General features: G+C 38.3%; 3 protein-coding genes across 13 annotated transcripts; 2 read left to right on the plus strand and 1 right to left on the minus strand.

Annotated features, from left to right (window-relative positions):
• Positions 1-19,334: 19,334 nt before the first annotated feature.
• Positions 19,335-27,196, plus strand: LOC122136760. 11 transcript variants are annotated; one of them, XM_042721329.1, is made up of 10 exons: positions 19,335-20,409; positions 21,430-21,510; positions 21,620-22,010; positions 22,260-22,455; positions 24,701-24,800; positions 24,900-25,236; positions 25,331-25,436; positions 25,528-25,619; positions 25,738-25,852; positions 26,905-27,196. In XM_042721329.1, the coding sequence occupies exons 6-10, from the start codon at positions 25,105-25,107 to the stop codon at positions 27,105-27,107; spliced, it is 648 nt and encodes a 215-aa protein (XP_042577263.1). In that variant the 5' UTR covers positions 19,335-20,409; positions 21,430-21,510; positions 21,620-22,010; positions 22,260-22,455; positions 24,701-24,800; positions 24,900-25,104; the 3' UTR covers positions 27,108-27,196. The 11 variants fall into 11 exon arrangements, with proteins under 11 accessions (XP_042577263.1, XP_042577264.1, XP_042577261.1 ...); XM_042721330.1 differs by having other exon boundaries at positions 24,701-24,794; XM_042721327.1 differs by having other exon boundaries at positions 24,701-25,236.
• Positions 27,197-32,110: 4,914 nt separating this feature from the next.
• LOC109083471 (mucin-2-like) lies at positions 32,111-33,863 on the minus strand. Its single transcript, XM_042721419.1, has 4 exons — positions 33,083-33,863; positions 32,679-33,008; positions 32,258-32,325; positions 32,111-32,158 (listed from the first exon to the last, which is right to left on the minus strand). Exons 1-4 carry the CDS (start codon positions 33,099-33,101, stop codon positions 32,111-32,113), a joined length of 465 nt encoding a protein of 154 aa, XP_042577353.1. The 5' UTR covers positions 33,102-33,863.
• A 6,992-nt stretch (positions 33,864-40,855) lies between these two features.
• LOC109048096 (zinc finger protein 431-like) lies at positions 40,856-57,189 on the plus strand. Its single transcript, XM_042721305.1, has 2 exons — positions 40,856-41,759; positions 55,582-57,189. Exons 1-2 carry the CDS (start codon positions 41,096-41,098, stop codon positions 57,057-57,059), a joined length of 2,142 nt encoding a protein of 713 aa, XP_042577239.1. The 5' UTR covers positions 40,856-41,095; the 3' UTR covers positions 57,060-57,189.
• Positions 57,190-72,089: the final 14,900 nt, after the last annotated feature.

Below are 72,089 nucleotides of genomic sequence, written 5' to 3' on the forward strand. Positions count from 1 at the left end.
AGGGGAAATTTTTTTTTTTTTGCATAGTTTGTCCAAGGCTTCTTATTTGAAGTACATTTTATTTTTATAGTATAAAATATAATTAGAATTCATTTAGATATTAATTATACACTATTTGCTTAAAGTTGTCTTGTGTTTGATGCATAATACAACCAATAGTTTAAGATTGTTTTAAGTTTGTACATAAAGAAATGATTAATTCATCAACTCATTCATCACAAGACTTGTACTGGCCATATCGGCAAATGACTTCTCAACTGTGATTCCCGACGGTTTTAGAGGACAATAACTCCTCGTCGCTCCCCTGTCGTTTCAAAGAATAGTACAACAGCGAACACGACAAGTATAAAAGCCTCGTCCGTTTGGGAAGGTGCGCTCGCAGTCAGCGGAGCCAGGTGAAAGTATAAATCCTGCTTTACTTTGTTTGTTGTCATCTTCTTAATAATGCCGCGAGGAACAGACCTACTTGATGCAGCCCTGAAGTGAGACGCAGTAAACAGAAATACTGCAAAATAATAATAATAATGACTAAAATAAAAATAAAAATAACGACAAAACATTACGAAACAACTTGTCATAACATTCTTTCACCAAAATTTCCTCAACGAAAATGAAGACATTTTAGCATAGTTTTTATTTTGTAAACCACATTTAGTCTCGTTTTTATTTATCAACAATATTGCATTATACATTTAATTATAGTCATCGTCACATGACCAGCATTAATGTTGTGTCTTGTCTCATTTTTGTCACGTGATAAAGGTTCATTGACGATGATATTTAGTCATAATTTTCATTGATGAAAGCAACATTAGCCACAGCGCTGTTTTGCATCTCTGAGCAACAGGACAGAGATGTTTTGTTCCTGAATGAATCACCTGTTTAAATGATTCAGTTCAATCGCAATGACTCACTTATTAACAGTGACTTGCTTACGCCGAAAATGGCTTAAAGGTAAAAATGCCCATAAAATGTGTTGGAAATTATAAATTTCTTTTACTGCTTTGAACTGACCACACAGAATATAAAGAATATCAAAAAATTCAGGAGTCAGCTGTCCACGGTAGTCCTTAAGATATCAGCACAATAACACACTCAGCAAAATCTTATCATCAAGTATTAAGATATTTTTGTCAATATAACACATCAATCTGTTAATTGATATAATTTATTGATATTAATTGTTTAAATTAATTTAAACCGTTTTAGTGAAAACTTGTATCTGAACTGTAAATTATGCTTTTTGCAGTAATTTTACAGTTTAATATGGTACTATAGGCATTGCCCTACCCCGCTCATATGGTATTAATTTTATTTGAGCAGGTCTTCAAAAAAAAAAAAAGTCTTAAATAGTCTTACATTTTAGATTAAAAATCCTGCAGAAACCCTGTTGTACATAATGCATCTCCACTGTTGGTTGTAATATTGGTGAGGTAAATCCACACTTTGCTGAAGAACCGTTAGCAAATTCTTGAGCAGCAAGAACAGTACCATGTACTCTGCCGTTGTTGTGTATGTTTGTTCGCGCTTGCCTTTAAAATCGACACATACTGCGCATGTCTACATACCTAACACGTACTACAAAAAAAACATGCTACGAACGCACATGACGTCACCGTTTTCAAAGATTTCTGTAATTGGGTGTTTACACGGAAATGATAATGTTGGCGTTTTCAAAAACTTGCACTTTTAAACCAAAATAGGTGTGTTCAGTCCCCAAAATGCTGTTGTCGTGTAAACAAACAGGCAAAACGCACAAAAAGTTTTTGGTTTTTGGCTGAAAACATTGCCATGTAAACGGCCCGAATGACAGTTAGCAACTGTTTGTCCGAGTGAGAAAGGGGGCTGTGGCATACTGATAGGACCAATAATTAAGAGTAGTGAAGGCAAACTGGTCAGCAAACAAGCTCAGAACAGGTTTACTTGGGAACCAATGTTGATTTTGCGGCACTGTTAGTGCACAGCGCTATGTGATCCAGTGAGAAGCGTTTGAACTCGCTGCCAAATGAATATGGCTGCTGTGAGCTCCAATGGGAAGCATTTGAACTCGCTGCAGAATGAATACGGCTGCTGTGAGCACCAGTGAAAAGTGTTTGAACTTGCCGCAGAATGAATATGGCTGCTGTGAGATCTAGTGAGAAGCTAGAGTTCTGTTGTGAATAGATCAAACAGTGTTGATGCAGAAACCCAGAAGCAGTAACTAGGGATGGGTATCATTAAAGTTTTAACAGTATTATCATTGAGGTTTTAGTAGGGCTGTGCAAAAAATCGAATGAGATTTTCATGCGCATCTCCTCAGTAAAGGCGCTCCTGTGATTAGTAGTATATCTCCAGCACGTGCGTTCAGATCAGGATTGCCAGGTTTTCAAAACAAAACCTGCCCAATTGCTTCTCAAAACTAGTCCAATCACGTTTCGTTCCGGGTGATAAAAATACACATTTTTGGCAGGGTTCCCTTGGTAATATTCACATTTTAGGGGCTAAATATCATGTTATTGGTATTGGGGTCGCTTCAACCCGCGAACATGACAAACAACCACAGACTTGGCAACACTGGTTGGCATTTACTACACAGAGCCGTAATTCACTGACAATCTACACAAAATCGATTTTAAAATCGCAGGCGATTTTGTGTAGCTTGTCGGTGGACTACGGCTCTGTGTAGTAAATGCTGCTCCACCTAAACCAGTGTTGCCAAGTCTGCGGTTGTTTTTCATGTACGAGGGTTGAAGCGACCCCAATACCAATAACATGATATTTAGCCCCTAAAATGTGAATTTTACCAAGGCAACCCTGCCAAAAAACGTATATTTTAACCCTGGGATGCAATTTTTATCGGGGAACCTCCTGGAAACACAATTGGGCTAGTTTTGGACTAGTTTTGAGAAGCAACTGGGCAGGATTTGTTGTGAAAACCTGGCAACCCTGATCTGAACGCACGTGCTGGAGATATACTACTAATTACAGTAGTCTTTACTGATGTAGTAGTAGTAGTCTTTATCGCTTTCGATTTTTTGCACAGCCCTAGGTTTTAACAGTAGTACTATTACTGATACTGCTTATCGATCCTGTACTTTGTAAGGGAAACAGGTCAATTTAGCTCAAAGGGAATCATTTAAAATTTTAAAGGGAATTTGGACAGAATCACTTACTTACGACCAATCACACAGACAGCCATCCATTCAAAAAACGAGCCATATAACATCAACTCTGCAGTGGATATTAATATCCAAAGTATAGTGAAAACACTATTAATTAGCATAGGATCAAGATCGGCAGTTTAAGACATTAATTTGTAAGCACGAAACACAAGATACTTCTCTTTTCAATATGAATAAGGCTATATTAGATAAATCTAAGACATTCACTCACACATTCACACAAGTAGCAGGAAGATAAAATGTTAGGAAAGAATGAGTTTAAGAGAATGAAAATGTGAAATCCCAAGTTTACAGCAATACGTGAAATTGCATAGACATGAACAACCATCAATCACTTAATTAATCCTCGCACTGAGTTCCTCAATGAGGTTAAAATTATATTAGATACACCAGTTCAGCTCAGTCTGGAGGTACGTTACTTGTGTTGACTGTGTAAAGGGGTTCCCTTTGTTGTCACCGAAAAGGGGATTTCCCGAGGTTGCTGATTGGCTGGAAGTTCAGTAGTCATTGAAGTGACATCTTGGGAAGCCCGTGGTTGGGAGTTGTCTGAAAATGCGGAGCTGTGGGCTGGTTGAAGTTTCAGACGGGCACTGATGTATCGCCTTCGATAATGAACGCGATATTGCGTAGCTTGTCGGTGATCTACGGCTCTGTCTATTAAATGCCGGTCCATTTGAAAGCAGGTGATGGCGATTTAGCGCTAATCAGGGAACCGGCTTTACTGACTAGATGCGCATCATTATATCATTAGATATATCGCCCAGCCCTAGTATAGAAGGGCACCTAAGTCATGGTATTGAAGGTGGAGAGAGAACTGTACATGCACTCCCCCCACCCACAATTCCTGCCGGCCCGAGACTCGAACTCACAACCCTTCGATTGGGAGTCCGACTCTCTAACCATTAGGCCACGACTTCCCACATTTAAACGAGGTTTTTTTAGGGGGGTGTGGTTGACTCTTAACTTTTATAAAGAATATCACTTTGGATTTGAGACTTCAGTTTTTGCAACTTTACAGATCTTCTTTATGCACCAAGAGCTTGTAACAATCCAAAGAGAAAGGAAAACTTGAAATCGCATCATATGACCCTTTTAAATAATTGTGATTATGATTTTTGCCATAATCGTGCAGCCCTACTTTAACATACCCATGATCTCATTGATTTCCGAACGTGACATCATCTTAAAGGCTCTAAGGGAGCCGCACCAACTCCAAAATCTGACTTCATCTGTGCAGTTGCAGATCAAATACCATAAATTTTATCAATACATTTTTTTTTTATCTCTCACAATTTGCAAGACAAACCAAGACTGAAGGCTCTTAAATGGAGTTAATAGTATTAAAAAGCACACAAGGTTGATGAGAATACTTTACAAGAACTTCAGAAAAATAATTTGCTCTAGCCATTTTTCTGCTTCCTGAAATTGATCAAAGAATCCCTTGTCTTAATGACCGTATCATGTCATTTACCCATGGAAGAGGTTTGACTTTCCGATGCCGAACTTTAAAAGAAACAATATGGTCGAGTATATCTGAACAAACAGAGTCAAACAATAAAAATTTAATTTGTGTCAACAGAAGAATGCAGACTATCAAAAATACAGCTGAGGATCTGAAAGCTTCAGCAAATGCTATTACTGTAAATTATGTAATACTACGAGAACAGTATATCTGGAATTGTGGCTTGACTGGAGTATGACAAATTCATATCAAACATAACAGGTTTATGACCAGAGAAACAATTATCAGTGACCTTTGAACTTTGACAAATTTACCAGTGTCTAAAATCAAGTCCACCATATGACCATGGTGATGCGTAGATTCATTCACATACTGCTGAATGTTAAAAGAGTCAATAAGATTTAAAAACATCTTTGCTTGAAAATTTGTTTCACAACAAACATGAACATTAAAATCACCAGTGACCAAGATGTCATTAAATAATGGAACCGTCTCAGATAACAGTTTAGAAAATTCAGAAATAATTATATTTAGGAGGTCTATAAATCAACACACATAAAATCGGTTTAAATAAGATCAGTTAAAATGATAGTGTAATGCAGTTCTTAGTTCGGGAATAAGGAGGCGGGAACCGCCGAACATTCAAACAAAAACTTTAATAATAAAATAAACACAAAAGAGCGCGACAGCCCCTCACAGACAACTGCCGTGCTCAAACAGAACCAAAACATAAAATAAAACCCAGGCCTGGTCCTCTCTCGTCTTTCACTGTCGTTACTCCTCCTCTTATCCTTCCGGAGCTCCTCCGTGGGTGAGTGGTGCAGGTGTCGCTTATTTTCAATTACTCCACCGGCCACGCTCCATTCCCATGGCTCTCGGCCCTGACCCACTCGTCAGATAGTACTTCAAAACTTTAAAAATGATCCACAAGGAAACCGTCTGCAAGTGAGTTGTTTTTTAAAAAGTTCTTGGCGAGCTAAAATAACAATAGTCTGATGATACAATTTCTGGAATAGAGCTTAAATCTCCAACAGTCAGCCAAGTTTCAGTGTTAAACAAAATGTCCTGCTTTTATGTTCACATTTCTCAGCTTTTAACAAGTTACTGAAAATAAACCATTTCTACTTTTATTTCAGAGTTGATTGAAGAAAACGATGAAAATAAAGAATCAAGTGAAGTTGAGGAGAAAAATCATGTCAAAACTGGAGAAAAACCTGTGAGTTGCTCTCAAACCAAACAGAAAGATTTAAAGAAAATAAGAGCCAAGAAAGCTCTCACCTGCACTCAGTGTGGAAAGAGTTTTACACACAATACAAGTCTTAATGTTCACATGAGGGTTCATACTGGAGAGAAACCTTACAAGTGTTCACACTGCGACAAGAGATTCAATAAGTCAGGAGACCTGAAAATACATGAGAGGATCCACACTGGAGAAAAACCTTATAAGTGTTCACACTGCAACAAGAGATTCAGTCAGTCAGTACATCAGAAAACACATGAGAGGATCCACACTGGAGAGAAACCTTATAAGTGTTCACACTGTGACGAGAGATTCAGTCATCCATCAAATCTGAAAAGACACGAGAGGATCCACACTGGAGAGAAACCATATCACTGCACTGACTGTGGGAAGCGTTTCAGTCATTCATCTGCTCTACACAGGCATACAAAAAATCCATAAAAACAATACCTCAACTATAAAGTAGTTGATATTAAGTATAAAGCTAATACGTATATATATATATATGTAAAAAAAAAAAAAAAAAAAAATATATATATATATATATATATATATATATATATATATATATATATATATATCAGCATTTCATCCAGATGGATCCTGGCATTTTGGGAGCCTAAAAAGGCTATTTTTTTTAAAACTGGGTCTTTAAAAATGTTGTGTGCACAGCCAATCCGTATATTTTGTGAAACGATAATGTCATCACCTCACGTCTCGATCCCAGTCAGACACCGATTTGTTACGTAACAGCAACAACAACAAAGGTGGACTGCATGCTTGTGTTTGTGCTGCAGAAGCTTATTAGCTTTACTTGGTTTTATTGTTGTTGTGTTGGGTTTGTATACAGCACGCAAGGTTTATGTGCATGTTCCAAGTCTTCTTCTGATTTAGTGTACCTCTGTGGCAGAATTACAGCGCCACATACTGGTCTGACATGAATACTACATCATTTTGAGTTGGTTTCAATGGTTGTGTGTATATGCAGATATTTGAGACAATGCTGTTTACATAAGAACAAAAAATAGAGATCATCCACAAAAGCATCAAGCAGTAAAATATCATCTGGATAAATCTGTCCTAACCAGTCACAGCACATCTAAATCTTATACAGCAAACAAAACAAATCTTCAAAAACAATGCATCAAGCAGTAAAATATCATCTGGATAAATCTGTCCTAACCAGTCAAAAAAAATCTAAAAAACAAAGAAACATCTAAAGTTTTCACAGTGAATAAAGTTCATCTTCAACACCAGCAGATTTAACTATGAGATTTAAATTAACTCAAAGATGGAGTTCCTCCCCAAAGAACAATGTCAAAACGTTTTATTCTTGTATATGTTTGCTTCATGATTTAAATTATATCATTGTACTTTTCATTCATTCAATTCATGTTCATTTGTCTTATAATGCATATGTATCACTTGTAGTTTGCTGACTCTTTCACGAAGAGAAAGAAATAGTTTTTACAAACTGTTCTTGTTCAGGAAGCTGGACAATTTTAAGAGACACAATATTTATTTTAAATTTATTCTTAATTGTTATTTTTAAAACAAGTTATTCTTCTATGATATATTTGGAAAACAGATGCAATATATATCCTTATTTGCTTCTCATGTAAGTAGGAATGAATACATTAACCCAGTAATGAGCTCTGGGGCTAAATTATGAAAGACTGTGATATTGATAAGATCTAATGTTAACTGTTCTGCTTTTGGTGCTGGGGAAATTAAGGAAATACATGTACAATTTATTTTTGGTAAATAAATATTATCAAGCTAAATGAATCCCGCAAACCATAAAAACATGACATAACAAAACAAAAAAAACTGAATCATGATCAACACATAACACCACGAAATGCAGAAAACGCTGACGGAATCCAGTCATAAAAACGGAATTATGTTTAACATGTAATGTCACGGAATTTGTCAAATTTTGAATTAATTAATCAAAAGTAGGTCCATTACACTTAAATCAAATTGCAATATGGACTAGTATCTGTAAATATTAAGCTGGAACAGCAGATTTAAATATGAATCCTGCATGTTCTGCGTGTCTCTGTTTATAAATGGCGCTGTAACGCGGTTTCATTCATTACACACATACTGAAGCGCGCTTGACGCTTGCGGTGTTTTCAGTATTTGCCGTCCCACTTAATGAGGACGTAAGCACATAAACATCTCCAGGACTGCTCTGAGAGTGACTTCATGAGCATTTGACTGTTTGATTTGAGTAAAACTAGCGTCATATAACGTACACAGAACTGTAAAGGTATTCACGACATCCCGTCAAAATAAAAGTCTGGTTTAATTTAAAGACAAGTATTTGCCAGAAATGTATTACTGTTGTTCAGCAGAATGTACATAGCCTACTACTACTACTAAAAATAATCAAACATTATTTTTTTTAAGGTCTCTACTGTCTTCCCATTGACATGGTCCCTACACAGTGTTCATTGCTCCCTACTCCCTTAGCAGGGGAAATCTAAGTTTACTTCACGTCAAAACATTCATTCACAGATTTTCGTTGCGCAACGTCTTCACTCATGGCCCAGTGTGACATCATATACCTCTGTAAATTAATACAATTTAAATTGACATCTCGCACACTTCAGTGCACATTGAATGGAACATGTACATTCACTTTGAACTGGAATCATGGCGGAATATCCTATGATGTCCACTTCGCAGGGCACTTACGTTTGAATAGAACAAACGTCTGAAGTGATAAGACAAACATACAAAATGCGCAAAGCAGGGGGGCGCAAGGACTGGAATTGAGAACCGCTGCTCTACACTGCTCAAAACTCATGTTTTGAATCATCAGTGGCAAATCCTTTACAAATGTAAACGTACTTACAGACTGTGAGTCAGAACAGCCAGCATTGTAGTCTTCTCTCCCAGAATCAGGGAACAGTCCTCCATAAAATGTGCTGCACACTAAATATTTGGGTTGAACTGCTCTGGAACAGTGTTGTAAATATAACTTAACCACTGATTTCTAGTTGTGTCCTCTTTTGGAAGACCAAACAAAGTATTTTCGCTTTCACAACAAAACAGCATCTCCATGACATGGTGCCGGCGGCAACAGCAAGAATCAAAGTTACGCCTTCTTTCTTTGCGTGAACATTTGGGCAGCGTTATGCAAATCTTCCCACATCGTGACGTAGGAGTGGGGGCATGTTTAAACAAGGCGTTTTAGGGGGTGTGGTTGACACTTATCTTTTATAAAGAATATCTCTTTGGATTTGAGACTTTAGTCTTTGCAACTTTACAGATCTTCGTTATGCACCAAGAGCTTGTAACACTCCAAAGAGAAAGGAAAACTTGAAATCGCATCATATGACCCTTTTAAATAATCGTGATTATGATTTTTGCCATAATCAAGCAGCCCTACTTTAATATACCCATGATCTCAGTGATTTATGAACGTGACATTATCTTAAAGGCTCTAAGGGAGCCGCACCAACTCCAAAATCTGACTTCATCTGTGCAGTTGCAGATCAAATACCATAAATTTTATCAATACATTTTTTTTTATCTCTCACAATTTGCAAGACAAACCAAGACTGAAGGCTTTTAAATGGAGTTAATAGTATTAAAAAGCACACAAGGTTGATGAGAATACTTTACAACAACTTTTTTGCTGCTTCCTGAAATTTAGTCAAAGATTTCAGAAATAATTATATTTAGGAGGTCTATAAATCAACACACATAAAATTGGTTTTAAATAAGATCAGTTCAAATGATAGTACTTCAAAACTCTAAAAATTATCCACAAGGAAACAGTCTGCAAGTGAGTTGTTTTTTAAAAAAACAACCGCAGTGCCTCCACCACGACCAAGAGTCCTTGGCGAGCTAAAATAACAATAGTCTGGTGATACAATTTCTGGAATAGAGCTTAAATCTCCAACAGTCAGCCAAGTTTCAGTGTTAAACAAAATGTCTTGCTTTTATGTTCACATTTTTCAGCTTTTAACAAGTTACTGAAAATAAACCATTTCTACTTTTATTTCAGAGTTGACTGAAGAAAACGAGGAAAATAAAGAATCAAGTGCAGATCATGTCAAAACTGGAGAAAAACCTGTGAGTTGCTCTCAAACCAAACAGAAAGATTTAAAGAAAAGAAGAGCCAAGAAAGCTCTCACCTGCACTCAGTGTGGAAAGAGTTTTACACACAATACAAGTCTTAATGTTCACTTGAGGGTTCATACTGGAGAGAAACCTTATAAGTGTTCACACTGCAACAAGAGATTCAATAAGTCAGGAGACCTGAAAATACATGAGAGGATCCACACTGGAGAAAAACCTTATAAGTGTTCACACTGCAACAAGGGATTCAGTCAGTCAGTACATCAGAAAACACATGAGAGGATCCACACTGGAGAGAAACCTTATAAGTGTTCACACTGTGATGAGAGATTCAGTCATCCATCAAATCTGAAAAGACACGAGAGGATTCACACTGGAGAGAAACCATATCACTGCACTGACTGTGGGAAGCGTTTCAGTCATTCATCTGCTCTACACAGGCATACAAAAAACTATCATAGTAAGGCTTCGTACACACTTTAGCTTTATACTTTAGTATAGACTACTTTATAGTTCATTTAATACGTTAAAAAAAAAAAAACATCCAGATGGATCCGGCATTTTGGGACTAACCAGTCATAACAATCGGCATGACAAAGAAACATCTAAAGTTTTCACAGTGAATAAAGTTCATCTTCATCTTCAAAACAAGCAGATTTAACTGTGAGATTCCAATCAACTCAAAGATGGAGTTCCTCCCCAAAGAACAATGTTAAAATGTTTTATTATTGTATATGTTTGCTTAATGATTTAAATGATATCATTGTACTTTTCAATCATTCAATTCATGTTCAGTTGTCTTATAATGCATATGTATCACTTGTAGATTGCTGACTCTTTCATGAAGGGAATGTAGAAGTTTTTACAAACTGTTCTTGTTCAGGAAGCTGGACACTTTTAAGAGACGCAAGATTTATTTTTAATTTATTCTTAATTGTTATTTTTAAGTTATTCTTCAATATTATATTTAGAAAACAGATGCAAGATATACTGTCATGTAGCTTTGTAATTTATCCTTATTTGCTTCTCATGTAAGTAGGAATGAATAGATGAACCCAGTAATGAGTTCTGGGGCTAAATTTTGAAAGACTGTGATATTGATAAGATCTAATGTTAACTGTTCTGCTTTTGGTGCTTAAGGAAATAAGGAAATACATGTACAATTTATTTTTGGTAAATAAATATTATCAAGCTAACTGTATCTTGCCAACTACTTCCACATGTGATAATATCAAGACACAGGTCTGTGATACGTTTTTGTTATCGGTGCCCTTTAAGTAGTTTTAGATTGTGTTTGTTGAAATTTGAAAATTCTTTAGAGCTCTAAAGTAATATAGCTAAATAATCAAATAACAAGGGACACTTTCTGTAAACTGGGTACTTTTTTTTCAACAAAATTATATGATAATTATGAGAATGTTGATCAAATATATTTAAAAGTTCTCCCTACAGAAACATGGAATTTGTGCCTATAATGTTTTAATCATAGTTTGAAGATCAGTGTACCTCATTCATGAAAAGTTTCAGAAATGTGTATAAAATGTACTAGATGAATTTATAAAACTGCACCAAAATGTATAGCAATTTCTACATCAGGATTCACTTTTTTTTTTTTTGAGTTAATTAAAATAAAGCATTTTACTTTTATTTCAGAGTTGATTGAAGATTAAGAAAACGAGAATGAAGAATTGAGTGAAGTTGAGGGAAAAATCCTTCGAGTTGCTCTGAAACAAAACAAAGATTTTAAAGAAAAAAAGAGCCAAGAAATCTTTCATCTGCACTCTGTGGAATGAATTTGACATGCAAATATAGTCTTGATGTTCACATGGGAGTTCATACTGGAGAGAAACCTTATAAGTGTTCACATTATGACAAGAGATTTAGTTGTTCAAGAGATCTAAAAAGACACGAGACAATTCACACTTGAGAGAAACCTTACACGTGATCAGTGGGGGAAGTGTCACACTAAATGAACATCTTAAGGCCTCAATATACTTCAGACGAAGTTCGTTTTCGTTCTTAATTTGGGTGCAAAAAGAAGTTCGAAAGGGCTGAGCGACGGTATACTGTTTTCTAACATTCCAACACCCCTGCGCTGCTGGAGGCGGGTATCCCCTAAACACAACAACGATTAAATTATGAAGTGTAGGCAATCTAGGTGTGAGACGGGCACCAATGGTCAGAATATTATAGACAAAAGAATGATTAGCAGTAGTTCAGGTTTAAGCGCATACAGTCGGGAGTTTCTGCTCGATGAAGAAGTCCCGAAGAAGCCGTCTCCATCCTGCTTCAGTGACTACCATCCAGTTGCACTTACCCCTATTCTCATGAAGTGCTTTGAACGGCTAGTCATGCAACACATCAAGTCTGAAGGACCCCTTCCGGGTTTGCATATCTGTCCAACCGCTCGACCGATGACGCCATCTCAACTACCCTCCACTCAGCACTCACACATCTAGAGAAAAAAGACTCATACGTCCGAATGCTGTTCATAGACTTCAGTTCAGCATTCAACACAATCATCCATCAACAGCTCATTCACAAACTGGTTCAGCTGGGGCTCAACACTTCGCTGTGCAACTGGCTGTTGGACTTTCTGACTGGAAGACCTCAGGCAGTACAGGTCGGCAGCAACACATCCAGCACCATCACACTGAACACTGGGGCCCCCCCCCCAAGGATGTGTACTGAGCCCCCTCCTCTTCACTCTGCTGACCCACGACTGCACACCGTCACACAACTCCAACCTCTTCATTAAGTTTGTGGATGACACGACTGTGGTGAGTCTCATTAGCAACAGGGATGAGACTAACTACAGGAGCGAGGTGAGCCGCCTGGCCGGGTATACAAGTGACAACAATCTCTGAACGTGGAGAAGATGAAGGAGATTGTTGTTGACTTCAGAAGAGTGCACACTCAGCATGCTCCTCTGACCATCAATGGTGCGTCTGTGGAGAGAGTGAGCAGCACCAAGTTCCTGGGTGTGCACATCACAGAGGATCTCTCCTGGACTGAAAACACTGCAGCACTGGCCAAGAAAGCACAGCAGCGTCTCTACTTCCTCAGCAAACTGAGAAGAGCCAGAAACCTGGCCCCCATCATGTGCACCTTCTACAGAGGCACCATCGAGAGTATCCTGACTAGCTGCATCACTGTGTGGTATGGTGCCTGCAACACGTCCTGCAACACGTCCTGCAACCCGTCTCACCCTTAAAGCCCTCTGCATCGCAGGTGATCCCACTCACCTGTTACACAGCTTCTTCAGTCTGCTGCCATCAGGGAGGAGACTGCGGAGTCTCCAGGCCAGGACCAGCAGACTAAAGGACAGTTTCATTCATCAGGCTTTTAGGAAGCTGAACTCCCTCCCGACCTTGCCCCCCCTCCCCTCTTTTTCCTCATGCATCACTGAACTCTGAACCTCAGTCCCTACCCCCCGCCCCCAGCTCCCATTACACATGGGACATGCACCAGACACTTTGTACAGCATTGGTCTGCTCACTACCTCATTCAGCAGTTAACTGACCTCATTCAACTACCTCTTCTGTCAGTTTAAATAAAGAACTGCTTTCTGAGATTTTTGACACTTTAATCAGACTGAATAAGCTCTTTTGCACTACAATCATTATATCTGCACTGTTTACTGGTTTGCAATCTATCTACCATGTGCCTTGGGCTGCTTTACTTATCTTTTTTACATGACCTATTTGTATAGTTGTACTTTATATTTTATTTAATGTTCTACTGTTAGTGTTATCTGTATGCACCAAGGGTCTGAGAGTAACGCAATTTCAATTCTCTGTATGTATGTACTTTACATGTGGAAGAATTGACAATAAAGCAGACTTGACTTGATTTTGTTCGAAATTACTTCATATCAGTTCGTTCTTCTTTTTTTGTTTGAAGTATACTGGGGCCTTTACAGAGCATATGAGACTTCATACTAAAGAGAAACTGTTCACTTGATCATGTAATCAATGTTTTTCATGTCTACAATATTTAACAGTAGATCAGAAAACACACTGGTGTGAAAGAGTACATGTGCTTTGAGTGTGAAAAGACTTTTACTTCAGCAAAATGAGAGGATTCACACTGGAGAGAAACCGTATCACTTCACTGCATGTGGGAAGTGTTTCAGTCATTCATCTTCTCTACACGGTCATACAAAAAACTATCACAGTAAGTAGATCATCTTCAGATCCAGCACTTTCAGATCTAATGCTGCGTCCTCACCAAATGTGACACAATAATGCATCAAGCAATAAAATATAATCTGGATAAATCTGTCCTAACCAGTCATTACAAGTGGCGTGACAAAGAAACATTATATAAAGTTTTCACAGTAAATAAAGTTCATCTTCATTTTCAAAACCAGCAGATACAACTGTGAGGTTCAGATACTCAAGGTTCCTTCCCAAAGAACAGTCAAAAAGTTTTATTCTTGTATATTATTGTGCTTTCTTATGAGTTTCATATTATCTTGATTTGCCTTATAATATGTATGTCTTTTGCAGTTTGCTTACTCTTTCATGAAGGAAAGTAGAAGCTTTTTACTGTTCTTGTTCAGGAAGCTGAAGAAGAGACTACCATTTTTAAGAAAGACTGAAATTTATTGTTTATTTATTCTTTGTTATTTTTAAAATGAGTTATTCTTCTCCTTAAGATGTGTTTTGGAAATGCAGATGCTGCATATACTGTCATGTAGCTTTGCAACTGATTCTTCTTTGCTTCTTTTGTAAGTATGAATGAATACTTGAACCTGGTATTGAACAAGCTCTAGGGCTAAATTACGAAAGACCGTAGTATTGATAAGCTTTGACGTGATCGGTTCTGCTTTCGCTCCTGGAGAAATTAAGGAAATACACTTACAATTTATCATTGCTACATAAACGTTATCAAGCTAATTGAATCTTGACAACCATTTTTATATGCTATAATAAAGTGATATATTAGAGAAAATCTGATGGCTGCTGTGTACATGTGTCCGCCCTGTTGAAAAAAACAGCATATGGTGGTTAGGTATGTTTTGACACTGGAATGCTGGTTTATGCTGGTCCTTTGCTGGTTTACGCTGGTCCTTTTGCTGGTTTATGCTGGTCCTTTGCTGTTTTATGCTGGTCCTTTGCTGTTTTATGCTGGTCATGTGCTGGCAAAGGACCAGCATAAACCAGCAAAGGACCAGCTTAAACCAGTAAAGGACCAGCATCCCAGCATAAAAACATACCCAACCAGCATATGCTGTTTTTTTTTTCAGCAGGGCGTTAAGTCCACGTGACATCATCTAACAATCTCTGTTTTTTGTATCTTAAGTATTCCTGTACATTCTTACAATTCAGACGTCCTATGCATGCAAGTTTGGTTATTTGTTCGATATTGGGAATTTCCCTTGTCTATTAAAAAGTTACATATCATATTCATAACAGTAGCGAACACCAGACGGACGAGATCCTCAACAAATGTATTACACATGACAAAATGCACATTCTGAAATTCTGGAATAAAGTTTTATGCTTTGAATGTTCATATACCTTAATTCGCTCGTGTACATAATAGTAGATTATTCTTATTACAATGTTAAAAGGGTTGATAAATGCGGTCAGCAAAAGAACCGTATTAATTAAAAGCCGTGGCCGCTCTGGACATTAGGGCCTTTCGCACCGCTTTAGCTCCAGAACTAAAGGTACAGTACTAAAGTACTGGGACGATTTTGCGCGAACTGTTTCCCAGTACCATTTAAAGGGTTGCATTTGAACTGACAGTGTGTACTAGGACGTGACGTGTACTAGGACGTGACGTAAGCTGGTCAACAGCGACGTCATTTGTGCGTGGCTTTCAACAATGTTAACAAAGAAGAAGAATGTTAACAAGAGGATGAAGGACGCTGTGATCGGAGCTGTGTTTTTGTTGTGTCTCGCGGGTTTCACAATAATGGACATGGAATGTTGACGTATAAATAAAGCGATTGAAAGAACAGAAAGGAGGACTAAGAATCTCCAACGACAACTGGCAGTGCTACATTTGCTACAAGTGCCTGCACTTCAGTGTCCGTATATTTATCGCTGTTCATCATACTTGCGAAATAATTTGACACAGTGTTTACAGTATGTTACACAGTGTTTTTAATCATGACTGGTGAGAGAGTTTTCAAATGCATCTGGCCAATCAATGTATACTTACGTCATGGGTAGTACCAGTTGTGCTGGTTAGACCCTGCTCCAGAGTAGGAGCTAATCTGGTTTCCGAAAAAGGCAGTCCAGTACTAAAATCGCACCCAGTTCCTGCGGTGCAAAAACACCCAAAAGTGGATAGTTCCACAATTAGTTCTGGTACCATGAAAAGGTTCCCGCGGTGCGAAAGGCCCTATTGAGCATGTGAAGTTTTACTGTAAAGTTGAGCAGGAATGCAGGGAAATTAACTTGAGCTTGTGTTTCAGTGTCCCACATTCACATGCGTGTGAATAGAAGTCAGAGGAACTGTTGAAAATTCAGACACAAAGATCAGGGAGACTTGATGTATCGTCAGCAGGTTTCTTCATTGAGAATGTGCTGTGTGACGCTGCAGTCATCAAAGTTCAACTAAAGCCGTGTTTCATTGTAGTTGATATATTTTACAGGGTCAGTGTTTAGAGATGAAGACAAACACCTCCATAATGACATAAAATCAAAACACCCAAACAAATCTTTAAAAAAAATTTAATTACCCCAGACTGATCCAATCTGTACAAAGAATGGGATGAGTCTCTGGAATCTGGCTCATTTGACTTACAATGAAGAGAATAGGAACCTCATCCTAGAGACTTTGCTTACCAGAATCATTCATCCAATGTCATAATTTTTACCTTAATTAAGAGTTCAAGTTCAGTAGTGACATCTACCCCTGCGACTCTACACCTGCGATGTTGTACCAGACGCACTCTGAGGGACGCTGAAGGCCAAATTGCATTAGAATTAGTTGTGGGCATAGATTAATTTTTTTAATCTAGATTAATCTCACTGTAATCTTGGAATTAATCTAGATTAATCTAGATTAAAATGGCTCATTTGAATTCTGCCCAAGGCATTCAAATTATGTTCAATAAAATGTACTTGTTAGTACTGATAGATCTGTGCTGCACTCAAACATAGTAGTATGACGACGACTCTTCCCCTGCGCTACATTGCTTGGTCCAGCATCTTCCGCATTAGCAAAGGGATGCTTTGCGTTTGTGGTACTAGAGACTGGAAGAACTCCTACAGTAAACTAATTCCGCATTGCACAAGTTGCACACATACTCCGTCTGCAGTGCATATGCGTTGCATTTATTTATTTTTTACGCACCCATATTAACGGATTCCAGCGTTCATGCGGTTGTGGTCCATCAGTGCGTTCCAGGAGCAGTGCAGCGATCGTTTACGTACCGAGTCTAGTTTTGCTGTGCTGCATGCGCTGAATTAAAATGACAGCGCATTGTTCGGGGTTAAAAATTAACATGGATTGACACGGAAATGCAGTAATTTCACAATAAATGTATACTAATTAAAGCCTACTGTGTTTCACACGCAACACATGGGTTTTTGGCCAGGTTTAAAACAAGAAAAAGAGCACCTTGAGATAAACGAGGCAACATGATATAGGCCTATGCACTTTTATGGAAGCAGGAAAACAAAGTTCATTAAGAACCGTGTGATTGCTTGAAATAAAGATTTAAATGCAAAAGGCACGAGAGTCGACTGTTTCTGTCAGTGGTGCTTTAATTTTAAATATTTGCGATATCCCAACAAGAAAAGTAGGCTAATTGTTGTGTTTAAATGTCTTGAATAGCTTGAATAGCTTATTATACAAACCTAGAAGTCAAATGCATGAGTAATATGTTGTTTATATTTATTAAGTTTAAACTAATGTCTATGATTATGAAAGATTGTTACTGTTCTGTGATAAGAGTCACATCTTTTTTTTTAACATGGTTTGAAATATATAGTAATGAACAAATGTTGTGTTTGTGGACTAAACAGCCGCGGATCAGTAGCGGACTGTAAACGCGTCCTGTGTGAAAGCACAATGAGTCCGTGCTGCTTCTGCACCACATACGTAACGCACACAGACTGCATACGCACTGCAGACGAAGTATGTGTGAAACAGGCGTGAGTCTTGTTGAGTTTTTTTTTTGGGAAGCTTGGTAATTTCACAGTAGGCATACACACAGGTTCGAAGACTCGTTCTCGTCCCCTACAGTGCAATTCGTCTAGGTATACATCCGCGCTAAACTATCACGGTGAAAGTCATCATAGCTTGCGTAGTATAGACCCAGCTCCCAACCCAACTTTGAGAATAGATTAACGGCGATATTTTTTTTTATCGCCCAATCAGAGTCTCACGTTAACGCAGCACGTTAACGCCGATAATGGCCCACCACTAATTAGAATGCAATGTTTTAACCATTCTTAATGTTTTTATTGTATCAATTTTTATTGTAGTAACCACGTTGTAAATAACTCCATTTTAAAGCTTGTTTGGACTGGAAGAATTGCCTTCGATTCCTTTCCAATAAAAAAAAGTAATGTGAAAAAGTTAGGACACCCTATTGAAATTCATGGTTTTCTGTATCAGGACATAATGAAAATAAAAATATATATATATCTAGTCCTTGGCAGCCTTAGATGAAAAAACAGCACATCACACCTTTACTATTAACATAGGAATTAAGAAGGTAAGTAACAGTCAGGCCCTGCTAATCAAATAACTTTAATTAACTTATCATCAGCAAATCTGAGCACCTCTATAAAAGCAGAAGTTTTGGCAGTTTGCTTTTCTGGAGCCTTCAGGTGTGTGTTAACACTAGGGCTAGTTTAATGATGCTATGGCATGACATATGTTGAAATTTATGTAAACCAAGATTACAAAAAAAAAAAAAAAAAAAAACTTCAAAAGTATAATGTATAGGCTAATATGTTGTCACACCAGGTGCATAGTCATCATTTCAGAAGTGACAGAAATGTCAAATCAATAAATTTATGTATTATTATCATTATCGTTTTACAAGGAATTCTTTTCTTATCTCTTACTTTGAATTTGATATAAGAAATCAAATACACTGCTGGACAATAATCAATCATTTGTAATCTATAACTTTTTTCCTAATGGCAATTTTATGACTGTTTTAAATACTACAAATAATTATTTAAATTTTCTGCACAGAATAAGGTAGAAAATATATTTTATTACAGTACAGAAACTATAAAGTATATGACAATTAGCACTGCATCATTCATACATTTTATTTATTGTGTTTATTGTCTTAACATTTCATCAGTTCATTCTGCTTTTTATTTAGCTTACGCTAACCAGATAGCGTTTCAGGCATCCAGGTTTGCCTGTTAAATTTCTTTATCCAGGCTCCAGGCTCTTAATTTTTTTTCGCATATAATCATGAAGGTGCAATCATGGGGAATACAAGATTTTCAGTACTGATGTGTTTCCAGTTACCTATTTTACATTAGCTCAAACTATTAAGCCACTTTATCTAACATTATAAATGGTCAGGCCAGTAATTGTTTAAAATCCACGGATAATTTGATAATAAGCGCCTAAATATTGTCTATAATAAACAGTAGAAACAAATTCATAACAACAACATTATTGTGTCTCAGCACAATTTCTCACTATGAAATAAAACCATGTGTATAATTAATGTAATAATAAATGATGTTGTCATAAGTTAATTATTGATTCATGTACTTTTTACAGTGAGTTCTGCTGTGGTTTTGTTTGGAACTATTTTTGTTGGCAAAATAGAGCAAAACTTACATTATTAACAATCACAATCAATTAACAATTAATAAAATCAATTTTACATACATTCAAGCGCAATCTGGCAACACAGGTGAAGAGAATGCTGGTGTAAAATGTTCAATTCTGTTTTTTTGTTTGTTTGTTTGTCTGTTTGTTTTTTCTTTTTCATCATTAGGTCCCTCAAATTTGTCAGCAAAAATTATCTTTATTCTAACACTCCACCACACACACACACACACACACACACAAATAAATAACAAAGGCACTTTTAAGAGACACGTCCGTCTTGTTAACCTGTACCCATCATCTGTACTCTCTTCAGCTCTCTTTCTCGCTCCCCTCTGTCTCTCTTTGTCCCCCCTCCCTGTTTATTTGTTTTATTTGTCCATCTCTTTATTGTGAGTCTTTCTGTCTGTTTGTTTTTCTGTCCATCACTATGTCCATGAGTGATTCAGAAATCCAAGAAAATCTAATGGTCTTGGATAACTTGGTTGATCATCAAGAACTGAAGGATGAGCTCCAAAGTCTTGAGGACTTTCTTGGTGAGCTGCAAGAAGAGGAGGCGGCAGCAGCACCAGCAAAGACACCTGAGCCAAGGCAACCAAGGGTGCACTGGAGAAAAAGAGACGTGCATGGAAATATTGTCTATGCAAGGCCGAGATCAAGCAGGGATCAGTCAAAAAGGGGTCAGTATTGTTTTTCATTAAAGATGTTTTGAGAAATCACATTGTTTAGGCACTTAGTTTTGTAATAAAGGAATTAAGAAAATTAAGGAATGCATGTTTAGCTTGATATGTCAGGGAAACAATCAAACCAGAACTAGTCATTTGATTTTTGACATAAAAAGTAGATTTAGTCTTAAGTGAAAGTGAAAAATTAAGTGAAAGAGGCACATTAATGTTACTATTAAATATTTTTGTAAAGCAGTATGAACTACAAAATTAGCACATAAATTTTTTTTTTTATTTGTGGGGTGTTATGACATTTTAGGAAATCTTGTCAATATTATGGTTATGCAGTAAAATGTGCCTGCCTGGTTACCATCATAGTAAATCGCTTGCAAGTTATTGGTCTTGGGAAGGCTGTATTTGAAATGACTTGATCTTCTGATGTGTTGTCAATGGCCAGCCAGCTTGTTTTATTTTAATCTGCATCTATATAAGCATTCCTATATGCTGTTATCATCTATATGACACCTTATAGGCAGCTAAACGAGAGTAACTGAACTGTCCACATCAGGGTTTGGGAAATAAAAAGCTCTCCAGCTGTATGTTAAAAGGATAGTTCACCCAGAATTAAAAATTTTGTCGTCATTTATTCACCCTCAAATTGTTCCAAACCTGTATTCATTTATTTTTTCTGCTGAACACAAAGGAAGATATTTTGATGAATATGGGTAACCAAACAGTTGTGGGACACCGCTGACTTCCTTAGTATGGAAAAATAAATACTATGGAAGTCAGTGGGGTCCACCAACTGTTTGGTTACAAACATTCTTCAAAATATCTTCCTTTGTGTTCAGCAGACCAAAGAAATTAATACAGGTTTGGAACTCTTTAAGGGTGAGTAAATGATGACAGAATTTAAATTTTTGGGTGAACTATCCCTTTAAACAGTGAGCTTGTGCCATTTCAGTCTGGTAATTTCAGTTGTAAATTTGAATAATATATGTAAATGTTGATTTGTGTTGTTTTTATCCTCTACAGCTGATCACATTCAGAACATTGATCCTCCCTTCAATGCTCCTGACACTAACTGTGAGGTGGCCTTTGCTCCAGAGACTGTTGGTGTGTACTTCATTGTACACCATTTTCATTATTAAAAAAGTGTTTTAAACAAAAACTTAGTATTTTAAAATTAACAAATTTTTCTGAAAACTCCATACTATTTTAACAGAGTGTTTTCTACAAGATCTCCAGCACTCACTGAGCGATTCCTCAGGTGATGAGGCATCACCTCTTGGAACCCCAAGAGATCCTCTTCTGGCATCCTCGAACTGAAGCATAACAGAGTCTCTTTTCAGAGAGGTGGAGGGCAGAGAGACCCCGTCTGGTAAACACGGCTGCAGCAAAAGAAAGTGTGGCAACACACATCTGCCAACAGTGTTGGAGCAGTCCAGCAGTTATCCAGTGCAGTGACTGTCGACCACGCCCCTTCTTCTGTGCTGAATGTGACATCAGCATGCACACCAGACATGTCCTCCACAATAGAGATGCCATGACTGCTGGATTCTTCCAGCCATTGCCTCCAACAACTGTCGTGGTGGATAAAGCGCTTTCCCAATGTGGTAAATTTTGGTTTGTGTTTGTACAACATATGAGCTTAACTATTCTGAAAATGGGATAAGTTTTATTATTTAAATGATCCCTTTTTTCTCTTTTTGTTTGATCTTGAATTTATGTAGATACTCTGTCAGTCGGGTTTTTGAGCATATCTTGTGTTCTTTTTCAGCAATGTGCTTCAATAACATTGATCCATTACAATCTTTTATTACTCAGTCAATACAAATTATGTATCTATTATATTATTTTGTGAGGCATACCAAGCCACTTGGAGTGCTGCAGTGGCCGACCTAAACAGCAGTGACTACTGGCCGGCAGCTCTTCAGTTTGCCACAATTTATACTACCGATATATTTTTCTCATTCGAGGAAATGAAGATGGTGGCACCAGGACTGTCCTGCCAAGCATTTTTAAGAATGCTGGATCAGTGAACTTGTTCGCTTTGGTCGTGTGAGTATTCAATTTATTAATCCTGCAGTATTGTTAATGTATTTGAATTGTGGGCTGAAAACCTGTCTGATTGCTAATGTATTTTTTTGTACATTATAAGCTTTTGGTTTCTCTATTTTTAATAGATTGGCAAGATCTCTGCAGACAGTTTTCAGAAAAGTTTTTTTGAGTGGGAGGCTGTGCGATTTGAGGTGGACAGTATATGCAAGGAAGAGCCCTTCATCTGCCCTGCATGCTCCACAAATACAGGTCCTTCTCAAAAAATTAGCATATTGTGATAAAAGTTCATTATTTTCCATAATGTAATGATAAAAATTAAACTTTCATATATTTTAGATTCATTGCACACCAACTAAAATATTTCAGGTCTTTTATTGTTTTAATACTGATGATTTTGGCATACAGCTCATGAAAACCCAAAATTCCTATCTCAAAAAATTAGCATATTTCATCCGACCAATAAAAGAAAGTGTTTTTAATACAAAAAAAGTCAACCTTAAAATAATATGTTGTTCAGTTATGCACTCAATACTTGGTCGGGAATCCTTTTGCAGCAATGACTGCTTCAATGCGGCGTGGCATGGAGGCAATCAGCCTGTGGCACTGCTGAGGTGTTATGGAGGCCCAGGATGCTTCGATAGCGGCCTTAAGCTCATCCAGAGTGTTGGGTCTTGCGTCTCTCAACTTTCTCTTCACAATATCCCACAGATTCTCTATGGGGTTCAGGTCAGGAGAGTTAGCAGGCCAATTGAGCACAGTAATACCATGGTCAGTAAACCATTTACCAGTGGTTTTGGTACTGTGAGCAGGTGCCAGGTCGTGCTGAAAAACAAAATCTTCATCTCCATAAAGCTTTTCAGCAGATGGAAGCATGAAGTGCTCCAAAATCTCCTGATAGCTAGCTGCATTGACCCTGCCCTTGATAAAACACAGTGGACCAACACCAGCAGCTGACATGGCACCCCAGACCATCACTGACTGTGGGTACTTGACACTGGACTTCAGGCATTTTGGGCATTTCCTTCTCCCCAGTCTTCCTCCAGACGCTGGCACCTTGATTTCCGAATGACATGCAAAATTTGCTTTCATCCGAAAAAAGTACTTTGGACCACTGAGCAACAGTCCAGTGCTGCTTCTCTGTAGCCCAGGTCAGGCGCTTCTGCCGCTGTTTCTGGTTCAAAAGCACACGCCTGTGCACGGTGGCTCTGGATGTTTCTACTCCAGACTCAGTCCACTGCTTCCGCAGTTCCCCCAAGGTCTGAAATCGGTCCTTCTCCACAATCTTCCTCAGGGTCCGGTCACCTCTTCTCGTTGTGCAGTGTTTTTTTTTGCCACACTTTTTCCTTCCCACAGACTTCCCACTGAGGTGCCTTGATACAGCACTCTGGGAACAGCCTATTCGTTCAGAAATTTCTTTCTGTGTCTTACCCTCTCGCTTTGAGGGTGTCAATGATGGCCTTCTGGACAGCAGTCAGGTCGGCAGTCTTACCCATGATTGCGGTTTTGAGTAATGAACCAGGCTGGGAGTTTTTTAAAAGCCTCAGGAATCTTTTGCAGGTGTTTAGAGTTAATTAGTTGATTCAGATGATTAGGTTAATAGCTCGTTTAGAGAACCTTTTCATGATATGCTAATTTTTTGAGATAGGAATTTTGGGTTTTCATGAGCTGTATGCCAAAATATTTAGTATTAAAAACAATAAAAAGACCTGAAATATTTCAGTTGGTGTGCAATGAATCTAAAATATATGAAAGTTTAATTTTATCATTACATTATGGAAAATAATGAACTTTTATCACAATATGCAAATTTTTTGAGAAGGACCTGTATGCTCGCCATTTCCATAGATGGAAACCGCAAGCATTACCCTTTTAAGAATGCTGCTAGGTACTTCAAACTGTGTGTCACAGTGTTCTTACATATTAATAAGATAACATGGCTCTTTATTATGCACCAAGTAATCTTAGATTATAAGTTATAGAGTTGTCGAAAATACTGACTTATAAAAATGATAAAAAATTATAAAAATGTGACTGACGCTTTTAGCGCTGATCATTAAAGCCATTCTCAGACATATCCAATGAGTGTGTGAACACAATGGCCAATCAGAGGTGTTTAAGAGTCCGCTCAACAGCGCTCAAAGCATTACATTTTTTAAATTTCAGACTGGTACTGAAGTTGGTACGTATGACAACTCTAATAAGTTATCATAAACTATTTTGTACCTTGTTGTTGTTGTTTTTTTAGATCTGAGGAACAGGCCATCTTTGAAGGCATCTTTATAGCCAAGGATGAAGATGTTACAAGATTTGTGGACCACATTCACAGCACAACCAAACATGTTAAAGTGTATATGATGATAAATAAAACTACAATACTACAGTAACCTCTTACTGAAGAGTTTGTTTAGAAGAGTCTTGTTTTCATTGACCATTATCCATTGTAGGTCAGTGGGAGAGGTGTTTGGGGGGAGTGGTCAGCAGCCAGAGAGACCTCCCAAAGATCTGCCAGCAAGGTAGATGAAGAGGGATTGGAGCTTGCGGTTTGTCGGCACGGAGTGCTGCTCTGTGCTTTAAATATGTACAGGGGTGACATTTTTGCCTATCCCCTGTACCTTCAAGAAAAGCTGGCCAGTAGGCAAGTCTTTTTGTATGGATGTGACCTGCAAATATTGGCCCTACCTGCAAAGAGTTGCAAAAAGCTGCCCAGAGCTCCAGCACCTCCTTAACATGAGGCCATTCCTTTCGGTATTTCATGCCAAAGCCCATGATTTTAAATGTGAGGTAAGAAAATGTTGCTATGTGACAGAACCACATTATCTTAAACCAAACATCTGCAAACATCTGGTTCTTTGTTTATTTATGTTTTCTTACTCAGGTGAAATGGAGTGGGGCGTATGAGGATGGGGCTGGACTAACACTAGGGGAGGAGGTGGAACAGTGCAATGCCTTCCTCTCTAGGATTGCAGTGACGACAAAAGCAGGTAAGATGACCACATACTGCTCTAGTTACATAATCACATAATAACATATTTTATGCATCATATGGTAACATCATATTTTCTGTGTTTGCAGGACGCACAGACATGCTGACTCTCATGGCCATGCGCTGGAATCAGCAAAAGTTCCGAAATTTGGCAATTTCACTGACTCGCCAATATCAGAAGGTAATGACATCAGTAGAATTTGTTTTAGATGGTCAGTATTGTGTGTTTGCAGTGTATGAAGCTGTGCATTGAACATTTGGTTCTTGTTTCTTGGTTCTGTGATTGCTTGTCATTGTAGACCAGAAAAGCTCTGCAAAGCCAGTTACGAAACCTAGAGTCCTTGAAAGCCCAATTTGCAGTGACAGAGAGCCAATTGGAAGACTGGGTCAGTGATGTAAAGGAGTGGGCAGACGGTGAGGAAATGATTACTGTTAAACCTCAAGTTCAGAATACTCAAAACATTTAAGTAAACTCATTTTTTAAGTTCAGAATCACCGACATCCCATCGCTCCCACAGTTATCAGCCTTACCCCACTCATCATAGTGTTAATTACAAACAGCTCCTTTACATAAACATCACATTCAGATCTTGGTTAAATATTTGATAGCAAATAACACATGCTAATATAACTATCAAAGAGACTGTCATTATATGTATATAATCAAACAACATACAGTACATGTGGTTTCAAATGTTCAGCAGCCCATCCTCAACCAAAACACATGCTCTACTCTTCACCACAGTGGTAACCCTACAAAACTAACTTAACACAACCTCCTGTAAATCCCAACATAAAACAATATTAAAGAATAGCCTATGATAATCTGCAAAAACACACAAAATAACACAGAAGTATGTATTTGTAAAAAAATGGCATAAACATTAGGGTTGCTATGACCATAGATTTCCAACTGTCGGAATATTTTTATATACAGTTAGTAAAAGTGATCTGTTAACTAAAATCTACTAAAGTGCATATTCCCATAACTACATATAGGACATGTCCTCTCTAATCATTGAATTAAGTAGCTTAGTAATTAAAAAAAAACTATATTATTGAACGATAAGTGGCTTTTAGCTCTATACTGTAAGTCTTTACACTCGGCCTAATTCTCCACTCCACTCCAACTGAAAGTAGAGAATGTTGCTTTCTTGTCCTTGATGCCCTCGCAATGCTCAAACTTTGAATTTCCTTCATGACATTTACTATCTAGTGAACATGAGGACCAGCCGTTTAATCCATAATATCTGTCCGTGACTGTCTGATTGTTACCAAGTCCTGTGGCTTTGTTTGGTTGTGTTGTTTGCAGGAAAAAAACAATTATTTGTCCAACTATGGTCATTCTGACTGACTAACATTTCGTTGACTGTTTGGGGCAGCCCTAAAAAATATACACAACAATGATGTCTGTTCATAAAGTTTCTAAAGCAATGTTCTTAATGTTATTTTGTTCCTCTTTTAAGATTCACCATGTGGCTTAAGTGAAGAGGGTTTGAAAGGTCTGCAGAGCATCATCCTCAGAAAGCAACAAGTCAGAGAAATGAAGGTGCAAGCAAGAGACTGTTACCTGCAAGTTTTGTCTGGAGAAGGCAACATCAACTTTTTGTACAGTGCTTCAGCTGATGAGTATGACAGTGACTGTGAAATGTCTGATGACGGACTGTAATCCACAAGACTGTGACACATTTCATCGTTCTGGACAATGACCTTAACTCTGGATATAAAGAATGTAATAAAATCTGCTTTTCATCACCTTTATAAATGGAACCAAAAGTATTGCCTCTTCTTTCACATACATAGAAATGTGTGCATGCATGCCTCTAGAACCAGTATGTGGTGGAAATTAAGTGCATTAATTACTTAGAGATTTGAGGTATGAGTTGTTTCTTCTCATCCAAATTTTTACTTATACTCCACTGCAATTCAGAGAGAGAAAAAATGCACTTGACAGCACATGGAGAGCTTATAAAATGACATTTTGTTGCAAAAGAAACTTCTCAACAGTACAATTAGTTGATTGGCAGAAAATGAATTGCCAAATAATTTTCATGCAAAAACATTTAATGGTTCCAGCATGTATTTTTTATTTGAGGTTTGAACTGTTCACAGCTTTTATCAATGTATCTTATCTTTTTTGGGTTGTGTGTAATTGTGTCTGTATTTCTCATTTTCATACTTGCTCACAAACCAAACTCTTCATTTGTTGAGAAATAAATAGCAGATTAATTTATTATGAAAATAATCATTAGTGTAGGTTGTGTACAAAATAATTAATAATAATCTTCCATGAGTAATAATAATCTAAGGTTATATGATTCACAGGGGAAAATGAAATATTAGAAAACAGCTTTCGGCTGTGAAAGTGTAGAGTGTACTTTAAATGTAGGGTGTTATATAACAACTGAAACCTTTTTAGAGACATAGAAGAAGCAAATTATGAGGAAGAAAACCATTATGATGAGGAATCATTATTTCCCAGTATAATATTACATCTGCTTATGTGTCATCTAGTAAAAGTATTGGAGTCAACTGATTTGATTCTGTGGTCAAAACATTTCACCACTTGTGTAGCTTCATCAGCTGTGACCTGATAAACAGCATGATGATAGCAATTTTGAAGTCCCTTTTTATTTCTATTGAATCCAATTTGTCTTTATACTATTTTATAAAGTATCTTTATTCTATTTTGTAGTCTACAATAAAATGATTTACATGGTGTATTGTATAATAAATTATGTTAATTGTTTTGAAAATAAAAAATGCACTATATCATCTTATGAGTTTGTTAAATTTCATGATTTTGTAAAAAATAAAACAACTTTGTAATTACTTACCATGCTTCTTTTACATAAACATTTTTAGTCATATTAATGGCATTTGAGACAATGATGAACTTTGGTTGTCTTTTATACTCTGATTCTTTTTATTGTGCACCATCCTGTGCCTATGTTACTGTATTCAGAGTCTCACAATATCAGCAAAACATAACACAAGCAGGATGTAAATATAGAAAATGGGGAAAAGAAAACAATATAATAAGATGCAGCATATATAAATATGAATCAACAGTTTGTTGTTCATGATGAGGAGAGCATATCTGTGTAAGTTTTACTGTCTTACCTCCCCCACACTCTAAAAAATGCTGTGTTAAATACAACCCAGCACTGAGTAAAATATGGACAAACCCAGCAATTGGGTTGTTTTCAATTGACAGCTGGGTTAAATGTTTAACCTAACCTTCTGGGCAGTAACCCAACTGCTGGGTCAAAACAACCCAGTTGCTGGGTTTGTCCATATTTTACCAAGTGCTGGGTAGTATTTAATCCAGTATTTTTTAGAGTGCAGGGACCCGGTAGCGGCCCCTGGAAGAGCAAAAAAAAATGCACATTTCAAATGGCTGTAGCTCAAAGTCTGGATAGCATATCAAAGAAAAAATTGGTAGGACAACTATTTATGCTATGTTTACTAAATGATGTTGAACAGAGATTTCTGACATGCATGGAAAGGCGTTATAAAAGCATTTTAAAAAGTGCTCACAGTACAATACCAAATTTCATTCTGACTCTCAAATATGTCATAGAGGTTTGTACAAAGAACATATTTAGATGCCCCTTTGCTCATTAAAGATTGTATTTATTTAATTTAATTTCTAAATGTTTTTAAACTGCATTACCCATATGCCTCTGTAATTCTATCAATGGAACAGAAAACAATGGATCACTAAATTGTAGTTCATTGAAATTACACTAGGGTTAGGGTTAGGATCTCTGTAAACGGGTCATTTCTTTTAACATAGCAATACCTCATTGATAAATTACAGTATTACGTAATAAAGACATCAAAACATAGTTTGAAACATTATTCGCTTTTTATTTTGGCCTTAAAGTTACTCCAATCACAGCGTGTCCTGTTAGAGCTGTGTCACGTCACACTTGTCTATATATGGTAATTACAGTACAGCTACGGCCGGAAGTGATACAAAGTTTCAGGGTAAATAACGGTGAATTAAACTTGTTACTTATCAAATTGTGTTTTATTAACACCTACCCCTACCCCCAACCCTAAACGTACCATTACAATACTGCAAATACAGTTATTTAATTAATTAAATATTAAATGACGCAATATTGATGTGCGCATGTCCAGTTGCCGTAGCTGTATCCCATTCCCTTCTAGTCTTTCTCGTCGAGTTGACTTGCGGGCATCATGGAATTAGATGTGATTGGCAGGTCTACAGGGCCCTTTTGTTTCTTTACTATGTAGTAGAATATTAAAAATAGTTTTCTTATATAATTTTATATATAAATATAAAATTCACTGAAACAGATTACAGTGAAACATTTTTTCCAAGGCCAATTGGTTTCCATGGCATGAAGCAGAGGGCAACTAATATTAAATGTTGCAGCTGTACACTGTATGTGAAATAAATAATACAATATATCAAAATATTTCTTTTTTATTACAAAATGAAAATTACTGTGATAGTTATTCTAGCATGCAGTAATTTTTAACAGAGGTAAGTTAATCTATTAAACATAAAATACTTATGTAACATTTGCAGATATGTGAACCAACAGGCTTTAATTAAAAAACTTTTTAAAGCCTTTCTCTCTCTTTTTTGTTACAAACCAGGAGATGCAAGTCTGCCATCAGGAAACATATTTTCTTCCCTTTAAAGAAGCCAAAAAAAAAAAAAAAACCTAAACTAAATGCTAGGAAAACATAAATCGGTAATTACAATTATAAAAAAGTAATTCATATCTAATATTGTAATCAAACATGACTACAAAATTTGAGTGACAATTTAGTAGCTTTGAATATTTTTTGGTATTTATGAGCTTATGCTCATGGACAACAAACTTATGATCTCACAAGGCACACTGTTAAGCAGTTCAAGACAAATGCAAAAAGTTTTTAAGATGACAACTGTAAGAAACTAAACACTAAAAGAGACTGGGTACTGTGCAAAAACTTTACTGAAGAACAGCAAGCAAAAACACTCAAAAATAAACTGCATTGAAGGGTGCTTGATGAGTCCAGGTGTTTATGGTGACTGTTGTCATGCTGAAAACTTGTTGACACAATTGGCACAATTTGTCACAATTCACTCGAATTCACCCACATGCCACCACATGTCATGCCACTGTAAAACATCATAAGTGCACATAATGTTATTAGAACAGAGCAAAAAAAAAAAAAAAGATCACTGTCAGGTTTATGATTACTGTCTGGCATATACTGTCTGCCGCCCGAGTTGAAAAATTTTAACTTTGGCGTCAATTCGCGCCGCGATAACCAATCAGGAGCCTGCTCAGGAGTCACTCATTCAACATGGAGGAACGACTGATGTTGTCAGTGAGCAGTCACCCGGAGCTATATGACAAAAGTTCATATTTCTATAGAGACAGGAATAAAAATGACATACATATATAAAACATAGATTAATTGAATAAAAGGCCAAAGATAAGATTTACCCCAAACAAATTATATTTTTTCTTGAACCACTGAAGAGACAGAGCCAGCGGCAAATGTCAGAAGGTCTAGCCGAGGTGAGGCTGCTCTCGGCGGATACATGATCACGGAGTTCCCGCTGATCGCATGGAGCTCGTCTCCGAAAATCGGCGAAACACATTTTTAAATACACGCTGTCTTTATAAATAAACTGCATATTTGAGTTTAAAACAACTACATTCTCGCCTGAAATACTTTTAAAACTACATTTCATGACACGATAACAGTATTTTGAAAATTATCCGAATAAAAATGGTGGTTGAAAATGCTGCATGAAGCCCCCCATGACGCAAATTCACGTTTGTTGTGAAGTTAATTTCACGCGTGAATGAAGCGCATTTCACGCGCGAATGAAGTGAATGATCTCAAAATGTTCAAGCGGCAAACTAGACGCGAATTTGAAGCTCTATTCACGTTTGGTGTGAACACAGCATTATACTTCTATAACATTACATCTCAGATTGAAATATTGAACTTTTTACTCAAGTACAAGGTCTGGCAGCTTTAGTTACTAGTGTTACTAGTTACTTTTAACATTACAATTTTGCATACAGTTCCTGTACACTGAAAGCAATGTACTTTCAAATTTAGTGATTTCAAAATGTTTCTGATAAACTGAGGGATTAAGTTATATTAGTGGGTTGAGGAAAATCTCCTATTTGTTAGGAGAAAAAACACTCTTGGATTAGTTGAAAAGTGGCTACTTCTGACTTGCAGAAGCAGAATAAGTTTAGAAATTTCAGCATGTTATCATATTGTGTTCAAAGCAGATTTGGCAGTTCTACAGACTCAGGATAAGGGTAGTGGCTGCATCTTGATCCCATTGCCTTTCTTCATTATTCTCCTCTTCACTAATATTATTAGTTTCACGGTTGGTGTGAAAGGGCCTTAAACACTTGCCAAAATATAATTTTTTGTTATTAAAAACAAACAAACAAACAAGCCCAGGTGAAAAAAAAGTAATGCAAATAAAAAGCAACTAAATAACGCAATTAGTTACTTTCAATATTGAAAAACACAACATTCCAAAACACTACACACCCCAACACTGGACACCACTTGCAAGACAGCAGTTGAAATTTGCCAACATTGTATTGGGTCATGGAATGGAATAATCCATTGCATTGAAATGGAATTAACTAGGAAATAAAACATGACTTACCACTCAGTGCAAGGCAACCAGTGAACTTTCAATTCAGCTTTCCCCTACACACACACACACACGTAATAATTACTTTAACTGTTTAATCAATCACTGGATATTACCTTTGAAAGGCCAGCACATGGCCTAATAAGACATTTTACCTCATTTATTCGTTCCCCAGTTATTTTATCAAAAAGGAAAACCTTCTGCCTACTACATTTTCGACAACCTGAAATAATGAAAAGACAGGTTTATTAAGCCACGAATGCCATGCTTTGTAGCTGAATCACACAAGCCCATATTTATAAATTCACATGTGATGTGATATGCAGTCTTTTCCATTCGTGTCAAAGTGAATTTGTCCTGGTTTTTGCCAATCAACCAAAACGTACAGGATTGTTTTCCCACAGCCCTTGGACATTGGCCATTAAAACACAGCTAAATAACTATGTAAATAACAAAATACTGTGAACTGGCTATCAATGTCCTGGTTAGCTGAATGAATCCTATTTAGATGAAGTCAGCTTTGACTGGGAGCAAATTTATTAATAGTGTGGAGTAAGATGTACCATGCAAAGTTACCTTTTCTTCTGTTCTTAACCAGTGGCACCTCCTGACTCAAAGGCTTGGAAATGGAAGAGGCAGATGGATATGGAGGAGAGACAGGGGTGGTAGAGTGTGACGCGGTAAAGGTGTTTAACCTTCTTTTCCTCTGCCGCAGTGGAGGTGGAGGAGGGGAAGAAAGTGAAGGAAGAACAGTTGTAGAAGTAGCAGAGGAAGGGGAGAGAGAGGTTGGAGAGAGTGAGAAAGACACAGGAACAAGATTGAGAACAAATACAGTTTCAGACTGCTTGGTGAGGCTCTCCGGCTGCTCCGCGGTGACGCTCTCCGGCTGCTGTGCTGTGGAGGTTGCTAAAATACAAATTTACTTTGTACATAGTAACAAATAAATATACATGTATTGTAAACAAAAACATTACTCTTACCTTTTGTTAAGATACTCATAAGCCGTCCGCATCTTCTCCAAAAAAAATTTGGTGACAGGAGTGGGGTGCAGATGTGTGATAATATCTGCCACCCACTTATTTGAAGCCCTTTTGTCCTGTTTCCCAATAAATAAAATTGGCTTGTATCCGACAGCCTCAAGTTTCTGCACCTGAAATGAACAAAAGCGGTTATTCCACTGCATTAGTTATTACACACATTAGTTAGTTACACCCACTGAAGTATTAGAAACATCAGTACTGTTAAAGAAATTTCATTTAATGAAAAACAATGCAAGAAAATGAGCCGTAACCTGTTTCATTAAGATTATTTTAGAAGACACATTACTCTTGAACTGTATACAATCGATCGTCAATATAAGGTAAGGCCAGAGGTACTGCTACAGTTTCTGCCATTGCCATCATGACTTAATACTTGACACAGAATACAATTTCCTGCTTGCCTGATTGGGAGTCTGGCAAGAAGGGCAGGACCTGAATTTGGGCCTTGTCATGACTAGACAAGAAATACACAAAAACAAACAACAGATGGACAAACTGTTACAATAAAGAGGATTTTTAGGAACTATTAAGAGAACTGGAGAGATGGTCAAATAAAACAAATAAAGATGAAAATAGAGATAAAGATATAGGGTTTAGAATAAAGAGCAGGCAAATTTGAAAAACCTGATTAGAGAGAAAAAATATTTTAAGAATTGAACACCTTACACCAGAGGTGTCAAACTCAGTTCCTGAAGGGGCTCAGCCCTGCTCCAACAAACATCCCTTTAACTTTCAAATAAGCCTTAAGGACTCGATTAGCTGAGTAAGTTCCATACAATTAACACCAGAACTAAACTCTGCAGGGCTGCGACCCTCCGGGAACTGAGTTTGACACCTGTGCCTTACACTTCACACCAGTATTTTTCCTCAATGTTGCCAGATTGGACAGTTTTTCCACCCATTTGGTTGATTTTGGGTTGCACCATGTGGGAATAAATGGGCTTGGGCAGGTGGAATTTTGTTATTTTAATACAAAAGAAAGAAATAGAAAAGTTGCAATGTTCAACATAGCCTCCTATATAACCTCTGAAAGAACATTTAAATTATTTATTTTATAGTGAGAAATTGTGCTGAGACACAATGTTGTTATGGATTTGTTTCTACTGTTTATTATAGACAATATTTAGGCGTTTATTATCAAATTATCCGTGGATTTTAAACAATTACTGGCCTGACCATTTATAATGTTAGCTAAAGTGGCTTAATAGTTTGAGCTAATGTAAAATAGGTAACTGGAAACACATCAGTACTGAAAATCTTGTATTCCCATGATTGAACCTTCATGATTATGCGAAAAAAAATTAACTTTGGATTTAATTAGCTTAGCTTACACATTTGGTGCAGCAAGTAATTTATATATAAGTTTTCTATCATAAACTGTCCTAATAAATTGCTGCTTTACACTTCTAAAAGTTCTAAACACAACTTGTCCTGATTCTACAGTTTTTATTGTGTAAATTTAAGAATAGTCTTGGTCTCTATTAATTAACTTTTCTACTTACCGAGTGGGGAAAAAAAAAAAAAAAAAAAGACCTTGGGATTGTGATCACGCAATACAATGACGTCAGCGTTATTAATTTAGAGGATATTTAATAAATAAACAAGACATTGCTTAATCAAACACAAGCGCATATATATATATATATATATATATATATACACACACACTTACACACTTATTTATCAATATCTGACTCCTATAAAAAAAAATACATTATCCTGCATGCATCACCTATAATTAGTCACTTACCCTGTGACCAGAAAACGCTTAAACTGCACACACCATGGAGCGTTGCTAAACTCACCTCTGAATAGTGTTTTACCTGCAGTTGAGCGCTGTTTTGGTTAAACTCACCTCTGAATGCTGTTCTACCTGCAGTAGAGCATTGTTAAACCCACCGCGTATTTAAAAAAAAAAAAAAAAAAAAAAAAATCGTATTTTTAGTAGTCTCGATCCATCCACAGCAGACAATGGGCTGCGGTGTGCTTACCCAAGACGTCAAATTTCAACACTGCAGGCTCAGGTTCAGGGTTCCATAGAAGTCTATCGGACTGTCTTGCTCATTGAAAAATGACGCCAAGGGGGTACCCAGTGCATTAAAATGTTACGCCAAGGGGTCCTGACCAAGCGTCCATATGTGACGAGTTGGGAGTGAGAACATGTTGCCTCCACATATACCACCAACTCCCGACCACCCTGCCCCAGACACCACAGTCTGTCTTCAGCCATAGTGTTCAGTCCACTGTTCTGTCACATTTCACTTGGAGAAGGAACAAGAAGCTCCAGAAGAATACAGAAGTATGACTTTAAATCAATCCACAAGGAAATACAAACAGAACACTTTAAATACACAGACACTGATAGGAAACAGCTGGAACCAAATTAACTAAACAGGGCACACCTGGAACTCATAGAATTGAGGACAGGAACAGGAAACATGACTAAATAAGGAAAACAGGAACTAAGACCGGGGTAAAACAAGGAAACTAAAGTCCACAACACTGACAAGGTGCATTTAAAAAAAAATAAAAAAATTCCTGATGAATCCTGTACTACTGCTCAAAATGATAAATTAAAATTCGATTTGAAGTTGAGTTTTGTATGTGTTTGTTTTTCACCATTATCAATATTATCATCATCATCATCATCATTAAAATCTCCCTCTTTGGTTTTTCGTCTGGCAACGATACGCACTTGTTACAGAAGGACTGACCAACTTACAGAAGGAGATGAACTGGGCTGAAGATTATCTCCTGGAAATCCAGCAGGAGGGAAGGTCTTTGGGGGAGTATGTGGATGAGTTTTTGAGCATGATACAGCTGATGAGTTGGAGCAATTCCACGCTTAATGCATGCTTTCGGATGTGACTAAAGATGACAATCTGTTTAGTTTTTTTGACTCCTGACGATTGCCGCAGACCCGTAGCAGATTTCATTAATTACGTTCTCGATTTAAATGGTTCTAAGTTCCTTGTTGATGTGGAGGATCCTTATCCTCCTCCCATCCAGAAGCATGTGGGTGCTCCAGCTCGCCACAAGCCAGCACCCTCCACATACCACTCCAAAGAGCCCACTCCCTCCTTTCCTTCTGCTCTTCCCCAAGACCTCCAGAGCTCCTCCCTGGTCCGAAGCCCAGGATCGTCAGCTCCAGCCTCAGAACAAAGGCCAGGATGGGCTCCCGATCCCCAGTTAAGCCCAGGATGGGCTCCCGATCCCCAGTTAAGCCCAGGATGGGCTCCTGATCCCCAGTTAAGCCCAGGATGGGCTCCTGATCCCCAGTTAAGCCCAGGATGGGCTCCCGATCTCCTGTTATGCGCAGAAGAGGCTCCCGTTCCTTGTCGAGCCCAGGGAGGGCCCCTGATCCCCCGTCGAGCCCAGGGAGGGCCCCTGAACCCCAGTCAGCTCCAGTGTCGGCTCCAGCCCCAGAGCTCGCTTATATGATACTTATATAAGTATACATAATGAATGTAAGCAAATACTGAATTTAACCCGAAGTTTAAAATGGTGCTGAAAAGGCATTCAACAAAATATTTTTATCCCTATTTGTGTACAGTAAACACATATGAATTGATATTGAACCCCCATTTATTTATTTGCCTCAAAATGAACAAGAACTGTGTTAGTTTTAACAATGATATATGATTTATTTCAATAGGTTTTGAAAGCATGGGTCGTCTGCTCCAAAGCAAGCTGGAACATCTTGTCTGGACCCTACAGAACATACTACAGCCCATGTCTTGCTGTTTTATTCACCTCGGTTTTTCTGGTTTTAAGTGTGATAATGACTTAACAGTATAACAGTGTTCTCCAGGTGTTGAATGAGAAAAAAAAGGCTAAACTTTTATGTTTTCCTGTTCTATGACTTAGTTTAATAGTTAAGTTTAATATTAAACTTTCACAATATTACAATTCAAGTGCATCGAATGATGTTTACAGTCCTGCAGAAATATCACTGTCCATGATACTGAATCCATCAGAAAGCATGACAGCAAGCTGTTTGGGTGAACAGTTAAAAAATTACTGGCAAAACTTTTTTCAAGATGGTTACTTTATCATTTGCCCCTCATGTATATATTCAATTTGTACCATCACTGTATTTTAAATATTTACTTGATCCTAAAGAACATACTACAAGTCTTTAATGTGTGATTATTTGCTCTATATGTTCAATTTCTACCATCACTGTATTCTATTTTGTTTTTTATTGAGATGCCTTCCAGTTCAATAGCTTTTAAAGAAAGACACTGACTTATCCAGTGCACGTTGTAAAATATTCATTTAACATTAAATAACACCACTCTAAAAACAGCTTTCAAAAAAATAACCCAAATGGCAAACCACAATGGACAGTTCTGCAAGAATGAAAACATCAATCAGTGCAAATAGATTATGACATTTTGAAACTTCAACGCTAAATCAAACAAAAATACATTAGATGATGTAAAAGATAATATCCAGTCTGTTTATTCAACACCTGGAGAGCACTGTTATTGGATTGATCCCAAGTCTTTATTACACTTAAAACAACAAAAACAGATATAAAAATGAATCAAGAAAGCATGTTCTGAGGTTTGTTCTGTAAAGTCCTATTTGTTTTAGAGCACTTCAGCCATACAATACTATAAAAAGCTATTGAACTGGATGATATGCATTGAAAAAAATCTACACAGCACACTGCTAGTAGAAATTGAGCATCTGAATAAAATATTTATTCATCGAAGAATTCTAAAAGCTATTGAACTGGTTAATATCATTAAAGAAACTAATACAAAATGTCACTAAAAATTTCTGAGTAAAAAAAATAATTTATCCCTGCTAGGCTTGTTGTTTATATGTTCTACTCCCTAAAGATATAAAGATGTTTGTGTTTCGTTAGTGTTCAGTGTGTTTCATAAATACACTGTTATGTCACTTCTGCATGTATTGCATAAAAAAAAAACTCAGATTGATTCTGAAATAGCTGCTATCCCTTGAATGTACTAGAACTCTGATGCTTGAACCTAATTACATTTGATTATGCTAATTTTATGAAGAACTGTCTGTACTGTTGATGCTGTCTGTCTGGATGGTGCTGCTTTTACAAAGTTTCTCTAAATGGTCTAATAAAGTACTATTTAGGAATTTTTAGTGTAGCCAGTTTTTTACGGTGGCCCAATAGTGCACACCACAACGAAATCGCCACAATACTACGCATAGGACTAATTTTGTTGTGTTGTGCTAATCTCGCTGTGTTATGGCTTCTTTCCATTGTGTTGTGTTCTGGCATGAAAGCTGGATGTCCATGCATGACCAGTAGGCCTTAGAATGAAAGTAAAAGGGGGGTTTGGGTGAAAAAGTGAATCTTTTGGACCAAAGAAAATGCCCTCTCCTGGGTGCTGGGATCACCTTTTTTTGGCCAAGCAGGATATCTGGTAGTTATCTTAGCCTCCTTATCTGATAGCACTGGACCTTTTGTGTGTGTGTGTGTGTGTGTGTGTGTGTGTGTGTGTGTGTGTGTTAGTCCATTGGCATCCAATCAAATTGTAGCAAACCATCCTCCACTATGGCAGTTAGAGAGGGTTCATTTCATACTGGACCTCAAGTCTCCTTGTCTTCTGGTGCACTACACACATATGTTCACATTTCAGCAAAGCATGCATGACATATTGGCCAAAAATGCCAATCAGCTGAATCATCACTTTATCAAGGCTTGCTTAAAAGCTATGAAAATGTTAGTCTTTCCATTAACGAAAAGGATCTGATGTCAGATCTTTGTGCTGTGGTAGGTAGGCTATACTGAGTTTATTTTAGGGCAGCTATAAAAAGCAATGCACTTAGCATCTTATCAAATTACAAAATCTATAAAACAAATTTTTCAAAAATTCAGAACCATGGACAGTGACAATTCTGCAAGACTGTAAATATTAATAATCAGTGAACATGGATTATGATATTGAGTGAGTTTAATGTTAGATTAATACAGAAAACAACAAAAAAATAAAACAGAATAATGTATCTTTGTTAATTCAACACCTGGACAACAGTGTTGTATAGGCTACCTCATTATAATGATCACAGCTCTGTATCACACAAAACTACAAAAACAGAGATGAAAAGACAAGAAAACCTGGACTGTAGTTTGTTTTGTAAACAAACTTCCAACTTGTTTGAGAGCAGTCGGTCACTCCTTTAAAAACCTATTGAAGTGGATAATGTGTGATTGAGAAAAAAAACAACTACAACACATGGCTAGAACAAATGGAACATAAAAGGCAAATATACGTACATTGAAGAGTAGTATGCTCTATTGGGTCAAATAAACAATTTTGCAACTTGTTTTAGAGTGGTGTGACCCTCTTTTTAAAAGCTGTTGAACTTGATGGTGTGTCATTGAAGGAACCAAAACAACACAGTATGAAGTAGCAGAAATGGACCATATAAAGAGAATTACTGCACAATAAAGAGTTGTAGTATGTTTATTAGTGTCAAGTTAAAGATATTCAAATGTGTCATTGAAGAAACCACAGTAATTAACACAATAAACTTGCCATAAAAGAATCATGTAATTTGTAGACGGTCCCTCTGATGGTGATGACGTCACACTATTCCATAGGCATGAATGTGTTTTTCAGCCTCTTAAAAACATAAAATTCTGCAGAAAAAATGGATTGTAGGTACTGCTCATTATAGTCGGTAATGAAAATTAATTGTAAGTATCCTTTTTTAATGCATATTAACAAAGCTATTGAACATGGAAGTCCGAATGTGTGAATATGAAACCAACTGACTAAAAGAAGGCGATTTATGGAAGGTAGGTATTAGAAACACTAAATGCCATGAGTGATGGAGAGTCTGATGCTAAATTATGCGTCCTGGATCGGCTCAGCATCTGACGGCTCATCTGACAATGATCCAGACTTTTCAGCAGCTCTGTTAATACTGATGAGCCTCAGACTATCAACAATCATTCAACAAGACAATCAGATCATCAGCAGATCATCTCACTTTATTCTGAGTGTTTGCTGTTAAGAAACACATTATTTGAGTTGGGAAATATGATAAAAGCTTAAGTGTTAGACTGAAAGACAGTACTGTTATTTCTCACAATGTGACATGGAAAAAAACATCAATAATAAAAAAAAAAAACAAAAAAAAAAAAAAAAAAAACGCTGCAATACTACAACACCATAGCCTAAAATGTCCATATGAATCTAGTTCGATTTTTTTAATAAATACATGATAGCGTAATAAGATCATTAATATTTTTTAGTTTTTCATGTACAGAAAACTGACAATGATCATAAAACTTTCTAAAAAAAGAGCACCAGCAATATTTATTGTGTCAGACTTCATTAATATTTACCTATTCACATTTCATTACTCATTACAGGGACAATAAAGTGTTTAATCTGTATAGTTCTATATACAATTTTTACAAGTAAGCATAATCTGGTCCAAGATTTTGGTACTTGGATTTTATTTAAAATTATTATTATTGTTGTTATTATTATATATGTTTAATTAGGCTACGTCTTATCATTGTCACGTGTTTTCATTGATAGTATTTCAATGCTGTAACGTTTCATTGAAATATTTGAGTAATAATTCGCTCGGTTTTCATCTCTAATCCTCACACACGTAAACTGTTTATGCTGATTAAATACCATGCGAGTCTATAAAAAAAAAAAAAAAAAAACACACGCACGCACCAAGTAATTTCCCCAGTATTATTTTCCTCCTCGCGACACTCCTCACTCCAGTCCAGCGGGAGGTGCTAAAACACATACGTTTGTTTGCCAAACACCATTAAACCTCGGAGGAAGAAGACTATTTCACCGCGCTGATGCTGGCTACAAACGGTTAGAAATCTTGTTTCTGTAAATAGAAAAATACAGTTTTTGAATCAGGTCAGTAAATACCTGTAATATTCGAGTTTTGAAGCAAGCAGGATTATCTGGAGGAGTATCATCTGAGATGAGATCTGCTGCTGTGAAGATGATGTTTGTTAAAGAGGAGAGAGAGGAGAGTGAACCAGAATCTTTGAGAATAAAACAAGAGGAACCAGAATCTTTGAGAATAAAACACGAGGAACCAGAAACCTGCAGAATAAAACACGAGGAACCAGAAACCCGGAGAATAAAACACGAGGAAACAGAATCTTTGAGAATAAAACACGAGGAACCAGAAACCTGCAGAATAAAACACGAGGAACAAGAATCTTTGAGAATAAAACACGAGGAAACAGAAAGCTGTAGAATAAAACACCAGGAAACAGAAAACTGCAGAATAAAACACGAGGAAAAAGAATCTTTGAGAATAAAACACGAGGAACCAGAAACCTGCAGAATAAAACAAGAGGAACCAGAATCTTTGAGAATAAAACACGAGGAACCAGAAACCTGTAGAATAAAACACGAGGAACCAGAAACCCGCAGAATAAAACACGAGGAAACAGAATCTTTGAGAATAAAACACGAGGAACCAGAAACCCGGAGAATAAAACACGAGGAAACAGAATCTTTGAGAATAATACACGAGGAACCAGAAAGCTGTAGAATAAAACATGAGGAACAAGAATCTTTGAGGATAAAACACGAGGAAACAGAAACCAGGAGAATAAAACACGAGGAACAAGGAGGTTGGTGTTTATTCTTCATTCATCTTTAATGAATTTAATGGTTTGTTGTAACGTTACATTAGGGTTACAAAGCTTTAACCCTCTGGGTTCTGAGGACTTTTGTGGCCCTGGAGAACTTTTGACATGACCTGACATTCATATTTTTTTCAGTATCTTAAAAACATATTAATGGTTAAAGTCTGATTGCACTGTAATTAGTGGTCGACCTATATATTGTTTTTTTTTTTTTTTTGACTGCCGATATCTTGGAAAGCAGGTTGGCCGATGGCTGATATAATTGTATTTATTTTAATTAATATTTAAGAAATTTGAAATACTTTGAAAATGCATAAAAAAAAAAAAAATCTAAAATAAACACTCATACTTTAGCTGACAAAGTATTTTCCACAAATAAATAAATATTTAACAAAAATATAATTAGAAAGGAAGTAAACCATAACCAACAGAGCACTCAGTTTTCTGGGAAGTTTGTGTGCACTGGGAATCATATTTTTTTCAAATAAAGCCAAGCTAACACTCATTTTACATACAGCACACACTGTAAATTACATGAAGATGACAGTGGACAAATGCATAAAGCGCAGCATAATTTGAAATCACTAATTTAATATTAAAAGCATTCAATTAACACGGACGGAAAGTCACGCAGAGAACATACGATCATGCAGGTCACATACACACTTCACAAGATATAACTGGATTCGACTAAATTTGCAAGGTTTGTGAAATTAAATTTTCGTTAGCCATTCAAAGATTTGTTTAAATGATGTAAATGCGTATTTGCTGAATGCTGACGGCAAACGGGAAAGTATTATAATGTTTGCCTTACTTTTACTAATAAAATAAAAGCAATTGTTATAATACTTTTTGTATACATTTGAATTACTTTGTTTAACTGTTCTGTCAGATTATTAGACAGACTTCTATTCGTATTAGACAGAACTGTTAACATCGACAGTAAACAAGAGGGAGAATGTGAGCACTGTATGCTCAGGCGCTGCCGCTCTCAGCGCCATCAAAATAAAAGTCCCGCCTCGAACGCATCGGGCAAACAGAAAAACTTATCGGCCGATGCCGATATTCGAAAAATACCAGATATCGGCCGATATATTGGTCGACCACTAATTACAAATACTTTCGTTACAGTACTTGAGTACATTTTTTTTTTTTAAGTATAATTAAATTGTGGTACTTTTACTTGAGTAAAATAAAACTGAAGTATTCAACTTCGCTACATTTATTTTTCAGCAAAAGTACAAAAAAAAAAAAAAATTGACAAAGAAGGTGCTGATGGAGAAACAGAGCGAGCCGGTGTTTGACGGGCTCTTTTCAAACTGCTGGGGTGGAGCCCTGCATTTAGGCCATAACAGGCAGGTCTGACTCGCGCTTTGCTTTGACTGTCAATCACCGGTTTAATTTAATAATTTTAAGTCATAATTTTGTCAGCTTCTGAAATGAATCATACCATTGATATTACCAGAGCATGGAGGAGTATAAGTAAATAGGAACTCGGTTGATAGAATTATTGCATGGATGGAGCAAGAACAATGTAAGTGTCTGAAAAACATACACACAGTTTAGTTGAATGGTAAAAATCGCCCTCTTTAACAGTGCAGTTAAATTAAAGGTACAAAGCTAAAATAACCTCAACATTAACAACAACATTGAAAAAAGAGCGCATACATTTTTAAGTGCATCTGGCTGATAGATCAACCATGATTTATCTGTCAATCAGATGCATTTTAAATCACTTTTTCTGTGCGCACCCTTTGGATGTGTGTGCACATGGGCGAAGAAACAAGATGTTGTATGTATGACCGGACATTTTATTCATATCCAAAACTAGACGATGTCAACATGCAGTGCATGTTTCATTTATGCTCAAAGCCAGAGGGGGCTCTCGCGATGTGCATAAAGTCCAAAACGGCCTAGTACAAGTAATATATAACAACCACAAACCCCAAAAACGCACAAATTCAAAACTTTACATCCACCTTTCCACTGCACACGACATTCGGACACGATTGTCGCATTTCTCCCTCTAGCGCCAGTTGCGCAGAACTTTCAAACTGGTCGTGCAACAACCGTTACCTCGGCATATTCACCATGGTAAAATGAATAATTTTAATGAGTATATTTAATGTATGAATGCATCGTCACAAATCAGATGACCCCCAAAATAAAAACAGTAGATTTTATGGGGCTAATCAATGTAAATAATGGTTTAATAATTATTAAATAATCATTTCTGCCATAATTATTCTAAAGCACCATTTTACAGAAATAGTGTTTAAAGAATAATGTTAAAGTAAACAAAATATTGTTAATTCTGACCTCACGCAGATAGTTTTGATTAGAATACATCACATTCAGTCAGGCGGTCGCATACGATCTAGTCGCAGAAGTTCAAATATTTGAACGCATCCGAAGCTCAAATTGGATCAGAAATTTCCACATATGCATATGATCGGAACTCCATGCAGCTCCCGCACTACTTTCCATTGGAAATTAATGACTTCCGGTCTGTCGCTTGTCCTTCGTCGGGAAGTTCGTAAAAACGACCTATGGCTGTAGTTAAAAAAAAAAAAAAAAAAAATGTAAAACAAACTTTTTTTTTTACAATTCTCTTATGAATATTTGACAATGGTCCTATGTGTCAGTTATTTCACTCAATATAACTCTGAATCTACAATCGCACCATCTAGTGGTCTGTTATTGAATCAACCACGACTGCTACAACTGATAACGGAAAATTATACAGTGTAGTCTTTATCACCCTGCAGAGGTTTTTGTAAAATAATCTGCTGTCTGTACACTATCCCTCAGTTTGGGAACCACTGCAATAGGTGATTTGCGCTCTATTAATTTGGTCTGTTACTATGCTCTGTGTTTAATTGCTAATGCCTGTGTAGTATGGCATTGCACACAGAGGACAAAAACATTTAGCCTCCACTCTTTATCATCATGTGTGTTAAAATTTGCAAAGCATACCAAAATGAACAAAACTATATAAATGCAAAATTAGAATTTATGAATATGTAACGGTATCCACGGTATAGCAAAATCCATATCATGGAACAACGTAATACCGGTAGTCACTTTCATACAGGTATAGTGCCCACCCCTAGTGCAAGCATAAAATTTAGGGGCACACCTTAAATCAGCCTGCAATGCAATTATTCACATTTTCCTACAAAATAACTGTATTACTGACAAACGCTTTGATAATAAATTGACTTAACTCAAATCTCCTACACAGAACTGTAAAGGTATTCACTGCAACCTGTCAAAATAAAAGTCCGGATTAATTTGAAGGCATTGTGCCTATAACTATTTTTCAGTAGAATGTACATAGCCTTCTCCTCCTACTACTACTTCTACTACTAAAATGAAACAAACATAATTTTTTAGGAATTATCACACAACATTTCTTCCATGTTTTAATTTTAATAGTAAATCCCCTTTGTTTGCCATAAAATTAGTGGTCGAGCAATATATCACCAAGGCTGATATGCCGAGAATTTTATTTTGACGGATACAGCTGTGGGATCTTGTGAATTGTGCATGTGTATCCATCATGATTGTGTGTTCTCTGCGTGACGTTTGATCCGTGTGAATTGAATGCTTTAAACTTTAAACTCGTGATTTCAAATTATGCTGCACTCTATGTATTTGCCCACTGCCATATTCATGTCATTTTCTCTTTGTGCTGTATGTAAAATGAGTGTTACCCTGGCTTTATTTAAAAATTTGATTCCCAATGCACACAAACTTCCCAGAATACTGAGTGCCCTGTTGGTTACAGTGTTAACTTCCCTTTTAATTGTTTTTATTAAATATTTATTTATTTGTGAAAAATACTTAGTCATTTAAAGTATAAGTATGTTTATTTTACACATTTGTTTCTTAATCCATTGTCAAATGATTTCAAATTTCTTAAATATATATTAAAATAAAAATAAAAATTATATCGGCATCGGCAGGCAACCCCCCCCCCCCCCCCCCCCCCCCCCCCCCCCCCCCCCCCCCCCCCCCCCCCCCCCCCCAAAAAAAAAAACAAACCAATAAAGGTTGACAACTACAAAAAATAAAGTTTTCTTGATTTTCAAAAATTAAATGATAAATGAGATTGTTTTATGCCTTCATTTGATAACCAGAAAAAATATAAATACACAACACTGCAACAGAACACTGGCGGAAGGCTGCTCACAGCGCTTGGTCACGTGTCGCACCAGAACAGTTTTCGGAGCTTAGAAATAGGGGTTGGAGAAAAAAATTGATTTTCCGATGCATCGCGATTCTCTCTTCAACGATTCTAAATCGATTCTGAACATTTCAGAATCGATTTAGAATCGTTGAAGAGAGATTCTGAGCTTGTTTATTTTTTCCGCATATGGCACGTGTGCACCCTAGAAACGAGGCAGGAATCATTGCACAGAATTTGCGCTGTGAGATATTTCCCGCCACCGTTCTCGGGCCGGGTCGGGTCGAGCCCTTGATAAAGCACGTCACGTGTCATGCGCAGCGTCTCGTCCACTCGCACTCGCAGTCTAGCACACGTGACATATCACACCTGCTGTGCGTGCTGTACTATTCAGTAGCTTAACTGCAACATGGAGCTTGAAGAAGCAAAGAAAAAAATTAAAACAGGAGAATTAACTTTGAGCAAGTTTGGAGGAAAATCGGAGGTATGGGAAACATTTTAAACTAGTCGTGGGGAGTGACAACATATGTGTTGGCTTTGTCTCGTGCATTAAATGCGGCACGCTGCTCGCCTATGACAGCAAAAAAAAATAAAAAATAGGCCATCATTTTCTGTGTTCATCATTGTTCACAGTTTATTTTTTTATTTTTATTTTTTACGTTTCTTTATTCGGAATTTCAGATCCATTTACGATTCATTCAACTATTTCTGAATAAACAAACAACGCAGTTTACATGCTTTTTCCTTGTCGTATTATTCATTAAGATAATAATTAATAAATGCACGCACAATTTGGAACTTGATAAATGTTACAGATATGTTTTACTATGCACAAACAAATGCCTTTTAACTTACATGTGCAAAATTCAGAATTAAATGAATGTGCTGCAATTTGTACAAAAAGAGAGTCGGTAGTAGCCTGCGTGTTTTAGCCATTAAATAAGCACATTTAGTGTCAAGTTTAAGTTTTGTTTTGAAGAAAGATTTTCTTTAAAGTGAATTTCATTTAGTATAAATTGTATCTTAATTTTAATACATTTTTCATCAACTAATTGCCTGGATTTAATAAAAAAAAAAAGCAATATAGCAGACAATGTAATAATGACATGGAGGCGCCGCCGCGGTCACACTTACACCATTTGAAACTCACCGAATTTACAAATGCACATCTTGCTTGTTGCTCACACACATATTATGTTGAAATAACAATATGTTGAAGTAATATTATTCATAATAATTAATCTTTAAGAATATTTGATTGAATGCTGAATGTTGTGCTTGTTCAATTTAATAAAATTAAAACTTTAATTATGATAATTAAAATAACTGAATATTTAATATTGAGTGGCCAATATTTGCTCATTTATTAATAGTATTTATATAATATATATATAACTGCGCAGCTCCCCCCTGTAGCCTAAATGATCCAGCACAGCAGCACCTGCCTTAATAAAACATCTGGCGCCACCCCTGGTTATAATGGCCCACATATTAAAAATGGTTGGGTTTATATCGGGCTCGGGCTCATAATTACAGTGAACATGCCGGGCCGGGCCGGGCTCGGACACAACGTGCTTGGGCTCGGGTAGGGTCGGGCTTGATTTGTTGGGCCCGATCTAAGCTCTACTTTAGATATGCTTTAAATGCAGGACAAAAAATCTGATATCGAAATAGATCTGTGCATTAGTGTGAATGCAGTCTGTTAAAGCTGCCACTGTCTATGATCTCATCAGTAATAATCAAACGGCAATAATGCTGAGGGGAAAAAAAAGAAAAATCCTCAACTATTGTCTGTAAACTTTCGGACACTTAAAGAATACTTATTTTAAATAAGTAATTGTTTTAAAAAATAGCCTGCTGTGCTTACATAATAATAATAAAAAAAAGTTAATTTTGCATGAAATTTGATATAAAATTTATATGAAAATGTACCATGTGTAGTAATATTGAAAACTGAGAATGTGACGCATCGTGATACTGAGTTTATAATGATAATTGTAATTGAACTGAATTGTGAAACCAGTGAAGATTCACACCCCTATTTATAAGATGGCAGTACTGACATACAGAGATTCCAGCTATAAACAAAAAGCATATAACTGCAATTTTGTTTAAGATGTAAAGTTTTAAAGATGTATTTGCACAGCAGAAGAATTAATTGGGGAAAAAATGTAGATCAAGAATCGTTTTGGAATCGGATAGTGACTCCCAGAATCGGGATCGGATTGTGAAGTGCCTGAAGATTCCCACTCCTTATAGATGTACAGGATGTATGATAACATTATGATGCATCGATGCATTGTTAATCGTAATTTAATTGAATTGTGGGCCTCTGAATCGGAATCGAATCGAATCGTGAAATGCCCATAGATTCCCACCCCTACTTAGAAATTGCTCATAGTTCCAGTTCTTTTCAAACAACAAAACCGGTTCCCAACCCTAGTCTTTGCTGTATGTTTTAAGCTGATGTTGTGTTTCACTAGTGTTGTGTTTGAACTGTGTGGTGCCGGTTGCCTCAGTGAATTTGGTTTTCCCTGCGTGTTGACTACATTGAGAGCAGAAGACACAGTTCATTGTGTTGCTGGTTTTGCAATACCGAAGCCATGTAAACTCACTTAGGCATTCCTGACATAATAATTGTTGTCTTGGCTTTTTCACCACAGCGAGCGACTCGTCCCCTAAATTTTTCCTTCTCTGCAAATTTTTGTTGTAGCTGGCCTGGTTTTGCTGAGAAAAAGGCGTCAATTATTTGTTTAGCCATTTTTGACAGTAAACGGTTAATGACGGTAGATGCAACGACAGCGAGAACATCTATGACGCGTGACCCGCACAGTTGACTAATCACTTCTGGACCCTCCCCCTCTCTACATAAGTCAACATTTGAAGTGGATCAAAACCTTTCATCAAAGTTGTCCTAAAACCAAAACAATACCCGTTCTTGTCTTAGGACAATTTAGATTAACGTTTTTGATCCACCTCAAATGTTGACTACCGTATACATAGGCCTACACTGTTGGGCTCGCAATCTTCATGTCTTTCAACATGAAATAACAATTAAAATAATTTCCAAATCTGCAGGTCGCACATGCGCGAGTACTTTTAAATAATACTCGTGCGGTCTCAAAAACTGGTCGCAAAATGCGAGCATATGGTCACAGTCTGGAGCCCTGGAATAGATTTTGGATTCCCAAAGCCTAGGTATGGGTTAACTTGTTAAATTAAATGCTTTTGATTTTTGAATTCACAAATAATGGGTGCCTGGAGTCCATCTTTGTTATTATAACAAACTACACTTTCAATGTGATTTTTAACCAAGTCAAGAAGACTCACAGGCTGTTTTCTCTGCTGCACACACATCCTTGTGTAAGTGTTCTTTAGCCTGTTGATTTTCATTCATAGTTTTCAGCTAACTATGAAATACTTTGAAAAAATATGATATTTAAGATTTTTTATTTATTTCTTTTTACCTTATTGGAATCTAAATTAGGGATCGACCGATATGGATTTTTTTTCATCAGCCTTAGCCGATGACCGATACGGGCTGCTGATTTTCTTGAGCCGATATTTGGAGCCAATACTGCTTTTGCTCACTCAATTTACATCATAAAAATGACACAATGTCATACCAAATGTTACAAGTCTCAATTTAAAAATTTATTGAACTTAAAAAAACTACATTTAACAAATAGTAAAAACAGGTGAGGTTGAACAAGTAGATAAACAATATTTATATTAAAAATGTAAGGTAGAACAAGAAAGAACAAGTAAATCAACAATATTTAACAAATATTAAAAACGTGAGGTAGAACAAGTAAAAGAGTTCAGTGCTGAAAATACTGAAAATAAATATTTAAGCATAAATAAAATAATTACACTATTGCACACAGTAGCAACAAGCAAGCAGCATAATGATACTATGTACTATATTTAATTTTAAAAGTAACCAACTATTTACAACCTAGTCATTTAATGCTTAGGTCCAAGTTTTAGTGCACTTAATGTAATCTCTTGTAAAGAAGATAAGGAAAATGTAAACTGCAATACTGAACAAAAAACAACTTAAGAAGAATTGTGCATAACATGCACATTGCCCCACTTCTTTACCCCACACACCCCTCACTGAAAGTTCTTAATACTCCCAGTTTAGGAGCTGCAGGTTATAATGGAGGAAACAGAGACGCTCTGCATTTTCTCCCGTCAGCCTATTCCTCTTTTTCTCATATATCTGGCTAACCTCGCTGAATACCCTCTCACTGGGAACAGAGGAGGGGTGTGGACTGAGACATTTTCTGGCGAGTGGTTCCAGAAGATGCAAGTGGGATGCATTTTGTTTCCACCATGCAAGTGGTTGGCCCATCTGTCTGTCGATCAGTGGCTCCCGTAGGTATTGATCCAGCTGCTGAGTGAAAAGCTGCTCCTCCTCATCATCAGTCTTCTCAGAGGTTGGTCCGTGTGCCCCCAGAAGGTTTGCATACATCTGTTCAAGCATGTCAGACGGACTAGCGTCTTCCTCCTCTTCTTCATTCACCCTTATCCGTTTTGGATCCGGGCCTTGATGTTCTGAGGAAGCCTTTATCCGTTTCTTAGCCTCAGACAGAGTGGCTTGCTCATCCTTTATCCAGTCTTTTGCAGTGCTCAGTGTGCCTGGTGCCAAGGCATGACCCCTGTAACGAGGATCTAGCAGTGTTGTGAGGACTAAGCGTTTGGTCTTGTCTGCGTTTTTGAACCTTACCTTTAAACTGTCCAGCATAAATCTGAGTCATCAGATTTTCAGTACAATTCTAAATCATGTCACCTTCAGAAGTTTTCTGACGACTCAGCAATTGTTGGCTGTATAACGGACCATGATGAGAGTGAATATAGGGAGCTACTAAAGAGTTTTGTGGACTGGTGTGAGAAAAATGGTCTTAGGTTAAATGCAAGTAAGACAAAGGAAGTTGTAGTTGATTTTAGTAGTTTCCCTCAGCAAGTGGTACCAGTAAAAATAAGAGTCAGAAGTTGAGATTGTAAAAACGTACAAGTATTTGGGTGTATATTTGAATAATAAGCTCAATTGGTCTGACAACACAATGCATGTTTATAAGAAAGGTCAAAGTCGTATTCATTTGTTAAGGCGATTGAGGTCCTTTGGTGTAAGTAATGTACTACTTAAGACCTTCTATGACTCTGCGGTCTCATCTGTGATATTGTACTCTGTCACAAGTTGGGGAGGGGGACTGCTAGAAAAGGAGAAGAATAAGTTAAATAAACTAATAAAGAAGGCAGGTTCTGTCGTAGGGAGTGTGTTACCCACCTTTGAGGTGATAATGCAGGATAGAATAATTGGGAAACTCTATACGATGATAAATCATGATTGTCATCCTTTAAATGAAATAGTTCGTGACTTTATGAGTACCCACAGCTTAAGATTGATCCATCCACGCTGTTACAGGGAGCGTTATAGGAAGTCTTTTTTCCCAACGGCAATTAGGTTGTATAATCAGTGTTATTTATGATGACATACTTTTTGGGATTTATGTTTTTGTATATAATTACAATGCTTTGCAACTTGATACTGGAGAACAAGTTTTTATGTTGTTTGTGAATGTTGTTTTAAAGTTGTTTTAATTTATTCATTGTATGGTTGTGCTGCTGTGACATCTAAATTTCCCTTCGGGGATTAATAAAGTTGAAGTCATAGTGTCACAGAGTGTTTTGATGCCCCTAGCTTTTGCAACCTCAACTTCAAGTAGCATTTTTAGGACAGTGATGTTGGGAATTATGCACAATATTGATGAGTCTGATCTGCTCATTTCCAGTGTTACCTGTTCAAGCGGGCTCAGTGTGTCAATCAAATTGCCCACAAGAGTCCACTGATCTGCTGTTAAGATTGATATCTTTCCATGTTCCCCTGCATATACAGTAAGTGCCCGTTTCTGCTCCAGCATGCTCTCCAACATGTGAAGAGTGGAGTTCCAGCGTGTTGGCACCAACTGGATTATTCTGTGCTGGGGGAGGTCAAGTTCTTTTTGAGTGTCCTTCAAACGCTGTTTGGCCAGTATCGAATGGTTAAAATGGGTAGCAAAAGACTTTAATTTTGCAACAATGTCCATCACTGCTCGCTGGCTGTTGATCATGTCATGTACCACTAGCTAAAGTGTGTGATCACTGTAGCTGAGATCAGGTACTTCGGTGAGCCTCATCCCTTTCAATCATATTGGCACCACTATCGCGAAGCACAAGCACGACTCTCTCTGTGTCGATGTCCCAATGCTTCAGCAGACTGAGGAACACCTCACTGATATATTCACCTGTGTGAAAGCCATGCATGGCTTTGATATTGAGGACAATTTGTTTCCTTTCCCAGTCACTGTCAATGAAATGACAGGTCAGGCTCATTAAGGATTCTGTGTCACCAGACCAACAATACGTTGTAAATGCCAAATAGGGGCCTGCATTTTCTAACGTGACCAGCTCCTTGTTTTTGTTTTCTACTTTTGTGTGAACATCTTCAAAGAGGTCAGTACGATAGTACTTTTCTGCTTGAGGGAGTATCTGGGCTCCAGCAATGCCACCAACCTTTAAAACCAACACCAGAGACAACTGTAAATGGTAAATGGATGATTGTCTGTGGCAATCATCTCAACTATGGCAAGATCAACTTTTTTGGACCTGGTGTGAGAATTACCCCATTTCCTTTGGGCATCGAACATCTGCACAAGATTAGGCTGTGTTGAACTTGCTGCAGAAGTAGAAGCTGCTGCTCAAACATCCTTTTCTTTTTGTGCTTCATTATAGGCCTCAAGGTGGTGACGTTTCAAGTGGCTCCACATATTTGAAGTATTTTTCGTCTTTGCCTTTTCAGCTCCCATGCTCATCAATGTATTGCAGATGTTGCAGCGAGCCTTACCTGGAGTAGACTGCGTAAAAGGGCAAAAACTTGAAGAATAAATAATTTGCCAATCTACCTTTTGCCAATTTTACCAATAACCAATAAAATGGCTAAAGTGAAAGGAGTCTCTTCAAATAAAGATTGTGTTGATTACATTACTCCAGTAGGTGGCAAAAATCGACTGTTATTTTTTTTTTTAATCATTTATTCAAGAAGACTCAAGATATTCATTAAAAAAACGGTGAATCATCCATTAATTAAACAGGTATTTATAAATGAGACTGAATTAATTTTAAACGTGTTTGAATTAATGATTCAAATGAGTATATATATTTTTTTTAATAGACTGGAACATGTTATTCTGTGTAGCTGTCTGATATATGTAATCGTGATCTCCATTTTAAACAAAACAAAAACGATTTTTAAACCAAATAGATTCTCAGTTTATTATGAATTAGGGGCTGTTCACATATTGCGTCTAAAAATGCGTGGAAAGCACAGCCGTGCCACTTTCTTCTTTCCACAAGTGCTTGCGCTCCCGTGGCATCTGTCGTTGCTATGCAACCATGAACTGCGCTCTCCACAATGACGAGGAAGTATCAGCAAAGGATATTTATTTCTAGCTCTTTACTACTACATATATTTATGGAGATGAGAAATAAAAACCCGCCCTGTCCAGCTATGATCAGCTGTTCGGCCAAGCTTTCAATGTTGTCATGGAAAGGTCAGTTGTTTTTTGTCACATGACCTGCGTTTGCCTGGACAAACGAGCGCACTGCACCGCATGCGCCTACAAATATCAATGAGCACACGTCCAAACCTATTCCAAGCTCCCTAAAAACAAAACTCCTACAAATATCACGAATAACATCGGCATTATTTAATCCTATGACCAGTGTTCGTAACAGCTACCGTATGCATACGGATAGCCTACAACGTAGCTATTTGCAGCTCCCTAAATTCAATGGCAAGCAGTTTTATAGACGAGGCATTCGGCATTCGCGTTTTCCATTTGGACCCACAAACTTTCTTAGCTATAGTTGCACCCACATAGAGCAACATGTTTCCACTTTCAAAGTTTATGGCAATATTTCAGCTAAGTCAAACAGTTAAAAGATGCTTTGAAAGTTTAAAATTTACCGGAACAGGCTTCCAGCACTCTGCTAGTGGGGGAGAGGCAGTGCATATGCTGCACGTGAACTGCAGCGTCTCCAGCAACACAGAGCTGCCTGTGGACACCTGTCTGTAAATAATGTCGGGAAAAAACTATCGGCGAATGCAGCAGCCACATATCGGCCGATGCCGATAAACATAAAACCCGCAAAAATCGGCCCGATATATCGGTCGATCACTAATCAAAATTAGGAATTGACAAGAATTGGAATCATTAAAATTCAAACAATGTCCAACCTTACTCATACCCCACATTGTTTTTTACTGGCACCTTTCCACTCACTGTTTTAGACCCTTTCTTTTCTTTTAAACCTTCATTTACTCTTTGATTTTGCTCGTAAAAACAACCACATAATTTTATACGTGAATGTACTTTTCAAAATTATTTATAAAACAGTTGCTCCTGGCAACAGGGATCGGTAATATGTTTGCTTAACATATCATCAAACATGACAATTTATGAAACTAATATCATGTTTTGCTCCAAAATCACTATATAACAACAGTCATGTTTAAAACAGTTAGCCTCTGTGGTTCCATCTTGCTTCTTATCACAGTGAGACAGAAAATATTTTTTATAAAATTCTATACTGTGATACAAGCTATGTCAACTAGCGTTGCATTGCAATTGTGTGTTTATTGCCACGTTTCATCAGTCAAAGCATCTCTATCTGCATGTTATTCAGCTGGAGTGATAGCTGATGCATTTGTCTATATAAAGCTGATGCATTTGTCTATATAAAGGATTTCCTGGGTCTCAATCTCATTTTGGGTAAAAATTTAAAAATAATACTAAAATACTTTACCGCAGTAACTTGGGTAGTTTTTCAGCAAACTACTGTTAACTCTTACTTGAATCATATTATTTTTCAGTACTTTACTTGTACTTAAGTAAATTATTCCTTAAGTAGCAATACTTTTACTAAAGTATAATTTCTCTTTCCACCACTGGAAATGTTTGAACTCGCCACAGAATGAATAAGGTTGCTGCGAGATCTAGTGAGAAGCATTCAAATTCTGTACAGAATTCTGTTATAAACGGATCAAACGGCGCTGATGCAGAAACCCAGAAGCAGTAACACCCACCATGGTGTTGTGGCAGAAATAGTCCAATGTTATTACATCATTTAATTTCAGGCTTTGTGCAACCTTTTGAGAGAGAAATCCAAGCACTTTTCAATGACTTTCAAGTATTTCACACAACTATTTCCATCACTTTGAAACTCTAAAAACAATCCAGTTTAAATGTAGATATCACCAAACTTTTCTTCTCTTTGCGACTGATGTTATTAAAAGTACATTTTGAATGCTTTACAAACAAATAAACATACAATTTAAAATAAGAACTACCAATAAATAAAAGAGAAAAATTATTAATAACTGCACTTATTAATGCAAAGCTATAGTAATTTTATGATTAAATTCTCTCCACACACCAGCCCCCAGCACTACCTATCTGTTTCTGGTGCCACCATCTGTAAAAGTTAGTGGTGCTGCTCTCAAATGTTAGTTTGATCTGTTACATCAGGGTTCACTTTTATGTTCACATTTCACCATTTTTACTTTTATTTCAGAATTGATTGAAGGAAAGGAGAAGAATGAAGTATCAATTGAAGCGGAGGAGAAAAATCATGTCAAAACCAGGGAAAATCCTATGAATTGCCCGCAAACCAAACTGAAAGATTTAAAGAAAAGAAGAGCCAAGAAATATTTCACCTGCACTCAGTGTGGAAAGAGTTTCACACGTAAATCAAATCTTAAGCGTCACATGAGAGTTCATACTGGAGAGAAACCTTTCACTTGTGATCAGTGTGGGAAGAGTTTCTCACAATCTGCACACCTTTATGATCACATGAACATCCACACTGGAGAGAAGCAGCACGTATGCGATCAGTGTGGTAAAATGTTTGCACGGGCTTCAGTTCTGAAGAAACACCTCAAACTTCATTCAAAGGAGAAGCCACATTCATGTAATTTGTGTGGTAACAGTTTTTTGCGTATACAAAATGTTAAAGTACGTCAGAAAATACATCCTGCTGTGACAGAGTGCATGTGCTTTGACTGTGAGAAGACTTTTACTTCAGCAACCCGTTTAAAACTGCATGAGAGGATTCACACTGGAGAAAAACCTTATAGGTGTTCACACTGCAACAAGAGATTCAGTGATTCAGGAGACCTAAAAAGACATGAGAGGCTCCACACTGGAGTGAAACCTTACAAGTGCTCACACTGTGACAAGAGATTCACTCAGTCAGCACATCTGAAAACACATGAGATTATCCACACTGGAGAGAAACCTTATAAGTGTTCACACTGCAACAAGAGATTCAGCGATTCAGGAGACCTAAAAAGACATGAGAGGATCCACACTGGAGTGAAACCTTATAAGTGTTCACACTGTGACAAGAGATTCAGTCAGTCAGTCCATCTGAAAAGACACAATAATATCCACACTGGAGAGAAACCCTATAAGTGTCCACACTGCAACAAGAGATTCAGTGATTCAAGAGACCTAAAAAGACATGAGACTATCCACACTGGAGAGAAACCTTATAAGTGTCCCCACTGCAACAAGATATTCAGGGATTCAGGAGACCTAAAAAGACATGTGAGGATCCACACTGGAGAGAAACCTTATAAGTGTTCACACTGTGACAAGATATTCAATAGGTCAGGAGACCTGAAAACACATGAGAGGATCCATATGGGAGTGAAACCTTATAAGTGTTCACACTGTGACAAGAGCTTCAGTCAGTCATCACATCTGAAAAGACATGAGAGGATCCACACTGGAGAGAAACCTTATAAGTGTTCACACTGTGACAAGATATTCAAAAAGTCAGGAGACCTAAAAACACATGAGAGGATCCATATGGGAGTGAAACCTTTTAAGTGTTCACACTGTGATAAGAGATTCAGTCATTTAACACATCTGAAAACACATGAGAGGATCCACACTGGAGAGAAACCTTATAAGTGTTCACACTGTGACAAGGGATTCAGTCATTCATCAAATCTTAAAAGACACAAGAGGATCCACACTGGAGAGTAACCATATCACTGCACTGCATGGAGGAAGCATTTCAATCATTCATCTACTCTACACAGACATACAAAAAACAATCACAGTAAGTAGATCATCTTCAGATCCAGCACTTTCAGGTCTGATGCTGCAAACTAACAAAATGACAAATAAAAAAAAAATCAACACAATAAATCAATCCTAAAACAACACAAAAAACAAATATTCAAAAAGTTCAAAAAAAGAGTTCATTCTGGAGAGAATTCTGGAGAGACACAATCAGCAAACCTTAAACCTAATAAGTGTTCACATTGTGATAAGAGATTCAGTCAGTCTTCAACTCTGATCTGGATCCACTCTGGAGAGAAACTGTATCACTGCACTGCATGTGGGAAGCGTTTCAATCATTCATCTGCTCTACACAGTCATACAAGAAACAATCATAGTAAGGCCCCATACACACGGAGACGCATTTAGCTATATACGTAAAAAATAATTGTATCGTATTGGTGTTCCTCCAGTTGCTGGGAGCCTGAAAATGCTACTTTTTGAAACCGGGACTCGAGTGGATAAATCTGAAAACGATACTATTGTGTTTTGTGTGTACAGCCAATCCGTATATTTTGTGAAACAATGTCATCACTCCACGTCTTTACCCCAGTCAGACACCGCTACGTTACATAACAACAATATCAAAGGCGGAGTACATGCTTGTGTTCGTGCTGCAGAAGCTATTAAGCCTATTAGTTTTACTAACATTACTAGTGGATGAACCCTAAGTAGATCATCTTCAGATCCAGCATTTTCAGATCTGATGCTGCATCCTCAAAAAATGCAACACAATAATGCATCAAGCAATATTATATCATCTGGACAAATCTGTTCTAACCAGTCATAACAAGTGACATGACAAACAAATGACATCTAAAGTTTTCACAGTGAATAAAGTTCATTTTCATCTTCAAAACCAGCCGTTTCAACTGAGAGATCAACTTAAAGATGGAGTTCCTCCCCAAAGAACAATGTAAAAAGTTTTATTTTTGTGTATCATTCTGCTTAATGATATAAATTATGTTATTGTATTTGCTTCTGAGTTTCATATTGTTCAATTGTCTTATAATGCATATGTCACTTGTAGTTTGCTTACTTTTCATGAAGGAAAGTAGATGCTTTTTACAAACTGTTCAAACTGGAACCCGGTATTAAACAAGCTCTGGGGCTAAATTAGGAAAGACTGTATTTATGAGAAGCTCTAATGTTAACTGTTCTGTTTTTGGTGCTGGGGAAATTAAGGAAATACACTTACAGTGTACAATGGTAATAATAACAGCAATAACATTACAAATGTTCAATGGGATGAAACAGTTTGAACTGATTGTTCTCTGAGATAGATAAGTCCACTAGCTAGCTACCTGTTTAAGAGTCTAATAGCTAAGGTGAAGAAGGAGTTTCTTAATCTGGAAGTCCTGCAATTTACACTCCTATACCTCTGTCCTGAGGGTAAGAGTGTGAACAGTCTGTGTTGGGGGTGGGTGGGGTCTTTAATGATGGATGCAGCTCTTCTGTGGACTCTGCGATGGTAAATGGCCTGCAGAGATGGCAGTGGAGTCCTAATGATCTTCTCAGCAGTATTCACAACTCTATGCAGACGTTTGCGTCCCTTACAGTAGTGCTGCCATACCACGCAGTGATGCAGCTGATCAAGAGGCTCTCAACTACACAGCTGTAGAAGTTGTGGAGGATCTTAGGTGACATGCCAAACTTCCTCAGTGTCCTCAGGAAGTACAGCCGCTGCTGTGCCTTCTTAACCAGCTGAGTGGTGTTGAGTGTCCAGGTTAGGTCCTCGATGATGTGGACCTCCAGGTATTTAAAGCTGGTCACCCTCTTCACTTCAAGCTCTCGGATAAACAGTGGCTGGTGAGTTCTCCTCTTTTTCCTCAAGTCCACTATCCTTTGTCTTGTCCGTGTTGAGGGTGAGGTTGTTGTCCTCACACCATGTCAAAAGACTTGCTACCTCCCTCCTGTAGGCCGCTTCATGATGCCACCAGTGATGAAAAAGATCTCTGCCCAAAACATACATGTGTCTGCTGGCCTGGAGAGGTCCATGCTCCTGTCTGAAGTGCATATAGGCCTCAAAGCTCGGGTGCAGAGTTAGACGCTGCACAGCAAGTGTGTGGGTCACATTCTCCACTAAGACCCAGTATGCATCTAACTCCCTGCAGCACTGACTTTCCTCAGCTGAGAATTATTAATTATAATAAGTACTGACATAATTCTGTGTGTATGTCTGTAAAAAAACATGAGGAGATGCGAAAGATGAATCAACTCTGTGTTTGCTTGCTGTCTGAAATGCATCTCTCTGTGTGTGTGTGTGCAGCAGAACGTCTTGGTTACGTATGTAACCCTCGTTCCCTGAAGGAGGGAACGGAGACGTTACGAATGGGATCTCGCCCGAGAGCCCAGTCACCTTCGAGTGGTACAAAATGAGCCAATGGTACACAAAGTACCTTGGTCTGCGGGATTTGCATCGCGAGCTCCGCCCCGCAGAGCGGGTATATAAGGAGCAATGCGAGCAACTCGCATTCAAGTCTTCGCTGAGGAGCCGAGCCAGTGACCTGGCCGTTCAGCGGAACAGCAATGTGGCAAGGGGACGTAACATCTCCGTTCCCTCCTTCAGGCAACGAGGGTTACATACGTAACCAAGACGTTCCCTTTCAGTCGGTCACGTTCGACGTTACGAATGGGGTCCCTTACAAAACGCCACATGGCTGTCTTCCAGCGACCCTTGTGAGTGATAGCACCCTGTCGTGAGACCAGCACGAGTGAGGGCCTATAGCTCACACAGAATACACTGGATAGCATATTCCAGCTGAACGTATGCTAGCAGGCTGCCTGCCCATGGGAGGACTTACAGAAGGCAGGTATCTACCAAGGTGGTGATACATAAGAACTCTTGAGGTACCCAGCCCGCAGGGTGGAAGTTACAACAACAGAGCTGGCAAGGGGCTTGCCAAAGGAAAGACACATGCTGCAGAGCGACTTACTGTGGACATACACACGTGGAATTACCCAGAAAAGGGGAATCACAACACATGGAGGCACCTAGTCCCACACAGGGCTGACCAAGGGCATGTACGCAAGTGTTGGACATCAACAGTGCTGGAGGAACCCAGGGTTCTGACTGATGAACTCACCTGAGGGGAATAGCGCACGTATCCAGTCCGCGGAGTGGATTGGCGCAGCAAGCGGATTGACACCGAGCAGGTCCTTACTGGCCCGAAGGGGCGAGTACCCGGGAGGACACGGGCTCTACACGGAGATTATAAAATCTTGCGAATGTGTTAGGTGTCGCCCAGCCCGCAGCTCTACAGATGTCTGCTAGCGAGGCGCCAGCGCCCAGGAAGAAGCTACGCTCCTAGTTGAGTGAGCTCTCACCCCTAGGGGGCATGGCAGGCCTTGAGCCTGATAAGCCAGGACAATAGCATCCACTATCCAGTGGGATAACCTCTGCTTGGAGACAGCCTTTCCCTTCTGCTGGCCTCCGTAACAGACAAAGAGCTCGTCTGAGGTCCTAAGGCACCGAGTTCTGTCCACGTAGGTGCGGAGCGCACGTACTGGACAGAGCAGCGCCAGGGCTGGGTCTGCCTCCTCCAGGGGCAGCGCTTGCAAGTTCACCACCTGATCCCTAAAAGGAGTGGTGGGAACTTTGGGCACGTACCCAGGCCGGGATCTCAAGATAACGTGAGAGTTAGCCGGCCCGAATTCCAGGCACGCTTCGTCAACTGAAAATACCTGCAGGTCCCCGACCCTCTTCACCGAAGCCAAAGCTGTCAGGAGCACAGTTTTCAAAGATAAAAACTTTAGCTCTACTGAGAGCAAGGGTTTGAAGGGAGCTCTCTGCAGTGCTGATAGAACCACTGCGAGGTCCCAAGAGGGAACTTGCTGAGGGCGAGGCGGATTGAGCCTCCTTGCTCCTCTCAGGAACCTGATGATCAGATCGTGCCTCCCAAGAGACTTACCTTCAACTGTGTCATGGTGAGCCGAAATGGCGGCCACATAGACCTTGAGGGTGGAAGGAGACAGCCTTTGTTCCAACCCCTCCTGAAGAAATGAAAGCAATCGGCCCAATCGGACATTTCCAGGGGTCCTCACGCCGTGAAGAACACCAAGTGACAAAGAGGTTCCACTTCAAAGCATAGGCATGTCTGGTGGACATGGCTCTAGCTGAAGTGATGGTAGCTACCACCTGTGGTGGCAAGGTACCTAAACCTTCCGTGACCAAAAAGGTGCAACCATGAGGACCTGCTCCTCGTCCTCCCTGATCTTGCACAACGTCTATGCAAGAAGGCTCACTGGGGGAAACGCATACTTGCGCAGGCCCAGCGGCCAGCTGTGTGCTAGGGCGTCCGTGCCGAGGGTGCCCTCGGTCAGGGAGTAAAACAACTGGCAGTGGGAATTTTCTGGAGAGGCAAAACAGGTCTACCTGAGCGTCTCCGAAGTGTTCCCAAATCAGCTGAACCGACTGGGGGTGGAGTCTCCATTCCCCAGGGCGAGACTGCTGCCGTGAGAGCTTGTCGGCTGCACGATTGAGCCTGCCCGGAATGTGAATGACACGAAGCGACCTCAGATGCTTGTGACTAGACAAGAGGAGATGGCGAGTGAGTTGCGACATGTGGCGGGAGCGTAGACCACCCTGACGGTTGATGTACGCTACGGTCGCAGTGTTGTCCATACGGACCAGAACGTGCTTGTCCTTCAGCAGGGCCCTGAAGCGGTGCAGAGCAAGACGTACTGCTAGCAACTCGAGGCAATTGACATGCCACTGAAGTCGGGGTCCTGTCCGGAAGCCCAATGCAGCATGCCCGTTGCACATGGCACCCCAGCCCGTGGCAGAGGCATCTGTTGACACAACAACATGTCTGGACACCGGTTCTAGGGGCACGCCGGCCCGTAGAAACGAGGGATCCAACCACGGGGTGAAGTTTCGGCAGCAGGCCGGAGTGATGGTCACTCGGAGCATGCCCTGTTGCCATGCCCATCTCGGGACTCGGTCGTGAAGCCAGTGCTGAAGCGGTCTCATATGGAGTAACCCAAGCGGTATGACTGCCGCCGCGGATGTCATATGCCCCAGGAGCCTCTGAAACAGTGGAACCGCTCTCTTGCCCTCGAATTGTCTCAGGCAATTCAGCAGTGACTGCGCGTGCTCGTTTGTAAGCTGCGTGAACATGGCGACCGAGTCTATTTCCATACCGAGAAAAGAGATCCTCTGCACAGGGGAGAGCTTGCTCTTTTCGAGGAAGAACGTCGCCAACTGTCGTTCGTGGTAGGGCTGGGCCATATATCGAACGATATGATCATGCGTATCTAGTCAGTAAAGCCGGTTCCCTGATTAATGCTAAATCGCCATCACCTGCTTTCAAATGGAGCTGCATTTAATAGACAGAGCCGTAGTTCACTGACAAGGTACGCAATATCGCATTCTTTATCGAAGGCGATTCACGAGAACAAAGGATTCTTTCCCGCACTCTCTCCAACTCTGGGTCGCCTGTCTCAGGGATGCCGCTTGGCCTGGCGTTTGGCAGGCTTAGGGGCAGAGACGGGTTGCACCGCCCTTCTGCGGCCATCTCCTCGTTGCGGCCGCAGGGGGGCGCCCTCGGCGATGAGCAGGCTGAGGCGGCTGGGTGGAAGCAGCAGTGGGCCACCGGGGCAGGATGTGTCTGATGGCCTCAGACTGCTTCTGGGCGGCAGAGAACTGCTGGGCAAAGCTCTCTACCGCGTCGCCGAAGAGACCATCCTGGGAGACCGGCGAGTTGAGGAGCTGAGCCCGATCAGACTCCCTCATGTCTGCCAGGTTCAGCCATAGGTGGCGCTCCTGGACCACCAAAGTGGACATCACCTGACCCAAGGAGCGCGCAGTGACCTTCGTCGCCCAGAGAGCGAGGTCGGTAGCAGTGCACGCTTCCTGGGTCAGCACTGCCCTCGTGCAGCTGCCGGAGCAGCTTGGCCTGATAGACCTGAAGTGAGGCCATGGCATGCAGGGCAGAAGCGGCCTGGCCGGCAGCTCTGTAAGCATTGGCCACAAGCATGGATGAGAACTTACAGGCCTTGGAGGGCAGCTTGGGACCACCACGCCAAGCTGTGTGAGATGCAGCTTGTGCACATGCTTCAGGTGTGTCAGACAGCCAGACGAAACGGCAAAGAGTTGTTTTCTGCAACTTATTGCACTTAACTCTTTAACGTCAAGCAATTCTCTGCTATGTGCATCACACTAAAACTTTGATCTTTTGCAACATTTCAGTTTAAGTAGCTTATTATTAAAATTATTCAGATATAGCATGCCTTTGCGATATGCATATCACAATATTTACATTTATGATATTTAGATATATCATGCAGCCCTATTATAGACTTTTCATTAAGGGTGTATTCACACCTATCTCTGGTTCGTTTCCCCCTTTGGTGTGGATCTTTTTGGCAGGTCGCACTCTGGTGTGCACCAAACAACCGAACCGAGACCCAGCTGAAGAGGTGGTCTCAGTTCGGTACCAAACGAACTCCGGTACGGTTAGTTTAAGGTGTGAATATGATCCGACCCAATTGCAGAAAGCACTGCACCTTTTGAGTTAACAGGCTTCCGTAGTTCCAGGTTTACGGTAGAGGTCTGCAAGCCAGATGGGGCCGACACACTAAGTCCATTTCGGTGGGGCTCGGGCTAATTATTATTATTTATTTTTTTTTACAGATCAGGCTCATTCAGCTTCTCTCCTTTTATGTGCTCATATACGCGCAGAGCACACATAGGCTACTGTATGAAATACTGTTATAATGATTATAGGCTATTATAAATATTATAGGCATCGCCTATGCGATACGCAACGCATATATGCATGCATTAGCATACAGGTGACAGCTGACCATGCAGAGCATCAGGGAGAAGTTGCAGCATGGGGAGTTATTTAAAGTTCCCAATGCTTTGGGAAAAGCTGCATTTTGAAATAGTTTTGATTTGATTACCACGACAAACAACGAATTGGTTATATGTAGTGCTCCATCTCCTCATTAGATGCACCTTTAAGAAATGCATACGGATTATGATTATAATAAAAGTTATTGTTTTCGATATGTTTTATTTCGTTAAGTAATAATTTAAAGCTTTCTATAGACATATTTATCATAACTGTGAGGCATGTATTCGATGAGTTTTGGTTGATTTTTGTGAAGCGCTCCTATTCAAGACCAGACGGCATAAAGTGCGTCATATCAACAAAGTTACCGTAGGCTACGAGCAAAAATGACAGCGTATCCACAGAAAACATGCAAGTGATCACGCTGGCGCCTCATAACTCTTACCGTAGGCTACGAGCAAAAATGACAGCGTATCCACAGAAAACATGCAAGTGATCACGCTGGCGCCTCTATGTCCTGCAAAGTGCGCATAGCTTCCACTCTCCGCACAAACTATAGCACACATTTATCTAGGTTTAAAGTTTATACATTGTTTTATGCTTGAGCTGTTTTAGTATATCTATAGATTTTATTTTAGGCAAGTTGTGATGATTTGAGAAGGCTAAATTGATCAAACATATATGATCAGCTTACTATCTGCCACTGGCCGCTTGGTCATTACTTTAAAAAACAAAAACTTATATTTAATGAACAAAAAATGCTCCAGACCTTTTTCAAAATTAACTTAATTAAAAAAAAAAAAAAATATATATATATATATATATATATATATATATATATTTATATATAATCACTTTGCCATTACATACAAAACTCAACAATTTTTAATAGCTGAAACAGTAGTATAAGCTGTTTTGGGAGAAGGGGCGGGCTCGGGCCGGTAATTCTGATAAGCCATCGGACACGGGCCGGGCTCAGGCCTGAGCGTCTCGGGACAGGGCTGGGCTCGGGCCTAAATTTGAGGCACGTGCAGGGCTCTAGTTTCATTGTATTTGTTCCGGAAAAATAAAGCAAGTGAACTAGCGGACTTTCCTGGTGTGTACCCTAAGACCCTAAAGAATCATATAAACTTGTGGAAAATGGACAACTGATGACCCCTTTGCTCACTGAAGTTGCTCAGTTCTGTGTAATACTTTAGAAAAATAATAGCACACAGTGGCTGTACTAACTTGTGTGGAGCCCTGGACGAACGCTTCTGTCACCTCTAAATTAAATTCATTTTACATCAACTTTGACAAATTTAGCCAAATAAATGTAAAAATACCATAAACCCACCCCCCTCCCCAAAACTGCACTTTTTTTTTCCATTTTGAAGTTGGACAAAAAATGATTGTTGTTGTACTATGTGTAGGCATGGGCCGATAACCAGTTTCAAGGTATACCGCAATTTGAAAATGTCACTGTTTCAAAACCACTACTATTTTCCATTATACCGTTCCTGCGGTATGTGCCATTTTCCATGTCTCCTCAATGACTGAAAGAGTAGTAATCCCTCAGGCTGAGTGCAGTGTAGAGAGTAACACTGACCCCTCCTCCTCCTGTTGGCGAGCGGTCAGTCACGTGTGTGTGTAGGATGGCCGAACCTAAGGCCCGGGTACACTTCACATTCAGCGTTCCTTTCCGTGTTCGCACAGCTTTCAGAAAAATATTGTAGCAGGCAGATCACTCACTGTTCATGATGCACAAACTCTTGGAAGAAAATCCTCAATATTGATTTGTGGGTTTATATGAATGTGTTTCTAAGGGGAGTTAAAATCAATTAAGTAAATGATAATAAGAATAACTTCATAAAGCTTGTCAGAACATTCTGTTTTTGCTTCAAATTGGGTTATTATTAAATCCAATTATGTGTATGATTATCATATAACTCAATGATATGAAGTTATATAAATATGTATATGAATTATATAACTAAAATTAAATAACTGTAATTACAGATTTAGAGTAAAAAAAGATGTCAGTCTTTAATTTTTTCTTTTTAGGAAACAAATCAAAGAAAAAAAGAATTCTACTGTTCCTAATATTTTGTATGTTGCTCAAAAACAAAAAAACATACAGTGTAGACCGCTTCAGTGATTATAACGGGAGTTTTTTTTGAGCGCTTAATGCACAGTAGACTAAAGTCTGTCATGTTCTTTGATAATTTAAACGTTTGTTAACTTTTATTCACTGTTTCAATAACCGTTGAAATTAAAGTTTAACTTACAATGTTTTATTGAATTGTGATAATATTAAATACAAATTCAGTCGTATTAAAATATTTTGACAAGACACCTAGGTACTTTCCTAGAAAGACGGCTTTATGTGTGTACACTGTAAAAAAAATTTACCTGTAAATTAACGGTAAAATACTAGCAGCAGGGTTTCCAGCTTTGTACTGTAAACACATACACAAATAAACTGGTATTGTAATATTTAATTTATGAGCTGGGTAGATTACTTATGATTTGTAATCAGTTACTGATTACAGATTACATGACAAAATTTGTAGTCAGTAATATAATCTCTTAGATTACACATTTTTGGTAACGTAATCTGATTACTTTTGGATTACATTTAGATTACATTTGTGCTAATCCTTATTTGATATCACATATAATGAATTAGCCTAATCTTGTGTTATTTTGACAGATAAAATATATATATATATATATATATATGTATTTAATTCAATATATATATATATATATAATTTAATTCACCAACAAGAGCCACAATAGCTTCTTTTTCAAGTGCAGTGTATGGAAAGTTAATACTTAAAAAAAAATACTAACACTAATGTACCTTGCTGTTAGTGTTTGCTAGTAACACTGAATAAAACAAAATCACATCTTATGATTTTAAAGCATATTTACTTAGAATTAAGAAAATTTAGAAAACAGCTACATTACAAAAAACAATATTGAAAAACATTAAATTAACAGCAATATCCCTGCTAGGTCAAATATAAAAAAAAACAAACAAACAACAACAAAAAAAAAACAACACTAGAAGTGTATATGACTTTATCAATGGAAAACATCAAACAATAGCTACACTGCAAACATGGATTCTGAAAAAGACTAAATTCACACAGAAATTACATTTCTATCCATCTCAAAACATTTTAAGTGCATAGTAACAATGAGGAAAAGACACAAAATGATGTAGTATACATGCCAGACCAACATGTGGCGCTGTAATCCTGCCATAGAGACACATTAAGAACGGAGAAAACATGGACTATGTGCATAAACCTTGCGCTCTGTATACAAACGAACATGGAACAATACATTTATTAATTTGTGTTAATGTTAGTTAATAAAAACACAATCGTTCAGTGTTTGTTCATGTTTTTGCTGCTGTTACGTGACGTAGCAGTGTTTGACTAGGGGCGAGACGTGGGCTGATGACGTCATCGTTTCAGAAAATATACGGATTTGTGGTCCACATGAAAACGCAAAGGCGGCATTTTCGAATTTATCCACTCTGGGACCCGGTTTAAAAAATATCGGTTTCACTCTCCCAAAACGCCGGATCTGTGTGGACGAAACACTATTACGATACAAAATGTATGCATATACAGCAAAACGCGTCTCCGTGTGGAAGTGCATAAGGTAGTAACAATGAAGAAAAATCAACATTACAAAAAATATATTAAAGAACATGAAATTCCCAGCAATAACTTTGCTAGGTCAAAGATTTCCGTGGACAGCAAATTAATCTGCGGTAGGCAGATCTTACACTGAACAGTGACATTTTCCCGTGACTTTCTTTAAAAATGAAATGATGTCTGTGCATCCAGTGATTAAAGGCTGCTTTACCCGCTATTTTCCGTTATCTTGTTGCTGATTTCTTCTGAGCGCGATTCTGACACCCCTCCCCCTCTCCGCCAGAAAAACTCGAAGAATCACGAATGTATATAAGCCGCAGGTTTATTAGGAAAAAATATAAACATTAAAAAAGGAAACTTAGGAGAATCAATTAATTGTGAACAACTTATTACCATTGTGTAAATAATATGTAATCCATAAAAAAGTAACTGTAGTCTGATTACGAGTATTTTAAAAAGTAGTTTACTCTAATTACAAGTACTTGAGATTTGGAATCTGATTAATAAATAAATAATAAAAGTATACCGAGAATACTAAATAATCAACAAAATACAACATACACACACACATACACAAATAAACTGGTATTGTTATATTTAATTTATAATATTTTACCAAGAAAAAAACAGAATCAAGAGGGTACCACTTATAGCACAAAATATATTGACACATTTTAGTGACCAATAATCTGAATGCTTTAACAAAAAATTTAATCATAACTGAACCAATAGAATAATCAGTCTTTTTCTGTTTCCCTAAAAACAGCCTTTAAGAAATAGTAAACAAGCTAAAATCAACTTCAAAGGTTTTCACATTAATCAAAGTCAATAGAAGTCAAAACCTGGATTTGGTACAGGAACATGCCAAGAACGTGCTTGGGGTGTACATTCCCCTAAAAACAGCATTTAAGAAATGGTAAAGAATGTGAAAACTTTTGAAGTTGATTTTAATTTGATAGTCAATCCAAGTCAAAACCTGGCAAATAATTGGAACAGGAACAGGCCAAAAACATTCCAGAATCTTCAAACTGATGCAGGTGTAGTCTGAAAGAAGTCACGTCACTTCATTAAATTGAGTTTAAGCCACTGGAGTCACATGGAGTACTTTAATGATGTCTTTTCCTACCTTTCTGGATCTTTATGGAGACAAAAACCTCTCAGACTTCATCAAAAAGATCTTAATTTGTGTTTAGAAGATGAACGAAGGTCTTACGGGTGTGGAACAACACAAGGGTGAGTAATAAATGACAAATTTCATTTTTAGGTGAACTAACCCTTGGAGAGAGTAAATGGGGAGACATTTTGGGCTTGAAGAGGCGGCAGGCTTTTTTATATCCAGCAGCATGGTACAATGATGCTTGTCACAAAAAAGGGCTTTACTGTCCATAACTCTGGGTTATTGTTCTTTCTAAACCTTATTTTAACTCAGGTAAATTTAAAGGTTTAGTTCACACCAAAATGAAAATTCTATCATGAATTACTCATCCTCATGTTGTTCCAAACCCATAACACCTTTGGTTATCCTTTGCAACTACCACTTTGATGCTTTATAAAGAGATCGGAAAATGAATCTATATAAATAGAGCGGTTTAGTCTTCGCTTCAGAAGGCCTTTATTAACCCCCCGGAGTTGTGTGGAGTACACATTCATGATGGATGAATGTGGATGGAAGCAAATTCTTCAGCGTCATACTTGTGACCCCTGTTCACTACCATTATAAAGCTAAGAATTTCATTTTCATTTTAAAGTGAACTAATCCTTTAACATCATAATAAGACCCTAACCCAGCAAAATGAGACGAGGACTTGCAGGTAGATTAAGTATCTTTTCAACATCAGCTGTGGATGCAGCAACCTGTAGAGGACACACAATACACAAGTCAGAATACATAATATCATTTAGCAAAGTAGAAAGAAGAAAACTAAATACATTGGCATGCAACACCATTCCATCTTCAGGTTCCTGAAAATGGGACATTAGAAGCTTGACATGCAGGTGTGCCATCTCTGTGTTTTCAGACTGGGACAGGACATCCTTCACCTTTTCATTCTTTGATTTGTTCTTGAAGTACTCGATAGCCTTTTCACATTCAGTCATGGACATCTCGAAAGCATTCAGAACATCAATGTCAGTGAGCAACCTGAAGTGGGCACAGATAGACTTCTGGTGGAAGAGGTATGGCCACTGGTTCCTAATGCCTATAACTGAAGGTGCTGGTATGGAATTTAATTGCTGACGTAAAATACAGAATGTAGTCTCCATGAGAGTTTTTACTTCTGCTCTCTCCACACCTCCAGTTCCCTCATGGCTGTAAATGTCCTGTAGTCTTTGATGTTTGGACTCTATTGTGTCTGCTGTCTTTTCAGGTGGAAGCTGCGGTTCAAATCTCACACAGCCATAAGTGTCTGATTGTCCTCTTTTGCACCCTGAGTTTGGCTTTGCTCTATGACAGACAAAGCTGCTCTCACGGTTCAAATTTTCCACTCAAGTCTTCACTTGAATTAGGAGAGATGTATATCTCCCTCCTATTAATGAGCCATTTGGAAATTTGTCTCCAAAAGTGTTCGTGTACTCCCTTGCGATCTTTTGACAGTGGGCATGTGTTGGGCAAATTTCAAACTTTCGCATCTCGTCAACCAAAACTCTAACCATTTGGCGCCTTTCTGCAGGTTTCTGTCTTCTGTAGAGATTGCTGTATGGATTTCAGGAGGCACGTTGTCCCAAGGGACTTGAAAAGTTTCAGCCCACATCTTGGAAATGCTGGCTATTTGTGTAGAGGTCAGGCTTGGCCTTGAAGTCTCTGAATGAGATGCAAGGCAAGACAGACTGTGTGTTGAGGTTGACGGAGAAGGTGAAGAACACACTGATAGTACTTCTAAATTCAGAGTGACTGTCTCTGTTTCTGAAAGCTTTCACTGTTATGCTGATGATACTTAGCTCTATATTTCTTCGTGGCCCAGCGAAGCATACCAATTTGAACCTACTAATTTTTTAGATATAAAAAACTGGATGACAAGTAATTTCTTACTGCAAAATTCTGAAAAAACAGAGGTGTTAATTATAGGACCTAAAAGCTCTGCATGTAATAACCTAGAACGCTGTCTAAGATTTGATGGCTGCTCTGTCAGTTCTTCGTCATCAGTTAGGAACCTACGTGTGCTATTTGATAGCAATCTTTCCTTAGAAAGCCACATTTCTAGCATTTGTAAAACTGCATTTTTCCATCTCAAAAATATATCTAAATTACGGCCTATGCTCTCAATGTCAAATGCAGAAATGTTAATCCATGCGTTTATGACCTCAAGGTTAGATCATTGTAATGCTTTATTGGGTGGTTGTTCTGCATGCTTAGTAAACAAACTCCAGCTAGTCCAAAATGCAGCAGCTAGAGTTCTTACAAGAACCAGGAAGTATGACCATATTAGCCCAGTCCTGTCAACACTGCACTGGCTCCCTATCAAACATTGTATAGATTTTAAAATCTTGCTTATTACTTACAAAGCCCTGAATGGTTTATCACCTCAGAATTTGAACGAGCTTTTGTTACATTATAATCCTTCACATCCGCTGTGTTCTCAAAACTCGGGCAATTTGATAATACCTAGAATATCAAAATCAACTGCGGGAGGCAGATCCTTCTCCTATTTAGCGCCTAAACTCTGGAATAACCTACCTAACATTGTTCGAGAGGCAGAGACACTCTTGCAGTTTAAATCTAGATTAAAGACCGGAACATTAAAGTAAACCGGAACCGGGAACACTTCCCATAACACCCGATGTACTTGCTACATCATTAGAAGAATGGCATCTACGCTAATATTAGTCTGTTTCTCTCTTATTCCGAGGTCACCGTAGCCACCAGATCCAGTCTGTATCCAAGTCAGATGGTCACTGCAGTCACCCGGATCCAGTGTGTATCCAGCCAAGATAGTGGATCAGCACCTAGAAGGGACCTCTACAGCCCTGAAAGACAGCATAGACCAGGACACCTAGATGAGCCCCAGATACAGATCCCCTGTAAAGACCTTGTCTCAGACGACCACCGGGACAAGACCACAGGAAACAGATGATTCGTCTGCACAATCTGACTTTGCTGCAGCCTGGAATTGAACTGCTGGTTTCATCTGGTCAGAGGAGAACTGGTCCCCCGACTGAGCCTGGTTTCTCCCACGGTTTTTTCTCCATTCTGTTACCAATGGAGTTTTGGTTCCTTGCCGCTGTCGCCTCTGGCTTGCTTAGTTGGGGACACTTCATTTACTGCGATATCGTTGACTTGATTGCAAATGATTGTTTAGATACTATTTAAACTGAACTGAGATGAATGATGACATCACTGAATTCAGTGATGAACTGCCTTTAACTGTCATTTTGCATTATTGACACACTGTTTTCCTAATAAATGTTGTTCAGTTGCTTTGACGCAATCTTTTTTGTTTAAAGCGCTATATAAATAAAGGTGACTTGACTTGACTTGACTTGAAAGGATTTAAAATATCACAGCA

This window comes from Cyprinus carpio, chromosome B3 (assembly GCF_018340385.1).
Source record: "Cyprinus carpio isolate SPL01 chromosome B3, ASM1834038v1, whole genome shotgun sequence".
In the NCBI taxonomy this organism is placed as follows: domain Eukaryota; kingdom Metazoa; phylum Chordata; class Actinopteri; order Cypriniformes; family Cyprinidae; genus Cyprinus; species Cyprinus carpio.

What these genes read in the sequence shown, in the direction of transcription:
- LOC122136760 (XM_042721328.1), top strand. Translation starts at nt 25,105, where the DNA reads ATGGATGTGACCTGCAAATATTGGCCCTACCTGCAAAGAGTTGCAAAA. An exon ending in TGACTCGCCAATATCAGAAG is followed by an intron (nt 25,620 to 25,737) that starts GTAATGACATCA and finishes TTGTCATTGTAG; the next exon opens with ACCAGAAAAGCTCTGCAAAG. An exon ending in TGTAAAGGAGTGGGCAGACG is followed by an intron (nt 25,853 to 26,904) that starts GTGAGGAAATGA and finishes TCCTCTTTTAAG; the next exon opens with ATTCACCATGTGGCTTAAGT.
- LOC109083471 (XM_042721419.1), bottom strand. An exon ending in GGTTAAGAACAGAAGAAAAG is followed by an intron (nt 32,326 to 32,678) that starts GTAACTTTGCAT and finishes TCATTATTTCAG; the next exon opens with GTTGTCGAAAATGTAGTAGG. An exon ending in CTGGGGAACGAATAAATGAG is followed by an intron (nt 32,159 to 32,257) that starts GTAAAATGTCTT and finishes GTGTGTGTGTAG; the next exon opens with GGGAAAGCTGAATTGAAAGT.
- LOC109048096 (XM_042721305.1), top strand. Translation starts at nt 41,096, where the DNA reads ATGAGATCTGCTGCTGTGAAGATGATGTTTGTTAAAGAGGAGAGAGAG. An exon ending in AAAACACGAGGAACAAGGAG is followed by an intron (nt 41,760 to 55,581) that starts GTTGGTGTTTAT and finishes CTTTTATTTCAG; the next exon opens with AATTGATTGAAGGAAAGGAG.